At 51.5% G+C, this 70,115-nt stretch overlaps 4 protein-coding genes and 1 pseudogene across 4 annotated transcripts in view; 2 read left to right on the plus strand and 3 right to left on the minus strand.

Annotated features, from left to right (window-relative positions):
* Positions 1-1,466, plus strand: part of LOC123346314 — a 5,646-nt pseudogene extending 4,180 nt beyond the window's left edge.
* A 6,771-nt stretch (positions 1,467-8,237) lies between these two features.
* Positions 8,238-16,209, minus strand: LOC123346311 (C-type lectin domain family 2 member D-like). Its single transcript, XM_044983651.1, has 5 exons — positions 15,872-16,209; positions 14,666-14,779; positions 11,992-12,179; positions 10,578-10,681; positions 8,238-8,980 (listed from the first exon to the last, which is right to left on the minus strand). The coding sequence occupies exons 1-5, from the start codon at positions 15,960-15,962 to the stop codon at positions 8,830-8,832; spliced, it is 648 nt and encodes a 215-aa protein (XP_044839586.1). The 5' UTR covers positions 15,963-16,209; the 3' UTR covers positions 8,238-8,829.
* A 5,045-nt stretch (positions 16,210-21,254) lies between these two features.
* Positions 21,255-28,450, minus strand: LOC123346303 (C-type lectin domain family 2 member D-like). Its single transcript, XM_044983640.1, has 5 exons — positions 28,215-28,450; positions 27,520-27,618; positions 25,119-25,306; positions 24,296-24,399; positions 21,255-23,099 (listed from the first exon to the last, which is right to left on the minus strand). Exons 1-5 carry the CDS (start codon positions 28,384-28,386, stop codon positions 22,946-22,948), a joined length of 717 nt encoding a protein of 238 aa, XP_044839575.1. The 5' UTR covers positions 28,387-28,450; the 3' UTR covers positions 21,255-22,945.
* A 4,499-nt stretch (positions 28,451-32,949) lies between these two features.
* On the minus strand, positions 32,950-33,728 carry LOC123346313 (transcription factor IIIB 50 kDa subunit-like). The gene is given in 2 exon segments (XM_044983653.1): positions 32,950-33,515; positions 33,517-33,728. Coding segments are annotated over 2 exon segments (609 nt in total). The 5' UTR covers positions 33,670-33,728; the 3' UTR covers positions 32,950-33,059.
* A 31,665-nt stretch (positions 33,729-65,393) lies between these two features.
* The window catches only part of LOC123346318 (uncharacterized protein F54H12.2-like), a 15,567-nt gene continuing 10,845 nt past the window's right edge, over positions 65,394-70,115 (plus strand). Inside the window, exon 1 of the mRNA XM_044983657.1 lies at positions 65,394-65,573. The gene's annotated coding sequence lies outside the window, so the exon portion shown is untranslated. The remainder of the gene's footprint in view (positions 65,574-70,115) is intronic.

The raw sequence follows: 70,115 nt of genomic DNA on the forward strand, positions 1-70,115 counted from the left end.
CTGTATCAGAGGACAGCACACTGGGCTAGATGGACATTGGTCTGACCCAATATGGTCGGTTTTAGGTGCTTACCGCTGAATTGTATTAAAAAAGGCACTTGGTGGCTTGTGATAAGCTGGAAAATGTGCCCAGAGTGGCTTAGGAAGCCAGTCAGTTGACAACCAGTTATTTGATCCCAGTCAGATATTGTCATGTGTTCCAAGACCCCCAAGCAGCCTGCCTTTGTGATTGCATCATGGGGCCATCTGTTAGCAGGCCTGCTTGGGGGTCTGTCTGCACTGCAGCCGCTATCAGGCCTCCCAGCCCAGTAGACAGGCTGGAGCTAGCTCAGCAGAAATAGCTCCTCACCGTGCTGACACTCACCTGGAATCTCCCCCTGGGGCAGTTTGGGTGGGTTGGGCCTGCTGGGGCCCATAGAAACCCAGCTGGATGTATGGGGGGAGCAGGACCTGGGGTTAAAATATCCACCCAACATAGAGGCTGCATGGAGGCCAGTGGATCAAAGAACCTCTGTTGGGCCTGCTGTGCCACTGTCCCCTTTCTAGCTGCCCCCTTGTGTTGGGGAGCTGGGAGAGGCGCCTGTGGCTGGTGCAGGAAGGGGAATCATGAGGGGCTGGGAGTGCAGCAGCTCCCAGCACTGTGCGAGTGTCTCCCCCTGTCTGTGACTGATGGGAAATGCCCAACTCCTGCCTGACACCAGCTCCCTGGCTTCTGTCTTGCAGGTTTGAGGTAAGAGGAGGAGGAGACTGCGGGTATCTAAATGATGAGAATGGGGTGAGCAGCTCGCGGTGCACCAATGAGAGACACTGGATCTGCACCAAACCCGATGAGTTTACAAAGGCAAAGGAGGATGCCGTGGAAGGGGGATGATAACAAGAGTATTGTGGAAACTAGCCCTGGAAAAGCCTGACTGTGATCTCTGTGACCATCACATCTGACCAACTCCAGAATATCAGGGGATGCTCTGAGCATCACTGGGCAGAACACTGTTGATTTTTGTGAAACACAGAAACACTATGTGCATGTCTTGTTTCCCCCACCAATGTTCCCTCTAATTTTTTACACTCATGTGTGGAATGAATTTTGTTATGTGCACCACTATGGAGGTGATGATGGCAGGGGTGGGGCGGAGGGGTTTGGCGTGTGGGAGGCAGCTATGGGCTGGGGCGGAGGGTTGGGGTGAGGGCTCTGGCTGAGGGTGAGGATTCTGGGGTGGGGCTAGGTGTTATACCAATATAATAAAAACCAGCAGGATCTTATTAAGAGGGATAAGGCAAAGATGCCACATTTATTGTAAATACCATAACAAAACAAAAGACAACAGTAAACAACATTGTTTTGCTATTTACTTCTATCACTACTTATTACACACACACACACTCTCTCTCTCTCTCATTCATTCAGGTTCTGTATAGATGTTATAGTTAGCAGCCTAGCCGTTGCTCATGCCAAGTTACTGGCCAGGTATCTTGGTCATGAGGATGGAGCCGAGTCTGTGTCAGATGCATCTGATGCTCCTGGAGGCTGGCAGCAGAACCATAGACTCAAAGTCCTGAGTCTTCAGAGTCCAGCTTTATAGGAATTTATTCCTATGTCAGTTCATGAGAGTTGCTTCATTCTGCTGTTGCTAAATCAATCAGCAGGTGGCTGGCTCCATATTATCAGATGTTTGTTTTTAATGCCTTTGAGGTGTGGTGGGGTGAATTCCAGTTCGCCCTCCGGGGGTCATCTTGTTGATCCTACTTGACACCTTTTTTGGCCAACACTGAATTCTTCAGGCTGGTACCTCCCTAACCATTCATTCATTCATTATTTAAACTAGGCACTCATTCCACATACATTTTCTATTTTAATCGCATCTATTTTATTGTCTCTTTACCTTTTGGGGTGTTAACAATTTATGTGAGACTCCCTGTCTTTTAACAATCAAAAATAAAGTGAGATGAAAACTTACAGAGGGTGGGGGTCTCTATCTATATACTATAACAGCTACTGTTTTGGCTTACTTAGAGTTAAATAATGTTTAACAAGTTTTATACCAAGTATCTCTTTGAGCAGGCATCACCCAGACACAGCTGGTTGCTTGCAGGTTAGAGGCTAAATGTTGGGAATCACATCTACCTCCAATATAAACCTTCAGTTATAAAGTACTACCTAACAACAAATCATTTTCAACAATAAACCAAGTCCAATATAAACCTTCTTTAATATCCCTACATAATGATGAGGGGTTTAGGGTGCAGGCTGCCCCGGGGCTATGGCATAGAGGACTTCCCCCCACGCTCTCTCACCCTGGGGCTGGGGGAGAGGCGTCTCTCCCCACCACAGCCCTGCACGTCCCCTACTTCTCTCTTCTCCAGGGCCAGGCCCCTGTGGCGGTGCACCTGCGTGGCCCTTGATAGCCTGCTGTGTGGCCGTGCAGCTTAGAGGGAACTTAGCTCCCCACCCTGCCACCTCTTTTGCCTGCCAGTGAAACTGCTCTAGTCCAGCCTTTTCAACCCTGCCTCAGCTGGGCCAGGGACTCTGCCTACCTGAGAACAGAGCCAAGACATCAGCCTCAACTTTCACCAACTTCCATCTTCCCCCACTCGAGCTTTTCACTGGAGAAAATTATCTCTGGAATCTTTTAAATTATTCACTATCCAGATTCTGTGGACTGGAATAGAGCTGAGTGGGGAACGTTCCCCCCTCCCACAAAAATTCTTGTTAAGATGTTCCTTGTGGGTCAGTTTTGCCATGTGTTGAAAATCGGATTGATTTTAAAGTGTGCAGGCTCACACCACCCCTTTTGTGTTGGGCACCTCTGTGACTGTAACTCACCAGCGAGGGGAGAGGTATTAAGGAGTGTGAAGTGTGGAACTCCAGCAGCCCAGAGTTCAAGGGAGGAGGTGGGATACAAACTCCTAACAAGAAGGAAGTGTGAGTATCTGTGTCTGTGCTGCTTGTCCTCAGGAGGGCAAGGCTTTCTAGGCACAAGCAAGAGATCTCCCTCAGCTGCTTAGCCTGGTGTAACGAGGCTGGTTCTAGTGGGACCCAACTGAGGGTGCCAATTCAGGACAAATTGCTTCGAGCAGGGCAGTTACAGCTCAGGGTAGGGGTTTTTCCACCTCTAAGGCAAACCAAACCAGGCAGACAAAGAAGACTGTGGTCTCATCCCACTGGCTAACCACAAGTCACAGAAGCAATTCCCTTAGACACTCCAGTTTCCCAGTAGCACCACCAGTGCCACTTGTTATGGGGACAAATGGTTATGAAAACCAATGCCCTAGTAAAAGAAAAAAGGTTCTCCCGATCCCAAAGGACCAAGCCCCAGACTCAGGTCAATATACAGATCAGATCTTACCCACAAATCATGCTGTTGCCAGTCCTTTAGAATCTAAAGGTTTATTCATAAAAGATAGAGATGAGAGCTAGAATTGGTTAAGTGGAACCAATTACATACAGTAATGGCAAAGTCTGTGGTTCAGGCTTGTAGCAGTGATGGAATAAACTGCAGGTTCAAATCAAGTCTCTGGAGAACATCCCCTGCTGGGATGGGTCATCAGTCCTTTGTGCAGAGCTTCCAAGTCCCAAGGTAAAAGCAGGATTGAAGACAAGAGGGAGATGAGGCATCAGCCTTTCATAGTTTTTTTCCAGGTGTAAGAACACCTTTGTCCTTACTGTGGAAAATTACAGCAAAATGGAGTCTGGAATCACATGGGCAAGTCCCTGCATACCTTTCTGAGTCTCAAGGTGTGATGGTACCTCCAGGCTTTATGGGAATATGACATAACTGGAATATGTTTTGTGCTGCCTGTGCTAAGTAACGTATATCTGTAAAGGTTATGGTCTACTATATTCATCCTATTTGTACACATACATCATTTTGTACTTGAGGTTAAGAATATGGGCTGTATACTTGCTTGGTTTCTAAGTAAGCTTTGTGAGGCATTTGGTCAGCTTTAGGAAGGAAGGAATTTACAAAGTTAAGTACCCGATCAGGAAGCACTTGGGGAACAATGCATCTTGCACTGCTCCAATCCACGGAAGTCTTGCTGGAGACATACAAGATACCTGTGGACAATGGCTTCTGCCTGTGAAGACTGTGAGTCAGGCATGGACATGTGACTTGCCCAGGTGACTCCAGAACTCCATCTTGGAGCTGGACTTTGGAGGGGGGGGGGTCTCCACCCACAAGAGAGAGTCTATTTAAACCCATGGGAGATCCTTCCATTTTGTCTTCAGCTGGCTAAAGAGAGAACCTCCCTACCCCACAGGATACTTGGAAGAAACTGAAACAAGGGGGTGTGAGTGATTGCTGGACCCAGGCTAAAAGGAGATTAGTCTGTAAAAGGGAGCATTCTGGAACTGGTGAGGATCTTATCTGTATTTATTTTGCTTGGTGACTTTATTCTGTCTGTTGCTACTTGAAACCACTTAAATCCTACTTTCTGTATTCAATAAAATTACTTTTTACTTATTAACTCAGAGTATGTATTAATACCTGGGGGAGCAAACAGCTGTGCATGTCTCTATCAGGGTTATAGATGGCGAACAATTTATGAGTTTACCCTGCATAAGCTTTATACAGGGTAAAATGGATTTCTTTGGGTTTAGACCCCATTGGAAGTTGGGCATCTGAGTGTTAAAGACAGGAGCACTTCTTAAGTTGCTTTCAGTTAAGTCTGCAACTTTGGGGCATGTGGTTCCGACTCTGGGTCTGTTGAAGCAGATGGGCGTGTCTGGCTCAACAAGACAGGGTGCTGGAGTCCCAAGTTGGCAGGGAAAGCAGAGGCAGAACTAATCTTGGCACATCAGTTGGTTGTCTCAAGGGGGTTTTGTGATCCAACCTGTCACACCACCTGTGGTAAGTGCCTCCCAGATGTAGCCTGCTCCTCGCACCTCCTTCTGCACCCCAACCGCCTGCCACAGATCAGAATCCACCTCCTGCACCAAACTCCCTCCCAGAGCCTGCACCCTAACACTCTGCCCCAGTTTGGAGCCCCCTCCTGCACCCAAACTCCCTCCCAGAAAGAAACTAATATAATAGCTGTTCTAAAGTAAGAAGTAAGCTAATAGTCCCTGGCCCATAGGAGAGTTAATCCGGCCCTGGACTAAAGGCCATACTAGGTCAGACCAAAGGTCTATCTAGCCCAGTGTCCTGTCTTCTGACAGTGGCCAGTGCCGGGTGCCCCAGAGAGAATGAACAGAACAGGGGATCATCCAGTGATCCATCTCCTGTCGCCCATTCCCAGCTTCTGTAGAATCGCAAGCTGTCGCTTTAAGGGATAGTTGAGGGAAGGGGGGGGGGGCTGCCTGGTCCTGCTTGCACACTGGAGGGCTCTATAAAAGCAGTAAAGAGTCTTGTGGCACCTTATAGACTAACAGATGTTTTGGAGCATGAGCTTTCGTCGGAGTGGGTATTCACCCACGAAAGCCCATGCTCCAAAACATCTGTTAGTCTATAAGGTGCCACAAGACTCTCTGCTGCTTTTACAGCTCCAGACTAACACGGTTCCCCCTTTGACAGAGGGCTCTAGTGAAGCCTAGGACCTGGGAACAGCAACCAGTCAGTCTTGAAAGGAGCAGCTTAGAACAAGGTAGGGTGAGTTGTGTCCTGCCCCCTCAGGGAGCAGTTTGCTTTGTCTCTGGTTTTGGTGCTGTGTGTTCTCTCATTCTGGATTCTAAGCCATAAGGTTGTGTTACAGTGCAACCTTCCAGGAGGAATATTATACGTTTTTAGTTAGGGCTGTTGATTAATCACAATTAACTCACGATTAACTCAAATTAATCACAATTTAAAAAAATGAATTGCAATTAATTGCAGTTTTAATTGCACTGTTGAATACCAACTGAAATTTATTAAATATTTTTGATTTTTTTCCCTACATTTTCAAATATATTGATTTCAATTACAACACAGAATACAAAGTGTACAGTGCTCACTTTGTTTATTTTTGGTTACAAATATTTGCACTGTAAAAATGACAAGAAATAGTATTTTTCATTTCACCTCATACAAGTGCAATCTTTTTATTGTGAAAGTGCAATTTACAAATGTAGCTCTTTTTGTTACATAACTACACTCCATAACAAAACAATGTAAAGTTTTAGAGCCTACAAGTGCACTCAGTCCTACTTCTTGTTCAGCCACTCACTAAGAGAAACAAGTTTGTTTACATTTACAGGAGATAATACTGCCCACTTATTTTACAGTATCACCTGAAAGCGAAAACAAGCGTTTGCATGGCACTTCCGTAGCCAGCAACACACACACACATTCTCTCTCTCTCTCTCAAACCAGGGGTACATCTAGACTACCTGCCAAATTGGCGGGTAGTAATCTATCTATCCGGGATTGATATATTGCATCTCAGCTAGATGTGATATATAGATCCCTGAACGCGCTCCCTGTCGATTCCGGAACTCCACCAGGATGAGCGGCGGTAGTGGAGTTGTCGGAGGAGCCGCAGCTGTCTATCCCGTGCCGTGAGGACCCAAGGCAAGTCGAAATAATATACTTTGACTTCAGCTACGCTGTTCCCGTAGCTGAAGTTGCATATCTTACATCGACAGCCCCCCAGTGTAGACCAGCCCCAGGAGAACTTTGCCTGTTTCTACAGGGCTCTGTTGCAATTGCACAGTGTAGTTCCTAAACACTCATTTAAAATACCAAAACCCACCACTTGATGTTTTACTTCCCTTCATATGTTCAGTGGTGTCACTTGTTTGTTTGTGGGTTTGTTTAGTCTCTGTGTTGCTTTATTAATGTTACTGTTCTACATGTGTGATGTATTAATCACATTAACAGTTGACATCTCAGAGAAATTGTACAAGCCTGAGCGAATGCCTTTTACTGTCCTTTCCAGTATCAGAAAAGATTGTGTTAATATTTGCGATGAGAGCATGACTATTTCTAATTGACTCATAGATTTGTTTAGCATCTTAAAGCTGAGCTGTGTGTGCAGATAATAGGCATGCAAGAGGGATAGTTTTGCGAACTGCAAAAGTCCGTAGCATGTTAGTGTTTTTGCAAATGCTTCATTTTTTCAAGAGCAACTTTCCCTGAAGGTTTAGTGATCTACGGTAGGAGGTTATTCAGTTGGGCCTCAGGTGCAGTCATCTGGAAAGGTTGAAAACTACTGATGTAGAGATCAGACCCAGGGGATTCATGTAAAACCTTCTGTGCCAGTTGGCACCAAGGGGTCCCTGGGTCACGTACATCTTGTCCCCACACTCCCTTTCTGGGCAGGCTCAGCTCCTCTGTCCTGTAAGGAGGGAACTGAAGCCAAGGCCCTGCTATACAGCTGGCTGCAGTGTGTTGAGAGGGCATGTGACAACCTCAGGGCAGACTGCTGGGAACCAGGCACAAACCCAAACTGGTTGAGAATTCTAGACTTAGATTTCACCAACCAAACATCCAGTGTAAACTCCTCTGCCCCCCTAACAGCCTAACCATGTAGTCCCCTTGGCTAGTCCAATTTGTCTTGCCACCCAGGTGAGCCTGCCTTTGTGAGCTAGATGGTCTCTTACACTCAGAATCACAACAGTATTCAGCTTACTCCCAGTCCCACAGGTCCAGGCACCCCAGGTGAACTGCACCTTAGATCTCACACCAAAGAGAGCATGTGTAGCCAGTCTTATTATATGACAATTTATTAAGAAGGAAATAAGTTATTTACAAGGCTAAAGCAGGTGAACATATCTACACAACTAAGCTACAATCAAATTTCAAAAGGTAACAGAAGCATCTATAGCAGGGATACTCAGAGCTCAGCGGTTCAGGAGAGAAATTAGCGATCAACATTACCCAAGAGAGCCACAGTAGCATGAATTCATTGTTTCATTTAATCCAGTACTACTCCTATTTAAACAGAAGGGCAAGGGAAATATTTAGTTTTTATATAAATTCTCGCAGCAAATAAATTAGTGGCTAATAACACAGTAAAAGCATCCTGATTGGTTAATAATTAAAACAATGATTTAATATCATGTGCTACAAGGAGTGGCAGGAGATGCATTAAAGAGTCATTTGCAGTTCATAAGCTGCAGTCTATGTATCATTGGTCCATAATAAACACTGTCATTTAGGACTAACCTAGGCTAAGCAGCTGGGGAGCTCTTGCTTACGCCTAGAAAACCTTGCCCCAGCATCCAAGCAGCAATGAGACAGATTCAGTTCCTTCTTGTATCCCACCTCTTCCATTGTGCTCTGAGCTGCTGGAGATCAGTACTTCGCCCCCATGAAGGCCTTAATTCACTCTCCTGTCTGGTGATTTACACAGTCACAGAGGCTCCCAATACAAACGCTCCAATATCACTTTACAATGTGGGATACGGATGTCAGAAGAAATTAGATAAATGCTGCAGCAGCTCACACGCATTCACTAAAGGCTAGACATACTCTTATAATTCTAGTACCTATTTTAACACACAGGTGAGCCAGCCTGACCCCGGCTCAGTATTTCTCAGGGTCCTATTGAGACATGGGGACTTTGGCATGAGCTGGTACCTGGTCTGCCAATGTCACACCTACTCACTCCCTGCCCTCTTCCAACCCACTTGGCTCCAGGAAGGGAGTGACCAGACATTTTTCCTCTTTCTCCTACATACCAGGCCCTAGATATCCTACGAGGAGTGTAACAGGGGTTCCACTGGCAGGAAAAACAGGTGGCAGAGGTGGGGGAACAAGATGTGCAAATAGCATCTCTGGTTTTCACCCGAAACAATAATGCTCTGCCCAGAGATGCACAGAGCATTGCCTGATGTTCCGGAATTGCTCAGATGTGATATTGTAAAGAGATCAGATCAGTCTGGCTTTTCCGGGACTAATTCTACAGTACTCTTTCTTACGAGTCCCCTTCTGCAGCAGCCTCCTTTGCCTGTGTAAACGCATCGGGTTTGGTGCAGATCCAGTACCTCTCACTGGTGCACTGTGAGCTGCTGACCTTGTACTTGTCATTCAGATACGCGCAGTCACCTCCTCCTCCTATCGGAAACCTGCAAGACAGAAGCCAGGGAGCTGGTGTCAGGCAGTAGTTGGGCGTTTCCCCGTCAGTCACAGACAGGGGGAGACACTCAGGGAGCCGCTGCACTCACAGCCCCTGATGATTCCCCCTCCTGCACCAGCCACAGGCCACAGCCCCAGCAGAAGGGGGCAGCTAGAAAGGGGGCAGTGGGGAAGCTGGACCAAGAGAGGTTCTAAGATCAACTGGCCTCCATGGAGCATTTATGCTGGGGGGGGGGGATATTTTAACCCCAGTTCCTGCTCCACCCACACACGCAGCTGGGCCTGGATGGGCCCCTGCAGGCCCAACCCACCCAAACTTCTCTGGGCGCAGGTTCCAGGTGAGTGTCAGCGTGGCGAGGAGCAGCAGTGACGCTGCACAGCTGGGTGCAGGGCTCCCTGGACAGTTTACAGCAGCTCTCAGGCCAGAGGCCCATCAGGACACGCTGTATTGTGGGGGTGGGGGGGCTGGAGCAAAACGCCAGCAGCACAGAGACTGCGGCACAAACCCAGCGGCCGTGGTGTGACCCCAGCCATTCACACAGAGCTTCCCATGAGAGCTGGAGGCCAGAACTTCCCACCTGGGAACAGGGTGGGATCCAGGCCCACAGGCAAATCCTCCCCCGTGGTCCCATCCTGGCAACACACTAGTAGTCATGTGCTGGGCTGGGAGGAGGCCCAGTACTGCTCTTTGGCCTGGCTGGGATCTCCCCTCCCCCGACCACCAGCCTCTGACTCTGGGTGGGATTGAATTTCATCTGCCATTTTGGTTCCCAGTCACCCAGTTCTGTGAGATCCCTTTATAACCCTTCGCAATCTGCTTTGGACTTAAATATCTTGAGTAGTTTTAAGTATCAGAGGGGTAGCCGTGTTAGTCTGGATCTGTAAGAGTCCCGTGGCACCTTACAGACTAACAGACGTATTGGAGCATGAGCTTTCGTGGGTGAATATCCGCTTCGTCAGATGCATCCAATATGGGGATACTTGAAATCCCCCATTATTATTGGGTTTTCTGCTTTTGTAGCCTCTCTAATCTCAGAGTTTCACAGTCACCATCCTGGTCAGTAGTATATTCCTGCTGCTAGATTCTTATTCTTTGAGTGTGGAATTTCTATTCCTAGAGATTCCATGGTACACTTGGATTCATTTAAGATTTTCACTGTACTTGACTCTATGCTTTCCTTCACATACCGGGCCACTCGCCCGCCAGCGTGACCTGCTCTGCCGTTCTTTTAGCACTGACGGTCCAGGGTCAAACCCTGCTATTGGCTCAACTTGGGTCTGGTTATTTGATCACACCCAGCTCCCACTGAAATCAGTCTTGGGATGTCGTCTGGGCCATGTCTACTGTACCCCAGTTCCAATGGCAGCCCCAGGTGCTCAGCATTTGTAACTCTCAAGCATGTTTAACCCAGACGGCCCCACTACAGCCAGACAGATCTGAAGGGTTTGGCCAGTCTCCCAGCAGACAACACTGCTTTCCATCCATCACTAATACACCGAGTACATAGCATTGGCTGGTGGGTCGGCCTGAATTTGGTATCTCAGAAACCAGAGACCCAAAGCCCAGGGAATTCATAGAGGACTCACAGGTTGTTGAATTCGGTGCCGTTGGCCCATTTCCAGGGCTGCCCCGGGTCCCTCCGGAGGCCGATCCAGTGGTCGGGGTTGCCTTTATAGCGCAGCAGGAAATCCTTAAAACAGCAAAGGGAGAGGTGGTGTCAGAGCCCCGACCCTGCTGCTCCCCCAGGCTCCGGGCAGGGAATCCCAGGTGGACACGGAAGGGCTCTGAGTGTTTCCAGGGGGTGGCTGGGGATTTTCTCCTCCCTCTTGCCCAGCTCTGGGTAATTCAGTATTAACCTTCCCACCCCAAACCCAGCTCCCCCTCACCCCAATCTGCCCTGGGCTGGGGCAGCTCTTGGGTGCTGCTGGGTCTAAGCTGCTCACTGCACCTCTCCATAGAAGGCCACGTTCTGTGTCAAAGCCTCACCTTACAGAACAGCTGAGCTCCCCTCACCATTGCAGGAGAAGAGGAAGGAAAGAGCCCAGCTGATCTCAATAAGGGATGCTGAGAGGGGCCAGGGATGAGAGAAGAGCCCCCCAATCCTCAGCCAGAAGGGGCCAGGGCCAGGGCCAGTGCAATCATTTAGGCGACAGCCTGGGCGCTCACATTTGGGGGGGCGCCATTTTCTTCAGCAGCGACTGTGGCGGCCAGATCTTCAGCTGCCCCAGTTGCTGCCAGCATTTAGGCAGAGGGAGCTGGGGCAAGGGACCGCGGGGAGTCCACCTGCAGCAAGTAAGGGGGGGGCGGCATTCAGGAGAACTCCCTGCCGCAGCTCACCCCTGCCCCACCTGCTCCCCAAGCACACCATGGCCGCTTCACTTCTCCCGCCTCCCAGGCTTGCGGCGCCAATCAGCTTAGGCGCCGCAAGCCTGGGAGGCGGGAGAAGTGAAGCAGTGACGGCATGCTCGGGGTGCTCGTGCGCAGAACGAGGGTGAGCTGGGGCAGGGCTGCTTCAGGGTGGGGGGTGGGGAGCTGCTGCAAGGGGGGCACCTCAGGGCGGAGGGGGGGGAACTGCCACGGGGGGGGGCCTCAGGGCAGGAAGGCGCAAGGTGGAAGTTTCGCCTAGGGCACGAAACATCCTTGCACCGGCCCTGGCCAGGGCTAAGAAAAGCCCCTCATCCTCATCTGACTACCCAGGACCACTGGCTCTTCAAGTCAGTCTGGGAGCTCAGTACCCCCGTGCCCCAATGCAGCCCAGAAGACACTCAAGCCAGCCCAGCCCTAGAGAGAGGTGGTCTCCTTTTGAGAGGGCCGAGAGTGAGTGATTCCTGTGGTCAGACACTGACACTAGAGGTCCCCTGGGTCCAGCCAGTCCTGGCATTCAGCAACGGGACGTTCATGCACTCAGAGCTGCTCCTCGCCCTGCGGGGGCAGAGCCCGGGTCCTACTGCAGCAGCCGCTGAGCCAAGATCAGTACATTGTAATTAGAGCATCTCTCACCAGGTTCTGCTCACTGTCGATCCCAGCCAGGGAGGCACTGAGGGAAGAGCAGTGGCTTTGGCTGTAGTTCCAGTTCCCTTCGACCTCAGAGAAATAGTAGCATTTCCCTCGGTACCCGACCCAGCCGTCTGGGCATGTGGGGCCAACAGGAGGGCTCAGATCAGCTGAGGGAAGCTTAGGTCTCGGCACTGAGAATGAGACAGTAACACATGGTGTGAGAGGGACCTGCAGCCCGGCCATGAGGAGAACACAGGGAAATCAGCCCCTGCGTCCCAGGCTTCTGAGACACCTCGAACCCTGGCAGGTGCTGGGAGGACATGAGGGAGCCAGGGGAATGAGGGATGCTGGGAATCCAGCCCCAGACCGGGGTTATCTGACTCTGGTCTCTCTCTCTCTTGGGTTCACATTCAACACGGATGCAGCTGAAAAACCGCTCATGCCATGAGGCCCAGCACAGAGAGCTGGGCCAGAGCTCAGTGTTACAGCCGGGGGTGGGCAGGGAGCTGCAGAGGGAGGGGACAGTTACCAGGGGGCCAGCAGGGACAGTAATGAATGGGTAGGAGATCAACTTCAACATGATTTGCCAGGTCTGGTACCCCAAGGAGTTCTGCTCGCCTGGACTGCTCCCCTCCTTCTGCTCTGCGCTTTGCTTCCCTGGAGAGGCAGATTGAGATGAAGATGGGAACGAACTCCCTTCCCTTCAGGAGACTGAACCCAGCACAGCCAACCACAGGGCGATGGAGCTGTTTGTTGTGATAAGTTTACAGCCTGAGCCACAATTAAACAGCCCCTTAGCGAGATCCCCAGCAGCCTGAGAATATTGTAGCTTGAGTCTCCTCTTAGGTCTAGATGTTTCTTCTCCCAAGTAGAGCAGCTAGAAGGAAACTCTGCAGTGTAACCCTTTCAGTGCCATCAGAGAGCAGCAGCGGCGGATGGGGGGTCGTCTCCCATAGCTCACACCAAGAAGCTATTGGAAAGGTCAGTGCAGTAGGTGAATGGCCCTAATTACTCTGCCTCTGGTTACTATGGGAAGAGTTGCTAACCCATTCCAAACACCATGTCAGAGAGAGATTCCACGCCCCCCCAATCACTCCTGCTCCCTCTCCTCAGGGGGATCTCATGTTGTTTCCTTTTTGGGGTGGGGAGGAGTCTGACTCAAACCCCTCCAGCCATTTTGGTGCATATCACTTTTTTTGTACCTCATATTGCACCAGTAACTCCATAGCTGGTTTTTAAGCCTCCCTCTAGGGCTGGGACACATGTAAGCTTGGGAGAACATTCGCAGCTGAGGCAGCAGTGATCAAAGAAAGAGCAGGTCATGCACCAGACATGTATTTCCCTGGAGCAGTAATGGGTGCAGTGTGCAGTACGCACTAGTGCTCACACACCAACGGAGCAGGGCAGTCAGTGCATACGATGCTTTATAGTCCTGCTCAGTGTGTGATTTGTGTCACTCATTTCAGGGAGCTGCTGCAGCTGTGTGGGGCACAACTTCACATTTCACACCCCAGACAGGGAATATACAGGCCCCCAGGAGAAAGGCTGCCAGACCTGCAGGGCCACTTCCACTATTGCCTAGGAGGGACAGGGCACAGCAAGGAGCCTTTCAGTTCTGGGAGCCTCTGACCGGTGCCATCTCCATCATCTGACCCCACTGCATTCTGGGGGCTCCCTGAACCAACAGATGGGGAACCCCAAGCTCACAGATCCCACTTTACACTGTGTGAGACAATGCTGCCCATGGCAATAGCCGGCCAGTCCAGCAGGGAGCTGGGACTCATGGCCCCCCTGTAGCAGGGCAGCTGACACCAATGTGAGGATGGTGAGGCAGATACATCAGTGCAAACCCCTCACAAAGATGTGCCAGAGCGGCATGTCCTGCTGTGGTAACTTACTGCAGTGACTGGCACCAGGGAAGCCCCTTTCTGCACCACTGCAGTGCATCTATGTAAGCAGTTTGCACCAATTCAATTGCACTAATGTCATTAAATTGCACAGAGGATTCCTAATGCAGATAGACCTGGCTTCACTCCCCTCTGCCAGCTGCTAAACCCTCCTGGAGCCCAGTGATAAGATCCCAGGGCAATAGATAAATCCCACCCCTGACAGTCTCACAGCCCCCCCGCCCCGCCCCAGACTATTGGCAGATATAGCCAGGCTCACATTCACCATGAACAGCCGCCCTCTGCGCTAGCACTCGCTGTCTGTGCAGGTGGGGGAGTCAATAGCGCTACGGGACCCTGCACTGCCGAGGTCACTAATTGGTGGGTTTCACATGGCGTTAATGGAGGTGTCTGTGCTGCGTTCTACAGCTCATTTCAGTGACACGCCAGCACCTGCCAGCCCGGCCCTGGGCACGACCCGGGGATGCAGGAAGGCCAGGCTGGTACCTCAGGGCGACACGCTGCAGGCAGAGGGCCCAGCTCATCGCTGCCCTGCACCTTCTCCTGTCAATCAACCCCACTCTGCACGGGGGTACCAGCGACTGTGCCTGGGACCCGGCAATAGGTGCAGGGGTCTGGGAGGGAGCAGGAGGAGGGTCGTGGAGAAACATCCCCCAGGAACCCTCTGCCCCAGGGGCAGAAGCCAGACAGGCCAGGAGGAGAGACTGTGACTGTGGTGGCTCCAGGGGGAATGGGATGCAGAGAGGGGGAAGGGAGGGCTGAGAACTCACCTGCCAGGACAATGACAGTGATGATGAGACCTAAGAACACAGCGGCTGCGAGGGTGACTGGGAGCACAACTGTACGTTTCTTGTAGTTACATTTCCTGTAGTTACGAGGAGGTTCTGAAACACAAAGACCCGTCAGGCCGGGCCGCGAGGACACGTCTCACCGACAGCACCAGGGCTGGAGCTGCCCTAGGACAGTGGTTCTCAACCACGGGTGCGTGTACCCCTGGTGATACACACAGGTCTTCCCAGGGGCACCTCAACTCATCTGGATATTTGCCTAGTGTTACCACAGGCTACATAAAAAGCACTAAGTCAGTACAAGCTATAATTTCTTACAATTACTTGTTTATACTGCTCTATAGACTATACACTGAAAAGTACAGTTTTTATATTCCAGTTGATCTATTTCATAATTATATAAGTAACAATGAGAAATTCGGCAATTTTTCAGTAACAGTGACTGTGACACTTTTGTATTTTTATGTCCGATTTTGGACGCAAGCCGTTTTTAAGTGAGGTGAAACTTATGGGTGCACAAGACAAATCAGCCTCCTGAAAGTGGGACAGTTGTCTGGAAAGGTTGAGAAGCACTGAACTAAAACATGCACCGTTCTGTCAATTGCTCCTCCTGTCAGACGCTCTGGGAGAGGAGCCCGGAGGCTCAGGCAGGCTGGGGCTGGCAGAACAGTCCCTCCTTCCCCTCAGCCCAGTGTCCCCCCTGGCACCCCCAGCCAGGCTGTCCCGGGGCCTGGTGAGCTCAGGGGCACAGAGACAAGGACCCGCATGTTCTGGTGGCAGGAGCTCGAGCTGCCCCCCCATCCCCATCCCCGCTGTGCCCCCTGCCGAGCGCTGGCTGGGCCCACACTGCCGAGTGCGCCTGTCCCCGCACACTGGGGTCTCACACTGGCCACACACAGCAGAAGGGGGGAGAAGGAACCAGGCAGAGCTGGGCCAGGGCTGTCACAGGGGGTCTGACACACCCAGCCCAGGAGGCCCCTGCCCAGCCCCACGGCCACCGCTGTGTGCGCCAGGCAGCAGCTGTGAGCCGGGATCGGTGCCCTGAGAGCCCCTGGGGGAGATCCAGTCCCTGCTGCCCATGGACGGGGGGTTGCTGGGCACTGGCTGCTGCCACTGAGAACATGGCCCCTTGTGGGGCAGCCTCAGGGTCTCTCTCCAGCCTGTTCCCAGGCAGCGACGCCCCATTACCTGGCTTCCATTCAGTCTCCAGGTGTCCATCACGATTACCATTCTCCTGCAGCGGCACTTCGCTCTCAGCAGCCCCAGTTGCTAGCCCCATTGTCTCTCTCAGCGAAGCTCAGGCTACAGATGCTGCTGCAGGCGCTGGGCTGGGATCAGCTCCTCTTGGTCTGACTGGGTCCGATCCAGCAGCAGTGAAGCCGAGTCAGGGTGGAGGTCCTGGCCCTGGCTCCCCGTCCCTGCTCTGGACTCTCCAGTGGATCTGAAAGCCCAGACGAACCAAGCAGGACAGGTCAGGGTTGAGGGGAGGGGGGTGATTTGTGGTTTCTTGTTCCCTGCCGAGCAGCTCAACCCCGTGCCAGAGGCGGTGCCATGGTGATTAAACCCCCTTAAACTTCCTCAGCCCCTCCACCCCCAAAAGGATTCAGAGACTTGATCTGCTACGAGACCCACACACTGGGACCTGCCCACGCATGACAGGCCCCCAGCTGGGGTGGACAGGAGAAAAAAAACCCACCCTCCCCACATCTATGTCATGCAATCAAGAGCAAGTAGAGAACAGGGCCGCCCAGAGGATTCCGGGGGCCCGGGGTCTTCGGCGGCGGGGGGCCCTTCTGTTCCGGGACCCGCCGCCGAAGTGCCCCGAAGACCCGCGGCGGGGACCCCCCCGCCGCCGAATTACCGCCGAAGTGCAGCCCGGTCTTCGGCGGTAATTCGGTGGAGGGGGGCCCCGCCGCGGGTCTTGGGGCACTTCGGCGGCAGGTCCCTGAACGGAAGGGCCCCCCGCCGCCGAATTACCGCCAAAGACTGAGCTGAACTTCGGCGGCGGGTCCTGCTCCGTCTTCGGCAGTAATTCGCCAGCGGGGGGTCCTTCCGCCCCGGAGCAGAAGGACCCCCCGCCGGCGAAGACCGGGACCGGCAGAAGCTCCTGCACCCGGCCCCGCAAGAGTTTGCTGGGCCCCCCGGAGCGAGTGAGGGACCCCGCTCCAGGGGCCCCGAAAAACTATGGTGGGGGCCCCGTGGGGCTCGGGGCCTGGGGCAAATTGCCCCTCTTGCCCCCCCCCCCCTCTGGGCGGCCCTGGTAGAGAATCCTAACAGGAGTGGGGAGTTGGTAGGCGGGGGAAGGGACGGAAACAGGATGAATTGAGTAAAATCAAGGCAATTAAATCACCAAGTCCAAAGCCTCAATTTAAATGATCAATTTTAATCAACTTTTGCATTTATACTTCAGTTATTTTCTAAGGCCAGGTGCCCACTCGGCGGGTGATAGAACCATTAAAACTTCATGTCCAAATCTTTTTCATTGGTAACACAGGCAGGGGGAGGATGCCCCTGGGAAGCCCAGCCTGAGAGGCCAGCAGGCAACAGTGTGCTGGTGACCCCCCCACCCCCAGCACTGGCTTGGGGTCATGGGAGGGGAAGGCCCGGGTAGCTCCAAGCTACACACAGGTGCCCCATCCCCAGCTAGCAGACCAGGGGCGTGCCCAAGAGCCACCAGAAACCAAAGTAAGAGCCCCTCCCCCCAGCCCAGAGGGGAAGAGGTCATGCCTAGACAGAAGCAGAGGGGGAAGGGGGAAAAAATAGAGGCCCTGCCCTCCCCAGCCCGGAGGGGAGGGGGAAAAGAGGGGCTCCACCCCCCACCGTCCAGAGAAGAGGTATGGGGAGGTGGGGGGACAAAGAGAGGCCCTGTCTCCACAGCCCAGAGGGGAGGAGGGGAAAGAGAGGTCCCGCAACAGGGGAGATTGTAAGGAGCTCAGGAGCAGGGGAGTGGAGCCATCTCTGGAGAGGAGTCATGGGGGTCTTTTGGGGGGCAGAGGGTTGTGGGTCTCTGTGGGGCAGGGGGGGGAAGTGATGGACGGAGCGAGCTGCAGCCAGGGTCTGCTCTGTGGGGCGAGGGATGTTGCTATAGCCCCAAGGAAGCTCCCTCTGTACTTTATGCCAGCCCCAGGGTGCCCATCGTTGCTCTTCCTCCCGCTCCCGACTATCTGACAGTGACAGGTTCCCACTGCTCCCTCTGCCGAGTGCAGAGCGTCACTGCCTGCGGCTCCCTCCACGCAAGGCTAGGCAGCTGTAGCACCGCCCCCCTGGCTCCCATTGGCCAGGATCCCCTCTGAACTCAGCTCTAGTAACCACTGAATGGAAACAAGGACTCCCCCTTGAGTCCAATCATTCATTCATTCATGCCCGTCGGTAAACAAATACTGGGACTGTAAAAATGGCTGACCTGCACTGCACGAGGGGCGGTGCCCCCGTGGTGAGAGCGCCCTACGTTGCTGACCCATGGTATGGGGCAACCCAAAGCAAGACCGGCTCTAGGCACCAGCAAAGCAAGCACATGCTTGGGGCAGCACATTTCCAGGGGCAGTTCTCCAGCCATCCTTTTTTTCCCCCGAAAAAATCAAATGGTTCCATGGGAGCAGTGGCTTCTTCCTGCTGGTCTGTGGGGGGTGGAGATAGGTGAGGAGCCGGTGAGTTGAAGCGCAGCTACCGGCCCAGGGCTGAAGTAGGGCAGCGAGTCCCTGTGGGGCCGGTGAGGAGGGGTGCAGAGGAGCTGAGGAGGAGCCACTGGGGGCAGACAGCAAGGGAGAAAGATGCTGCCGTCACTCCACTGAAGCCATTCAGAACCCCCCCCCCCCCGAAAATTGCAAAGTGCAAACATACATAAAAGCCAAAAAAAGGGGGGGCAATTTTTTTTTTGCGTAGGACAGCAAAAAAACCTAGAGCTGGCACTGCCCCAAAGTGCGGGGCCTGGGGCCCAAACATTGGCAGACCCTGCCCACCTTTGGTTCCCCAATATGATTGATGCACCCCCCACCCGACAGCTCCCTGCTCGCCCCCACCCCCGTCCATGCACAACACCAGCCCCTCCTCACCTGCTGGCGGGGACACGCAGCCCCCGATCGCTCCGCGGGCAGCCGGAGCCCGGCTCGCAGCTCGCCCAGGCTCGTGTCTCCCGGAGCCGGAGCCCCGCGGGGAGCGGGCTGGGAGCGAACCCGGCTGGCGGGCGGAGGGAGCAGCGAGGGGACTGGCTGCCCCGCCGGGAGCTGCCCGGCTCGGGGAGAGGGTCCCGCTGCTGCAGCCCCGCTCAGCGGAGCAGGTCAGCAACCGCCAAACAAATTTTTCTACGACTGTAAAGCCGAAAGTGCCTGAGCCGGAGAGGGTGGCACCCTGCCGCCTGTTACATCATCGCGCCTTCCCTTATCAGGGCAGCGAGCTGTGGGGAAACCCGCCCGCGGGGGGGACATTTTACTATATTAGGCGTGTCTGCCCATAGATGGAGTTGTTTGGACCGCGCCCTACGCCCGCCTAATATGGCTTCATTCCTGGGCTGCAGGGCCGGCTCTAACATTTCTGCCGCCCCAAGCAAAGAAGAAGAGCAGCGCCCCGCCCAAGTGCCTGCCCCCCCCCAGTGGCGCAGCGCCCCGCCCCGCCCCAGTCGCCCCCCTGAGCGGCGCAGCGCCCCGCCCAAGTCCCCGCCCCCCCCAGCGGCGCGACGCGGCTCCCCGTCCAAGTCCCCGCCCCCCCGAGCGGCGCAGCGCCCCGCCCAAGTCCCCGCACACCCCCCCTCGAGCAGCGCGGCGCGCCGCCCAAACCAAAAACAACAAAACCAAACCCAGATCGCCGCCCCCTCCCAAGGTGCCGCCCCCTCCCAAGGTGCCGCCCCAAGCACGTGCTTGGTAGGCTGGTGCCTGGAGCCGGCCCTGCCTGCTGCGCCCCGGGACGACACCGCTCTTCCTGCTTCCACACTGCCCGGGCCATGGAGCTGCCCCCACAAGAGCACCCTCACCCCTCGATCAGGCCCGGATTGATATCGGGGCAGGGGGCTCAGGAGACAATCTGACCAGTGGGGTCTCTGGGCGCTGACCCCGCCGAGCTGAGCAGCGGTGGGTGCAGCGTGCCCGTCCCTGTGCAGATCCCCCGATGGGTCTCCGGGGCCACAAAGGAGCCAGGTATGAGGTGCAGCAGTGTGTGTGTTGGGGGTGGACTGCGGGGAAACGTGGAGGGCTTTTCCCCCCCAGAATATTTAACAGGTTGACATGTGTCCATCAACTTTTTTGAGGGGGGGGGGGGTTTGCTCTGGGCAAAGGATTTGGGCTGTAATTATGTAACCCCTCTGCCAGGTGGTGTCAGCAGCAACAAGGGTGTGGTTCAGTATCTAGGGGTTCCCCTTAACAACTCAAAACAGAACCAGATCAAGCCCCCACCCAGTACCCAGGGAAAACCAAACACCCCTGGTGGAACCTCCAGGAGGCAACACTTCTCCCCTCACCAGCACTGAGTCTGGGCAGTAGAACAAAGAACCTCTGACATTTAGGGAAAGTTCTCACCTGTGCCTGAGTTAACCACAAAGCAAAGGCACAGAGCTGTACACTGCAAATTAGAACACGGAGAGGAGCAAAGGTGGGTTTTTGAGGTTTTTAAGGTCAGGCTTGACAAAGCCCTGGCTGGGATGAGGTAGTTGGGAACTGGTCCTGCTTTGAGCAGGGGGTTGGACTAGATACCTCCTGAGGTCCCTTCCAACCCTGATATTTTATGATTCTCTGAAAGGAATCCTTTGCAAAGGGATTTCCTGTCTTGCACACACCCAACCATCATAAGAGTTCTTTTGCACGACCCTATTCCGGTGGGGGTGGGGGTGGGCTTCCCTCCCCTCCAGGTTAGGTGACCCCTCGCTCAGGGCAGGCTAAGCACAGTTCTGCTGCCCTTTACCCCGACAATCCGGAGAACATTTCACTCCCCTACCTTCAATACCAGAGCGAGCTGTAATCCAGCACCAGCCAAAATGAATCGCTTTGCAAAGCGGGGCTGCCTGCTGCAGAGGTGAGTGTGCAAACAGGGGCTGCACAGGGGAGAGCTCCTGCTGACAGTTCTGTACCAGCAGCACCAACACCCACAGTTAGTGCCATTAGCGAGCGGCCCCTGCCCACAGACTCACCGTCCGTGCTTCCTGGTCGACCTTGCTATGCTCTGGGGCGGGTGGTGCAGTTCTGTAAAGTCTGTAACTTACTGCCCATTCTCCCCTTTTCTGTCTCATGATATTTGGTGTTTTTCTTAAAGCCCCAGCGCCTAGAGTCCCGGGAGTAGGCCACAATCTCAGTTCTCATGGTTTTCTTAGGGACGGCAGACAAAACCAAGCCTTGAATGCTTGCAGAGAACGCTAGAAACCATGACTGCCAAAGGCTCACAAACCAGCAGATAAATAAAAAGAACTTAGTATTTGTAAGTCTCGTGATTTTTAGGTGGGTCTCAGGGCCTGACTCATTTTTTAACTCTTGTGTTTATCAATACAGGCCACAGCAGATTGCAAGATTCCATTCAGTCCAACCACTCTATTCAAACCACAGCACTTAGATATAAATCTACATATACAGAAAACAAGAATGGAGTTTATTACCAAAGAACAGAGATGCAAGCGAGAGTGAATAAATACTGGGAAGTAATGGTTACATAGAAACAGGGGCGGCTCTATGGTTTTTGCTGCCCCAAGCATGGCAGTCAGGCGGCTTTCGATGGCACGCCTGCGGGCGGTCCGCTGGCCACGTGGATTTGGCGGCATGCCTGTGGGAGGTCCACCCGTGCCGCGCCTTCAGCATCCCTGCCACCGAATTACCGCCGAAGCTGTGGGATCGGTGGACCTGCTGGTGCTTGGAGCCACCCATACATAGAAAACAAAATGATAATACTTTCTAGAGCTGGGTTCTCACAAATTTTTGGCAGCCTCAGAATGCAGCTCTGACAATACTTAACTAACTGTAGGAAAAACAAATAAATAAATTACATGTGCATATGTACGCCAGGGCTTTTTGCAGATTCAATAAGAAATAAGGAGGCGCAGTTGTGTTTACTCTTTAGTGGACCTAAAAACAAACAAGTGCTTTGCACATTCTGGTCTTTTTTGTTGTTCTTTTGCTTTTTTGGTAAAAGGTGAATGGCTGTACAATAATTCTAAACTAAATTTATAAATGCTTTACATAACAGAAGTCCAAATATTAATGAAAGAATGTATTGCCAATATGTCCAAAATTTCTTTCACAGATAAAAAACCCAATCAATCTAAAAAATGACCAGTAATACTAATGAGAATAGTGACAATAAAATCTCTGAGCTGTTGCTGTTGTCTTTTGAGTTTAGTTTGTGCATCACTTAACAGCTTGTGCCTCTGAAACTCACCATAGTAATTTTGTTCAACTTCCCCTGCATGAGTGCTATAGGGACACTGCACTACCTACATTTCAATATGATGAATTTCTCTTACAAACAGCGCACACTGCAACTTGCTCAGAAAAGGAATCGGACGGCTTCAGAAACACAAGAAACTGCCTTTCCCCCAGTGCTGAAATGTTCATTTTTCTTCCTAGGTTTTGCTTTTCTTAGCAGACTGTTCCAGAGGAGCCACCTGCTAATCACATTCAGGGTCATTTTCTGGCACTAGATTATTTGAAATACTTTCTGATCCCCATTTGCATTTTTAACTCTTTCACCTCCTCCCGTGAACAATCGCAACCTACCCAAACACCACGCAGGGAGATGGCCAATAGCCGATTAGAGAGCTACAGTAACAGGAGATGTAAACATAGTGATTAGCCAATGAATATACTGTGACTTGAAAGAAAACCACACCTGTGTAGCTCAGCTCTGCCTGCACGGTACTATTTAGAAGGGGGTGTGCATTATGATTTATGGCATTTACAAGGCAACTTTAATACTGAACATCTCAGCAATTGTTTGACCACTTTGGAGGCTCTTGTGGCTACAAAACAATCAGCTGGTGGCTACATTTGAAAAACGCTGTTCTGGAGTCTAAGCTAACAAGGCCTCCCCTTCCCTTACCTCCCCAGCGTGTGGCTGAGACTCCTTCTCATAAGATCTCGCCCTCTCAGCTGCAGAGAAAAGCTTGACAATGTGTCCCTGAGTTTAAAGGTTCAGAAGCAGAAGGGACACATGAAGAATCCACAGTTTAAACTACACACATACTTATTGCTTGAGGGCCCCACTGCCTGATTTTGAGATCTTGAGCTTGGCCAGGCTAATGAATGGGGACATGGTTTAGTCAAGTAAGTATCAGTGTCATTTCTAGGAGGCTTATTTTGAGCTCCCTTCCAGTGCAGTCCCTTTTCCCATCACATACACCTCAGGTTTGCTACAGATCCACCGTCTTTCCATGTAGCACCGTGAGCTGCTGACCCCTTTCTCGTCATTCAGATACGCGCAGTCACCGCCTCCTCTTATCCGAAACCTGCAACACAGAAGCCGGGGAGCTGGAGTCAGGCAGAGCCCGGGCATTTCACACCAGTCACAGCCAGGGGAGCCTTCTCCACAGTGCAGGCCTCAGTGCGGAGCAGCTACTCTCACAGCCCCTCGGGAGCAGAGCTCAGGACAGTGGGGGCTTTGCAGAACCGCTGACTGTTACTGACCCTCTATGCTGAGCAGCCCACAGGAGTGCTGGAGAATGGAAAGTCCCCAGCAGGATGGAGAGAATTTGTGAGACTAATTTTCAAAAGGGACCGGTCCTCTAACAAGAGGGGCAGATCATCACCAGAACCAGATGACTGAGCAGGGAAAGTGGGGGGCAGGAGGGATCTTGCCTCCTTGAAACACTCCGAGCAGAACCAAGATGACACTGAAAGAAGAAATTGCATTCAGGGGTTTCCTCTTCCATTGATCTAACTCTTGAGCTGTCCATTGGGAAGAGGGAAAAGAGAGTGTTTGAGAAGTTCCTTTGCAAAAGCAGGTGTTCCTTGTTTGTAACCGTCACATGACTCTCCCAGAGTCACTCTGGAGTGGAGGGTGGAGCTCTAGGGAGGGTTCAGCACTGGTTTTGGGTCCCACAGCAGCTGGACTGCAGGGTCCCACATCCTAAGGAGGGTACCAGACAGGGAGTCTGTACCCCAGCAGTGTGCCACAGAGGCCTGAACTAGAGACAGTGCCTGGTAGCTATTCAGACCCAGTGGGGCTGGAAGCAGGTGGGATCCAAAGGTTGGGTCCAATACAGCAGAATAGGGACTGGCCTTGGGGAGCACAGACCCAGCGCCATAACAGCCTGATTTTTCAAAGTACTGAAGTAACCGGGACCAGGGAAGTGTGGGGTCTCCATCCACCTCTAGTGGCTGGCCTGTGTAAGAGCTTTATCAATCAGGAGGGGTTTTCACTTAAAGAAGTGGATTCTTTAGCTCCAATGACGAGGGCGATGTGTGTCAGATGAGGGCTGGGGAAGAACAGCGAGTGTCCCAGCTGAAATCCCAGCACACTGCAAGGGCATCTCTGGCTGTGGCCGGCTCCCATCGGTCTCTAATACACACAGGACGCGAACGGACCAGGGTCGTGTCTGGTTGTTTCACTAGCACTGAATGGTGGATCCACCTGAACTCAAATAGCTCAGACACCAGAATCCCCAAGCCCAGGGAATTAGTACAGAGGGTGAGACAGACTCACAGGTGGTTGAATTCGGTGCCATTGGTCCATTTCCAGGGCTGCCCCTGCTCCCTCCGGAGGCCGATCCAGTGGTCATGGACATCCTTATGGCGCAGCAGGAATGTCTGAAAAAAAGCATTGGGACAGCACGGATCAGCCCCAGCTCTGGTGCTTTCCCCGCCCCCTCCCGCCTCCAGGGCTCTGAACTGCAGAGAATCCCAGTCACGCATTGAAGGGGCTCAATTTATTTTCAGAAGGAAACTGGATTTCCCCCTCCCTCTTGCAAAGCACAAGATCACCCAGGCAGTATTAACCCTCCCACCGCACACAGCAGCCCCTCCCCTGTGCTCCCAGTCACCTGCACCCCAAGTTCCCCTGGGCTGGGGGCAGCTGCTGGGTCTCTTCTCACAGAGCAGCCGCCGCTCACCACAGCAAGGTAGGAGGAGGGAGCGGGTCAAGCTGAAGTGGGAGGGGTCAATGTGAGAGGATCCCCCCCCCATCCTCAGCTGGCTGCTCCTTTCCCATCCCCAAAGCAGGAGCGCTGCCTGTGTTCTCAGTCCCATGCCAGCAGCCAGCAGATGCCTGAGCCAGCCCTGCCCTAGACAGGGGCTGTCTCCCTATTTGGGGAGGGGGCGGCTGAGAATGGGCTATCCCTGTGATCACACACAGACACTAAGGCCCTGGGCCCAGCCAGGCCTGGCATTCAGCGGCTGGAAGTCCATTCGCTGTGGCCTCCCAGCACGAGAGGGCTCAGAGCTGCTCCTTGCCCTGCAGGGGCAGAGCCCAGGTCCTACTGCAGCAGCTGCTGTGCCAAGGTCAGTGTATTGCAATGAGAGTCACTCACTAATTCCTGCTGACTGTCGATCCCAGCCAGGGAGGCACCAAGGAAGGAGCAGAGTCTCTGAACGTAGGTCCAGTTCCCTTCAGTCTCGGAGAAATAGTAGCATTTCCCTCGGTATCCCATCCAGCCGTCCAGGCACGCAGGGCCAGCAGGGGGGCACAGATCAGCTGATGAAAGCTTATATCTCTGCACTGAGAATGAGAAAGTAACATGTGGGGTAAGAGTTGCATCTACAATTGGGCATTTGACTGGTACAAAAATAGTCAATTGACCAGTTAAATGTGTCAAAAAATGGTTGAATATTTCAAAATACCAATTTATGATGTAAGCAGAGTCAGGATGAGCTCTACCCTGACATCTGGTGGTAAATTATGAGGAGTGCAGAAAGAAGTTTCAAGTATTCGCATTAGCATTTCAGTTATTTGCATTGGCACTCCCACCCTGATTAAGTAAATGAGGAACTACAAAATTGTGTTATGATAAAGGGTTTCATTATCAATTAAATAGCACTTGCTAGACAAGGGACATGGGTTCCAAAACCCAGTCAAGGGAGAGAGGCTGGGGACAGATATCTGTACTTGGTGATGCAGGCTCCTTGTGTGAGCCAGAAGCACCAGTTCTATCTATGCCTCTCTCCACTGTGGAATGTCAGAGTTAATTTTTGATTCCCTTAAGAATCTAGTTACAGGTTACTGAGCTGAACTCACTGTGGGCTAGTGGTGCACTGGCACTGAGCTGGAATCACTAAGAGCTGAAATCACTGAAGAGCTGGACTTGCTGAGCTGAGAGCACTGAATACTATGCTAACGAGTGGGGGAGCCTGAAGCAATACTGTGGAGCTGAGCAGCTGGCAGAGCGGAGTTGAGCAGTTTGTGCAGCCACTGGGTGAGTGGAGCCAAGCAGCTCACGAGGATGGCTGGAGCAGATCACAGGGCAGCTGGTGGAGCAGAGCGGAGCAGCTGTGGGATGAGTGGAGCAGCCCACATAGCAAGTGGACCTGAGCTGTTTGCAGGGACGACTGGTGGAAGCAGAACCCTATGGAGAGGCAGGGCAGTTGGCCCCGAACCACGTAAGGTGCCCCTTTCTACCCAGGCTGGGGAGGGGGACCTCTGCAGATAGACTGTCGAACTCTGGGGCTGCACTGACCCGGGACAGAGACTTTTGGATTGTGGGACTTTTGGGACTCTGGGTGATTTGGGAGTTGCTGGACTCAAGGGCCCCGAGAGAAGGACTCGGCCCAATTAGCTGGGGTGGGTCTTTGGTCACGGTTTGACCTATGAACTCTGCTGAGGTATTTTCCCAATTTAATGCTTGTTGTTTCTCATGTTATTAAACCTTTTCTGCTACACCAAGACTCTGTGCTTGCGAGAGGCGCCCAGGGGTGTGTGTAAGATTTTCCCAGGTCACTGGGTGGGGGCTCGAGCTGGTTTTGCATTATGTTGTGGGGAAGGGACCCCTATGTATTGAACCCGGCCCTTGCTGCTATCAATTCGGCCTGGCAGAAGGGCTACAATCAGAACAGTAACAAACAAGAGCAAGAGTTCATTGTCTCCAGGAGGTTTAGCTTTAGATAGATACTTACGCCTAATTTAAAAAAATATAAGACAAATATACTTAACTGACTTATTTTAACTCAGATCAAAAAGTGAAACAATGAAATGAAGTTCTGAAAAACACACGCGCAATCAAAATGGCAGGCAGCCTCCTACCCCCAGGGTTCTTGCTGGAATATTTGACGCTATTTGACTGCAGCCAAACAGGCAGTCAATTGACCGGCTTGCCAAGCCTACTGGGACCTCCAGCCTGGGCCTGTCCACTGCAGTCAGACGCAGGTTGACGGAGACGTTTGTCACAGTAAATTTGCCTGGCAGGGAGGATTCCAGGGACACTCCCAGCCTGGGAGGCACTAACACAGCTCAGAGCATTTCACCCCAGGCACAAGATCAACAGCTGGACCTTCAACCTAGCAATAAAGAGCAGGTGAATAACTGAGAAGAACGTGGGGTAACTTTCACTCGGACATGACAGCCACAAGGTGGCGCCAGAAACTGCAGCAACAGGAAGTGACCAGTTACCCTGTGAGCCAGGATGATGTAACTTAATTCACCTCCTACCTGCAGACTTTTCTTTCCCCAAATACAGCAGCAAGACAGACACTTGCTGGAAGCCCTCACACACTGTAACCCTTTCAGTGCCAGGAAAGAACAGCAGTGGGGTCACCCATAAGTGACACCCTAGAGATATCTGAAAGGCCTGTCTAGTTGAGAGGAGTCTGACTCAAATCCCTCCAGAAGCCAGACAGGCCGGGAGGAGAGAGTGACGGTGGTAGGTTCCAGGGGAATGGGAATCAGAGATCGTAGAGGGAGGGGAGGGGAAGGGAGCAGGGCGGAAGCTGGGAACTCACCTGCCAGAGCAATGATGGCAGCGATCAAAGCGAATGATACAACTATCAGTGCAACCACAACTGGACCGGTTTGACTTTTCTTGTTGTTACGAGGAGGTTCTGAAACACAAAGACCCGTCAGGCCGGGCCGCGAGGACACGTCTCACCGACAGCACCAGGGCTGGAGCTGCCCTAGAACATGCCCCGTTCTGTCGATTGCTCCTCCCGTCAGACGCTCTGGGGGAGGAGCCCGGACGTTCAGGCAGACCCCCCACTCCTCAAGAAGGGCAGATGGAGGGTCCACAGCTCCCCAGAGCTGCCTGGGGGCTGTTACCACAATCCAGCTCTGGCTGGGGAGCAGGGCCTCGGAGCAGCAGCCGGGCCATGGTAAGAGCCGCAGCTGTGGGTAACTACAGACCCTCCACGTGTTCTGGGCAGGGAGCCTGAGGAGCAGGGATATAGGCCAGGGGCTGCTCTCGGCCCCCCACCCCGGGCAAGTAAAGGGTCCACGGCTCCCTACAACTGCCTGGACTCCCTAGCTGGGCTCCAGCTGCTGGTCAGGGAGGGCCGGACCTCAGGGGGGAGAGGGGTGGGGGACGGGGCTGGTGGCAAAAAGTGGGAGGGCCATGGCCCCCGCCCTGCCCCCACCTTTCCAGCACCCCAGGCAGCCTCAGTGTCTTTCTCCAGCCTGTTTCCAGGCAGAGATGCCCCATTACCTGGCTCCCCTCCACTCTCCAGGTGCCCATTGCCATCAACACACTTCTGCAGCGGCACTTCCACAGCTCCAGTTGCTGGCCCCATTGTCTTTCTCTCAGCGACGCTCAGGCTACAGACGCTGCCGCAGGCGCTGGGCTGGGATCGGCTCCTCTCACTCTGGCTGGGTCCCATTCAGCAGCAGCAAAGCCGAGCCGGGGCGGAGGTCCTGGCCCTGGTCCCCCTGCCTGCTCCGGACCCTCCAGCCGATCTGGAAGCCGAGACGGACCCAGCAGGACAGGTCAGGGTCAGGGGCGATTTGTGGTTTCTCGTTCCCTGCCCAGCAGCCCAACCTCCTGCCAGAGGCGGTGCCATGATGATTAAACCCCTTAAATCCCATTAGCCCCTCCACCCCAAAGGCTTCAGAGACCTGATCTGCTACGGGCCCCGCCCACCGGGACCTGCTCACCCGTGACAAGCACCAACATGAAGGGTGGGAGAGAAGACCCTGCTCACACACACAATCCTCCGAGAAGTAAGCATAAGTAGGATACAGTAACTCCTCACTTAACATCAACCTTGCTATCTACTAGGGAACAAGGTTGTTACAAGGGAGCATTGCACAACTTTAAACATCGTTTGGCAGTTGCCTGCTTTGTCTACTGCTTGCAGGATTCTCTGGAAGAGCAGCCCCTCCTTGGGGGGACTAGAACTGGGGGGAAGGTAGCTCCCCCATCAGCTCCCCTAAATTCCCAGCTCCCCTAAATTCCCCAGCAGCAGTTCAGTTGTCCCTCCCCCCACTGCTCTGCTGCTCATGGAGCTGCTCCCAGGAGCTTCCTGCTTGCTGAGGAACGGGGTGAGAGGGGTGCTAACGTCAGGATATCCCTATGCTCCTGCCCTCCGTTCCATATCCCTTCTCCAGAAAGCGGAGAAGGGGACAGGGCTCGGGGACAGAAGGGGGCTGGGAGGTTGAAGTGGGAACAATGTACTTGAAGTGGGGTCCGCATACTTAAAGGGGCAATGCACATCTCTCTCTCTCTCTCTCTCTCTCTCTCTCTCTCTCATGCACGCACCCCCAGCACTTTGGAAAGTCAGCACGTGTGCAGCCCTGCATGTGCTGTCAGGAGGGAGTGGTGCGCTCCAGCTGGATAGTGTGGGCTCAGCATCACGTTCAGTTTTTGCAGGGAAGTGTTTGCTAGGGTGACCAGACGTCCCGATTTTATTGGGACTGTCCCGATATTTGCTTATTTGTTCCACAGCCCAACCTACCTTTGGTCCGGACACAAATCGTCCCAACATCAGGCTGAGCAAATCAGGAGGGCTCGCGCCCCCAACTCCGCCCCCTCTTTCCCCCATTGGATTTCCTCCCCAAATCCCCGCCCTGGCCCCGCCTCCAGCCCAGCCCCCTCACTGCCCCATTGGAACCTCCACGACAGAGTTCGTCAGAGAGCAGCGAGCCCCGCCCCCTCCCCATTCCACTTTGGGGCCCCCCACCCTCCTCTTCACCTTTCGCCCCCCTCCTCCTTCGCCCCCACATTAACTCCCCTCCTCCTCGCCCCCCCTTCGCCTCTTCCCCGTTCCCTCCATCTCCCTTCGGCGCCGGCCCAACCCGCTCCCCATCAGCGGTTCTGTGGTTGCAACCAGCCTGCATCCCCCTGCACCCTCCGCCCTCCCCACTCACCGGGCCCGGGCAGGGTCTCACCCCGCGGGAAGAGCACCTGGCGCTGCAGCCGGGAGAGATCCGAGGTCTATCGCATCAGCCGGCGATCCCCGGGGGAGAATGACGTAGCTGGCCCTGCCGCCCACCCAGCCAATCGGAACCGAGAGAGCGGCGCCGCTGCCTTCAACTTTCATCAGTTTCCTTTCAGAAATACCAGCGCCAGCTCCGCCCTCAATCCTCGCCCCTCGCTCTCCCAGCCCTGGGCTCTGCCACGCCAGCTCCGCCGGCGCCCCTCAATCCTCAACCCCTGCCCTCCCACTCCTCTGATCGCTCCTTCACCCTCCTTCCAGCTTTCCGGGGCCCTTCCGCAGGCTCTGTCCTTGGTCCCCTGGGGCTGACCAAATATGATAGAAACACATGGGGTGGGGGCGGGTCCTTAATTGTGCCGGACGGAGTGTTTGTTTCTGGGTAACAAAGTGTTACAGCAAGGAGTGGGGAAGTCTTGAAAAAAAAATCACCAATAAAGGTTTGTGGCCAGCCCCCAGCTTCTGTTCTCTTCTCCCTCAACTCCTCATCTCTGGGTTGGCTACCAAAAATTCAACAGCCTGTCTTCTGGGGTGCTGAGACCACTGCCTGTCATACTGACCAATACTGTCATTATTTCCTTGCACTTCCTTGTCTGTCTGTCTCCATCTGTCTCTTGTCTTATACTTAGATTGTCAATTCTTTGAGGCAGGGACTGTCTTTTGTACTATTTTGTACAGCACCTAGCACAATCGGGTCCTGATCCAAGACAGGGGCTCCTACGTGCTACAGTAATACAAACAACACAGGCTAGAGATTTTCACTATTATGGCTTCAGTCCCCCCCACACACACACACACAAAGCAGCAAGACAAAAAAAATCAACCTCCCAGGTCAAAACGTAAGTGTTTACACTGAGCTGGCTAACTCAAGGTAAAGCTAGTCCAGGAATGCTATACCCTCAACCTGGAATTTACCTGGACAAGTGACACAGAGGGTTAAAGCCACATGTGCCTTGTCTCCACTAGGATTTTACATCAAGTTAGCTATCTCCGTGTAAACACACGTTTGCAGTGAAAACAATGCCTGGGAGACTCCTGTATCAAACCCATAACTTCTGGTTGAGCTAGAATTATTTGCAACATTGAAGAGCCCACTGACTGAAAGAGGTTAAAAAACCCACAACATTTCTCCATGTTATCTTTGTGCAATTGACAGCGCTCTGTGTAGTCGGTTCACTGCTTCCCCCAGAGAAGCATTCACCAAACCTTTGGAAACTGTGCACTGCTTCAGGACAATACAATCACTCTCTCCCCATTCCCCTGCCCCCGTGTATTCTTAAAGACCTAATCATCTTTATTTATACATCTTCTGTACCCTGCTAACTAGTGCTTCATACACATCCCCAAGGGAAGGGGAGGGCAAATGAGTGCACCCCACACTAAGAGACACACTGACGAGACCCACCCCAGAGACGGCTGCATTTCAGCAGTAGATGAGCGATTGCTGTGCATTGTTACTATATGGCTGCCAACCAGCTGCACCCAGTCCCAGAGGCAGTTATAATTCAGTACTTGGCAAGCAATCATTAGGCAATGTTGCTGCATGGCTATTACCAGCTGCCCCAACCCAGAGGTGGCTGCATTTCATGCACTGGGGCTGTGATATACCATAGGGATTAGGCAAACTGAGGACTCAAAAGCAAGCCTAAAAACCCTGTATCTGTGGAAACTGATGCTCCAAACACACCTATCCGCCTTTCAGGTATTTTGTTCATCCCTTTCCTGGTGCCATGTGTGAAACTGGAACATACCAGCTTCAGGGTAGAGACCCTGCAGTTCTAAGTGTCTCTGCAGCACCTAGCGCAGCTCTTCAGGACAGAGACAGTCTCTTACTACATCTAGATACAGCACCGAGCACAATGGGACTCTGTTCTGCTGTAGTACTGTGTCCTGGGAGGCCCTTTAGCCCACCTTTGGGGGCCTGTAAAAACAACAATAGGGCTGCTGGAATATCAGGGTCTCCCAAATAACCTCTGATCTCCACCCTAGCCCCAGTCCCCCATTGCAGAGCAGGGGTTGGGAGTCAGTTTCCTACGTAGCAGTGCCTTGGGAAGATCACAGCTTACCTCCTCCAGGGATTTCATGGCTCCAGCACCCCTTGCAGGTCAGGTCCCTGCTCCATTCCCCCCTCTCTGAGCATTAGCTGAGGGCGGAGCCCGAACTCTCCTCTTCACACACATCGTGTCTTCCTCCATTGCTAGTGCAAGGAAAAAAACCCGCGAAAAAAAAAAGCCAGCTAGAAGGGGAAGGCAACTACGCACAGGGGCGTGGCCATGCACTATATTAGCATACGGCTCCTGGATTGGACAAGGCTCCTTGAGCCTTTCTTCCATCGGCTATTGAAATGAATGAAACTGTACTGGTGTGGCGGGACATTTTGTGATGACACTGATGTGATTAGCATAAAGCGCGCCAAATCCCTTAAAGGGGACAGAGCTCTTTAGTTTATCCCTCCTACGTGTGCAGGGAAGAGACAGCATGGGCCATTGCAGTGTCTAACAACTTGCCACCGCACTAAAGGACCTAGGGGGTCAAGCACACGATTTAGAGCCATGATAGGAGGCTCATGGGCACTTATTGTTGCTGGCTGCCAGCAGGGCCAGCTCCAGACCCCAGCTTGCCAAGCGCACGCTTGGGGCGGCATGCCGCGGGAGGGCGCAGGCAGCTCCGGTGGACCTCCCGCAGGCATGCCTGCGGATGCTGCACGGGAGCAGCGGACCCTCCGCAGTCACGTCTGCAGGAGGTCCACTGGAGCCGCGGGACCGGCGACCGCCAGAGCCCCCCCCGCGGCGTGCCGCCGTGCTTGGGGCGGCGAAATTACTAGAGCCACCCCTGCTGGGAGAGGGTCAGGCAGGCTGGGGCTTGTTATACCAATAAAAACTAGCAGGATCTTATTAAAGGGGAAAAGACATTTGTCACATTTATTGTAAATACCATAATAAAATAAAAGATAACAGCAAACAATAAAATAAATGTAGTTAAGATAAAAAGTATATGTGAATGAGTGTCTAGTTTAAATGATGAATGAATGGTTAGGGAGTTACCAGCCTGGAAAATTCAGTGTCGGCGGAAGAAGGTGTCAATGATAGCCATGATTATGTTGGATCATGAATCTGGATCGTTCAGGCAACCATCTTTTCCTTGTCCTCAGCAAATTTAGCAGGGACGCTGGCTGAACTCTGGAACAGCTTGAAACTGTTAAGGTGTGTTTTCACCAGATCCGTCAGGCTCAGGGCTGGCACATCCAGTTCAAGCTCTTTCAGGATGCACAGGCAGACGCTGGCAAACAACTCCTTGTCTGCGTAGAGTAGGGAGCAGATAGTAGCCATGGTCAGTGGCCAGTTGTGCTGCCGGCAGGTCACAAAGACACAGCAGCCTACCAGAATCTCCTTCTTCTCCAAGCTCACTAAATGGAAGGAGGGGTGTTCAATTGCTCGCTGGAAATAGGACAGGGCTGTGTCTTCAAACACAGCTGGGAGATAGAGGACTTTGCAGAGATCCTGGACACGCTTGATCCCTCGTAGCTTACAGCGGCTCAGCTGCTCATTCTGACCGGTACTCCGTGAATACGTCACTTTTTTGTCAATGTTGTTCATCTTGGAAAGTAGTTGTCAAGAGCCCCTCGGTGTGGATAAACCCACAGTCGGCACACACCAGTTGGTTCTGAGCATAATGTGCATCCTCCACAATTTCAGAGGAACCACAATCAGGGCATTTTCTCTGGCCAGACATCTTGAAAACCTCACCCGCGGGCTCAGGCAGCTGCCGCCACCGCCTTCCCGCTCGCAAACGGAAGTGTCAATGATCATAGCCATGATTCAACATACCTGGAACAAGGTAAAACAATCCTCACCGCATTGCTGACACACAGCAACTCACACATATACAACATTCCATGGACCCCAGTACAACAATCAGATATTCACCTAAGATGGATCGATTTAAAAACTATTTTAACAATCACACCCTTAGGGGAAACTCATGTGTATATTGGGGATGGAGAACTGGGACTGCAAGCAAACATCTCAGTCCCCATAGGACGGGAAAAATATTGGATGGTAGGGGTGCGCATGGAAGGATATGCAGGAGATACCACGATGCTTTCAGACTACCCCTCACTCCCTTATATATGGGAGGGTTCGTGAAGTCAGGGACCCTTGTTACAGTAATCACAGTTTACTGTCCAAACCATGCACATACGATATCATTCCCTGATGGATGTGACTGGAAATGGGAAAAAGAACATATGTTTATAAAAAACACCCCATTACCAATGACAAAACCAGCCTTATTTAAAATTCAGACTTCTCGGTAACAGTCTTGGTGAGCCCCCTGCTGGTAGAAGTAAAAATTGACATGGACTGGACAAGATGAAATGTCTCAAAAGTAGAACCAAAGTGCAAGCCGTTTTCCCTCCCTATACTACAAGCCTGGATAAGGACACACAACCTGTCCCCCCCAGACGCATCACATCCCAGAACTAAAAGAGATATTATGGACACTGTGGTAGGTGGATTTGGAGCAGGAGCGGGACTTGCAAATTCAGTGGACTTGGAAACTATTAAGAATAAATTAAGCTCCCTGGCCCAACTACAGGACAGCCTTATACAAAAACAAGTACACACGAATGTAGACTTAGTCCAAATTGGCCTGGGTAACCTAAAAGCCAAATGGAATCTGTAAATGGCTGAATACTACCACCTGGTTAGTCCATAAGAAAAATCTACAAATTGGAAACCACACGGCTATAGCTATGGGATGCACTGAAATGCAGATACTTGCCCTATCTACTTTGGAACATGAAATGTTTTGGGTAATTTTGGGTAATATTAAGGTTTTAATGCATTTGTTAAACCAAAGGAAAAGATCTCTGTTCAATACATACCAATATGACTGGATGCAGTATGTTTCCAGCACTGTAAAACCACACTTGTTAATTGGGGAAATAATTGTAAAACTAGCACATCAACAGGCTCTGGAGGCAAAGGTGTGGAAGGTTAGCCCACTCCCCATATTACACATGGGATCATTCCGGCTGCCTTGGACCTCGAGCCAGTGGGCTGGAGAAAAAGGAAAACTATTGGACACTAGAGGTTGTACACAATGGACTCCTCAAAAGTGGGTGTGCTTATCCATGCCTGTTGCCCCAGAGCCTTGTAGTAAAGATGTTTCATTGGGATCATGTATGTGGGATGAATTGGATAATGACACCAGGGTATTGTACAATGGACAATGTGTATGTATCCACTCGTGGGAGGAAGTATTTTGGGAGGATGGGAATGTTAGCAGCCCCCCCCAGTAGATGAATGTAAATGCAATGTTAGTACTGTTTTTACCAACAATCACACTTACTATTTACCTCGGCCAAAAAAGTCGCAGCTAACACTAACAGCTGAGCCCACCAACTTCTCAATTGACCTTGGAATTAAATGGCAAGATCTTACTGATAGCCTAATTAAAAGCAAAGAAGTAACGAATTTTTTAGAACAGACAAATAACCAAGTAGGAAATCGGACTATTCATATTATACATGCCAACGGGGACATGTTAAGGATTGCCACTGCAGAGAAACAAATAACAACTTATCATTGGTATGATATATTCTCTGGGTGGTCCCCAACCACTACTGGCATCCTATCAGTAATGCTACATCCCTTGATAGTTGTCTTAGCATTAAATTGTATTTGTATTATTGGAATGTTTAGCATGTGCTTTTGGATAAAAAGACTGTACAATAGATTGGAATCACAAACCCATGTTGCCTCACAGTACCTTCTTTTAAACAGGTTACACAGAAAGTGACACTAACGAATACATGTATATCGTAGTGTCAAAAGGGGGATTATGTAGGGATATTAAAGAAGGTTTATATTAAACATGGTTTATATGAGAAATGATTTACTGATTTATTGATAAATAATACTTTATAGCTTAAGCTTTATGTTAGAAGTACATTTGTAATGATTTATTGATAGCTGTATAAGGTTTATGTTAGAAGTACGTTTGTGAGGATTTATTGTCAGAAATATCTGTGTAAGGTTTATGTTAGAAGTAAATTTGTGAGGATTTATTGTTAGAAATAGCGGTGTCTGTGTGAAGCCTGCTCAAAGAGATACTCTGTACAAAACTTGTTAAACGTCAATTAACTCTAAGTGCCTGTTTTCTAAGTGAAACTTTGTAACCGCTACTTTATTTTGTAAATGGCCACTGTAAGCTGCTGATTGGTTAATTGACTCAGTACCTTGTTAACTCAGCGCGCAAGCCGTCAATTAACCCTATGCCTCAGGCAAAACTATGTAACTAGAGGGTTTGGGACAAAGTTATTAGTGGATCCTGCAAAATTCTTGTTTTTGTTGCTCTGGAGATTTTATTAACCTTTAAAATGAAGATAATGGCCCTGACTAATGCAGAGAAGATCACACAGTTTCTGGAAAATATTCCTCAAGATAACACTGATGCAATAGTGAGCAAAGCTATTGATTTGTGGCACAAACATTGTGGGACGCCGGTACATTTGGTATGAGAACGTGCTGCAGTCCTCATGGTTTGGAAGGCCATACCTTCTGATGGTCCTTCCCTAGATTAGTATCTTTAGATGTTAAATTGTTTCACGTTTTTTGCTGTAAATATCATGCTGATTAATTTTTAAACTGTTGCAGTAAAAATAAAGACTGAGTTGTGCAAAAAAAAAAAAAAACCACCGCGGTAAGCCAAAATGATGGCTATTATAGTATACAAATAGAGACCCCCACCTCTGTTAAATTCATTTTTTATCTCACTTTATGTTTTTAATTGTTAAAAGACAAGGAGTCTCACACCCCAAAAAGATAAAGAAACAGTAAAATAAATGTAGTTAAGATAAAAAGTATATGTGAATGAGTGTCTAGTTTAAATGATGAATGAATGGTTAGGGAGTTACCAGCCTGGAAAATTCAGTGTCAGCTGAAGAAGGTGTCAAGTGGAATCAACCAGATGACCCCCGGAGGGCGAACTGGAATCCACCCCGGCACCTCAAAGGAAACAAATGACAGAATGGAACCAGCTATCTGCTGATTGATCTAGCAACAGCAGAATGAAGAACTAACATACGGAAAAATCCCTATAAAACTGGACTCTGGAGAATAAGGACTTTGAGTCAATGGTTCTGCTGCCAGCCTCCAGGAGCATCAGGTGCACCTGACCCGGAGTCGGCTCCACTCTTGTGTACAGGATACCTGGCCAGTATTCTGTCACAAGCAACTTTAGGCTGGTAACTATAATATCTACACAGAACTTGTATGAATGATTGTGTGAATGGATATACATATACATATACATAAGTAATCATAGGAATAAGTAGCCAAACAACGTTGTTTACTGTTATCTTTTATTTTATTATGGTATTTACAATAAATGTGACAAATGTCTTTTCCCCTTTAATAAGATCCTGCTAGTTTTTATTGGTTTAACAGGCTGGCAGAACAGTCCCTCCTTCCCCTCAGCCCAGTGCCCTCCCTGGCACCCCCAGCCAGGCTGTCACAGGGCCTGGTGAGCTCAGGGGCACAGAGACAAGGACCCGCATGTTCGGGTGACAGGAGCTCAAACTGCCCCCCCCATCCCCACCCCCGCTGTGCCCCCTGCCAAGCGCTGGCTGGGCCCACACTGCCGAGTGCGCCTGTCCCCACACACTGGGGTCTCGCACTGGCCACACACAGCAGAAGGGGGGAGAAGGAACCAGGCAGAGCTGGGCCAGGGCTGTCACAGGGGGTCTGGTCTGACACACCCAGCCCAGAAGGCCCCTGCCCAGCCCCACGGCCACCGCTGTGTGCACCAGGCAGCAGCTGTGAGCCGGGATCGGTGCCCTGAGAGCCCCTGGGGGAGACCCAGTCCCTGCTGCCCACAGACGGGGAGTTGCTGGGCAGTTGCTGCTTCCACTATGTGGGAGGCAAGAGCCGCCGCCCCCTCCACGGCCCCACCCCTTCTTCCTGAGGCCCCGCCCCCAGCCAGGCAGCTGCGGAAAGCCCTGGGCCCTCCATCTGCCCAGGGTGGGGGCACTGAGAGCAGCCTCTGGCCCATGTCCCTGCCCCCCAGACCTCCCACCAAGAGCCGATGGAGGGTCCACAGCTCCCCAGAGCTGCCCGGGGGCTGTAACCACAATCCGGCTCTGGCTGGGGAGCAGGGCCTCGGAGCAGCAGCCAGGCCATGGTAAGAGCTGCAGCTCTGGGAACTGTAGACCCTCCCCCTGCTCTGGGCAGGGAGCCCAGGGGGGGGGCAGGGATACAGGCCAGGGGCTGCTGTCAGCCCCCACACCAGGCAAGTGGAGGGTCCATGGCTCCCTGCAACTGCCTGGGCTCCCTAGCAGGGCTCCAGCTACTGGCCAGGTGTGTGGGGGGGGAAGAGACCTCAGAGGGAAGAGGAGCGGGAGGGCCATGGACCCTGCCCCCACCTCCCCTTTCCAGCACCCCAGGCAGCCTCAGGGTCTCTCTCCAGCCTGGTCCCAGGCAGCGACGCCCCATTACCTGGCTCCCCGACAGTCTCCAGGTGTCCATCGCCATCAACACGCAACTCCTGCAGCGGCACTTCACTCTCAGCAGCTCCAGCTGCTGGCCCCATTGTCTCTCTCAGCGACACTCAGGCTAGAGACGCTGTTACAGGCACTGGGCTGGGGTCAGCTCCCCTCTGTCTGACTGGGTCCGATTCAGCGAAGCCGAGCCGGGGCGGGGGTCCTGGCCCTCGCTCCCCCCACGCCCTGCTCCGGACTCTCCAGCCGATCTGAAAGCCCAGACAGACCCAGCAGAACAAGTCAGGGGGGTGGGGGGGCGATTTGTGGTTTCTTGTTCCCTGCCCAGCTGCCCAACCCCCTGCCAGAGGCGATGCCATGATGATTAAACTCCCTTAAACCCCACTGAAGCCCTTGGGGGTGGAGGGGCCAGTGACCTGATCTGCTATGGGCCCCACCCACAGGGATCTGCACCGACCTGAGGGGTGAAGGAGCAGGCCCTCCTCACACACACACAAAACCTTCCTAGAAATAAGCTTAAATAGCCTATCATAAGGGGGCGGGGCTGGGGCTTGAAACAGCCCTGTCCCTGGTTCAGCCCCCTCCCAGCAGGGTGGGACTCAAACCAGTGCCCCACGCTCCCAGCCCAGCCCCTCCTTTCTCTTCCTGGCAGGGCTCCCTCGAACCAGCCCTCAGCTCCGCCCCAGCAGGGCCCGGCCCCAACCACCTCGGCTCGGCCCCAATAGGGCCCAAATCCCGGCCCCCTCCCCCTCTCCCTTTGCCCCCCCCATCTCCCTCTGCTCCTCTCCCTCCCTCCTCCTCCTTCTTTGGCCCCCTCCTCTGCCGCCCCCTCCCTTTGCCCCCATCCCTTTTTCCCCCCCTCCTTTGACCTCCCCACCGCTTTGCCACCCCCCCTCCTCCAACCCCTTCAGCCCCTCCTCCTTCGCTCCCCCCATAAGAACATAAGAGTGCCCTTACGGGGTCAAACCAAAGGTCCATCTAGCCCAGTCTACCGACAGTGGCCAGTTCCAGGTGCCCCAGAGGGAATGAACAGAACAGGGAATCATCAAGTGATCCATCCCCTGTCACCTATTCCTAGCTTCTGGCAGACAGAATCCCTGCCCATCCTAATAGCCACTGATGGACCTATCCTCCATGAACTTATCTAGTTCTTTTTTGAGCCCAGTTATGGTCTTGGCCTTCACAACATCCTCTGGCAAGGAGTTCCACGGGTTGACTGTGTGTTGTGTGAACAAATACTTCCTTTTATTTGTTTTAAACCTGATGCCTAGTCATTTCATTTGGTGACCCCTAGTTCTTGTGTTATGAGAAGTAATAAACAACACTTCTTATCTACTTTCTCTACACCAATCACGATTTTATAGACCTCAATCATATCTCCCCTTAGCGTCTCTTTTCAAAGCTGAAAAGTCCCAGTCTTATTAATCTCTCCTCAAACTGAAGCCCTAATCATGCCCCTAATAATTTTCGTTGCCCTTTTCTGAACTTTTTCCAATTTCAGTGTATCTGTTTTGAGATAGGGCGACCACATCGGCACACAGTATTCAAGATGTGGGAGCACCATGGATTTATATAGAGGCAACATGATATTTTCTGGCCTATTTTCTATCCCCTTCTTAATTATTCCCAGCATTCTGTTAGCTTTTTTGACTGTTGCTGCACACTGAGTGGATATTTTCAGATAACTATCCACAATGACTCCAAGATCTCTTTCTTGAGTGGTAACAGCTCCCTTCACCTCTCCTCCTTCACTCCCCCTTAAACTCCTCCTCCTCCCTCTCCTTTGGTACCTCCTCCTCCTCCACCACCCCCCTCTCTTCACCCCCTCCTCCTCCCTTCACCCCACCCTTTGCCCTCTCCACCTCCACCTCCCTCGAGCCTGCCCTCTTCCTCCCCCTTCCTTCATCACCCTCCTCTCCTCCTCCTTCCCCCTTCATCCCCTTCCTCTCTCCCCTAACTCCTCTCCCCCTCCCCTCTGCCCCCTCCTTCTTCCCCCCTTCCCCTCCTCCTCCTCCTGTGCCCTCCCATAAGAACATCAGAACAGCCATACTAGGTCAGATCAAAGGTCCATCCAGCCCAGTATCCTGTCTGCTGACGGTGGCCAGTGCCAGGTGCCCCAGAGGGAATGAACAGAACAGGGAATCACAGAGTGATCCATCCCCTGTCGCCCATTCCCAGCTTCTGGCAAACAGAGGCTAGGGGCACCATCCCTGCTCATCCTGGCTAATAGCCATTGATGGATCTACTCTCCATGAACGTATCTAGTTCTTTTTTGAACCCTGTGATAGTCTTGGCCTTCACAACATCCTCTGGCAAAGAGTTCCACAGGTTGATTGTGTGATCTATGAAGAAATACTTCCTTTCTCTCTCCTCCTTTCTCCTCCACATTGTGTCTGTCTGCTTTTTTTTTAAATACTTTTCACCCTGACGAACTAAAAGTAAAATTAACCCCACTCCTTTTCATAAAGTGAAGTTTTTCTACACTAAGACATTTTGCCTTAACCCTCCTCCCCCCGCCCCCAAAATAAATAAAACAAACTGTAAAGGTTTAAATTATGTTTGTTTTGCATAATCACCCACTCTCAGATTCAATGTAAATGCTTGTTTTAATCTCCTGTATTTAATCCATGAACTTTCAACTTTAAAATAAAGATTGATTTTGTGTGTGTGTGTGTGTGTGTGTGTGTGTGTCTCTCACACACACACACACACATACACACGGCACCACGCTGAAGTTACCCACGGAGTCGGCGCTTGTGCCCCCTCCCCAACCCCTGCTCACAGGGGGATGCAGAGCCCCCCCCCCCAGCAATCCCTAACCTAACCCCCTACTCACCAACTGCAGGGTGCAGGCTCCCTATCGTCTCTCGCCTCAGAACTCCCCTTCTTCCAGCTCCTGTAGTGCTAAATTCAAGCAGCGAACTTAAAAATTTGCATGTGAATGGAAGCTGCGTTTGTGACCAATCCAATCACTGAGCGGATTTGCGCAGTCACGTGGCCATATAAATAAGGGCGCGCAGGAAACGCCCGGCACAGTCTGTCTGAGATGCTCATGGGAGCAGACGTGCCCCAGCCCGTTGCTGTCCCGTTCCCGCACCTCCTGCGTTTCACGCCCCTCCGGGCTGTTTCTCCCTCGGGATTGGGTGCGCTGGCAGGGCGCGCGGTAGCGTGTGAACCCAGGATTGCGTCCCCGTTTCAGAAACCAGCCAGCCCAACAGCACAGCCCTGTGCCATCGGCCCAGCGGCTGTTCCGGTCCCACCGCAGCGGCGGCCGAGAGCCCACCACGCAGGACGCTGCGAGCTTGCCTTGTGCACCCCCGTGTTTGTCCCCCAGCAAGTAGCCGGGGGTCACAGAAAGGGGAGGTCGTGAGGTGCTGCCAGTTTTATTACAGTCTTAGGCGAAGAAAAGCCAATTTCCAGAAGAAAACGGGGATGGCCAAACCCTGGGGAGCTGGGAGATCCGATGTCGTCGCTGCAGCGGGGTGTAGGCGCAAGGCGTCGTTAGCACCGATACAAGCGGGTTGGGGCATTTTTTATTTTGCCGGGGGGAGGGTTGCCAGCCTGAACAGGCAGGAAACTGCTGCTCTGCATGATGAGCAGGAAGGCAGAATGGGGGCGGGGGACAGGCTCGGTGGAGTGGGGGGAATCCAGGGGCACCATTTCAGATTTTGGGGACGGGGGAAGCAGCAAGCGAAGGGGGGTGTTCCTCTCCCCTGATGGTACAAAACGGGGGGACGGCAGGTGCCCCCCCATCCGCCCTAAATGGCCACTCCGGGGGAATCAAAGTATGGAACAGCTGGGGAATTCAACTCCTTCTGTATGGGATCCTTTTAGAAGAGCTGCCCGTCGCTCTCTTGGGCTCGGTAAATGGAGCTGATGCCAGTGGGAGTCACTCACTGTGGGTAATAATAATGATATATGGAGATATTAGATACACCTAGCTCATAGAGCTAGAAGGGACCCTGAAAGGTCATTGAGTCCACCCCCCTGCCTTCCCTAGCAGGACCAAGTACTGATTTTGCCCCAAATCCCTAAATGCCCCCCCAGATTGAGCTCACAATCCTGGGTTTAGTAGCTGAATGCTCAAACCACCGAGCTACCCCTTCCCCTAGCTCAGTGCTTCTATGTCGTGATGCCAACTTTTCCCAACCTAGCGCTAAAAATTTCCCAAATCTGGTGAAAAATTCCCAGATAAAGTTTTTTATTTCAAAGTCTCAAAGGAACATATGTGTGGTTTTAATAACTATATTATATTATATCCAAATTATTCTTATTCATTTGAGATATTTCACATTTATTATATTTTTTACATGTATAGACTTTTTCAGTGTTAAATGTATATTACTTATACAGTAAAAATATTTAACACATGAGGAGTAGGATTGAAATTATAGAAAACAATATATTTTACACAAATTTCACTGTTTTAAAAATAAAAGTATTCATAAGTACAGCATGTGCCCTGCAGTGTACTGTACATCAAAGTTACTTTGAAAAAATAAAAAGTAAACATATGATTATAAAATAAGATAAAGCAAACAGAACAAATAACACTCTTTTATATACTTTTCCTTATTATTATAATCTCTGAGTTTTATCTATTTTCTGACTCATGGTCTGAGTCGTCACTAGGAACATCATTACCATCATTCATATTTTTACTAGTTTTATCACTGTCATTTTTACTGTACATATTTTTACAATGTAAATACAAGTGCTTAATAGTAATTACAAAATCAGAACATTTCTCTTGCTTTGCTTTCAAAGCTGACCTTATAACTACACTAGAATTGAGTGTTTTGGTTGTCAGACAGTTTCTTATTTTGGTTTTTATTTCAGTTACCATTGAAAAAATTCTTTCACATGCTGCATTTGAATGTGGTAATGTGAAAACCTTTTTGGCCAGTTCAGATATATTTGCAAACATGAATTGAGCTGAATAATCTTTGATTTGTGAAATCTCTTGCCACATTTCATCAATTCTGTGCTTTTTAAAATTGCAATTTGATTTAATTCAAGAGATAATGGCACAAGCTATAAGCTTAAAAAGTTTCACAGATTCCGGTTTGATGCCATGAATCAGCAGTCTTGCGCTTTGGAAAAGAGCACTGAATTTGTTCATATAATCCAAAACATATTTCAAAAAGAACAAATAAGCTCTAAATTCTGGATTGCATATTACATCATAAATATATTTTGCTTTTGGGCTTTTGCAACTGATACATTCACGTTGAATATCGTTAAACAGGGCATCCCATAAGATGGAATGGGTGTAAAGCTAACCATCTGGTTAAACTTGGTTTTAACATTCCTAATTTGATGTTTAGAAAATATTCCACCATCTCCTGAATTTCTTCTTTCTTTTCTACACTATGTGCAGGATAGTTAGTCATATCTGATATAAATTGCTCCACAAAATTAGGTAAAACACTTGCAGCAGAACTAGAGATCAGAGCTGATGTGTGGCAAATGCACCTGACTAAAACTATGTGTGGAACATCTCTCAGTTTAGAGAAAAATGTGTTCTTTGGCCCTATCATTACACTGGCTCCATCACAGGCTATGTTATACCAGTAAAAACTAGCAGGATCTTATTAAAGGGGAAAAGACATTTGTCACATTTATTGTAAATATCATAATAAAATAGAAGATAACAGCAAACAACGTTGTTTGGCTACTTATTCCTATGATTACTTATATATATATATATATATATATATATATATATATATATATATATATATATATATACATTCACACAATCATTCATACAAGTTCTGTGTAGATATTATAGTTACCAGCCTAAAGTTGCTTGTGACAGAATACTGGCCAGGTATCCTGTACACAAGAGTGGAGCCAAGTCCGGGTCAGGTGCACCTGATGCTCCTGGGGGCTGACAGCAGAACCGTTGACTCAAAGTCCTTATTCTCCAGAGTTCAGTTTTATAGGGATTTTTCCGTATGTTAGTTCTTATTCTGCTGTTGCTAGATCAATCAGCAGATAGCTGGCTCCATTCTGTCCTTTGTTTCCTTTGAGGTGCCAGGGTGGATTCCAGTTCACCCTCCGGGGGTCATCTGGTTGATTCCACTTGACACCTTCTTCGGCCCACACTGAATTTTCTCGGCTGGTAACTCCCTAACCATTCATTCAGCATTTAAACTAGACACTCATTCACATTCATAACTACATTTATTTTACTGTCTTCTTTATCTTTTTGGGGTGTGAGACTCCTTGTCTTTTAACCATCAAGAAACATAAAATGAGATTAAAAATGAATTAACAGAGGTGGGGGTCTCTATTTGTATACTATAATAGCCACTGTTTTGGCTTACTGCGGTGGTTACAAGAGAGTTACATAGTTTTGCCTGAGGCATAGGGTTAATTGACAATTAGCAGCTTACAGAGTCAATTGACAGCTCGCGCAATGAGTTAACAAGGTGCTGAGTCAATTATCAATCAGCAGCTTACAGCGGCCAGTACAAAATAAAGTAGCGGTTACAAAGTTTCACTTAGAAAACAGGCACTTAGAGTCAATTGACGTCCATTATCCAGTTAACAGCTTACAGCCGCCATTTACAAAGCAAAGTAGCGACTTCAAAGTTTCATTTAGAAAACAGGCACTTAGAGTTAATTGACGTCTAACAAGTTTTGTACAAAGTATCTCCTTGAGCAGGCTTTGCACAGACACAGCTATTTTAAACAATAAATCCTTACAAATTTACTTTTAACATAAACCTTTTACACAGCTATTTTTAACAATAAATCCACACAGACTTACTTCTAACATAAACCTTATACAGCTATCAATAAATCATTACAAATGTACTTCTAACATAAACCTTAAGTTATAAAGTATTACTTAATAATAAATCAATAAATCATTTGTCATATAAACCCTGTTTAATGTAAACCTTCTTTAATATCCCTACAGCTACACCTAAAATATTATTCAAAGGAATATTTTTCTCCATCATAGACTCTTTAAAAGTAGTGTAAATCCCCTCTGCAGTGCAATTTTTGGTGTCAAGTTCTAATAATTGTGAGGTAATTTTGCCATTGGATCGATTAACATACTGCACAACAACTGCGAGGTATTTATTCCCTGAAGTAGATTCATCCACAAATACACTAAATTCATTAACTTTCAATTTTTCTACAAGTTCCTCAGTCTCAGTTTGAGCCAAAACATTGCTAATTATAGCAGTACATTTATCTTTCTTTAATGTTACAGTCTCAGCAATTTTGGAATCAGGGAAACATTTTTTAACTACTTCAGTCAAGTGTTCGACAGATTGAATACTGACATTGTATTCAGCAAAGTAACAGGCCATTCTAATCTCTGCATTTTTAACTTGCTCTTCACATTTTTTTGCTTTTTTAATTTCACAATTTTGTTTATTAAACATATCATTAATTTTCTGTGTATTAGATACTGTCTCAACCTTTTGTTTCTGTTTTTTACCATTAGCCTGCTTATCTAACTCACTAGTACCTGCCTGGATTTTTACATCACAGCATTTGCAATAAGCTAAAAAACGATTGTTTTCTACTTTCTGCAGCCAGTCTTTGTATTTACCTTCTTGAAGCCACGAGTCTTGCAAGGCTTTTTTGAAAGTAGATGGCTTCTCTTTGGGTAGAAGTTCACCCCGAGTCTTCAATACTCTGTCGGGGGTGCTCTCCCATTGTTTTCGTTTCGACGTGGATGGATCTTTGTCTACTCCTGCAGTCCTCTTCCTCTCCTCACCAGCCTTACTGGTCTCTTTATTCATTTTTTACGTTAGATAAAAAATGGAAAGAGATCTCTGAAATAATGGAATGCGATAATTAGTATAATGTATATTTCAATTTATATTTAAATCAAAGAAGGGAACATATTGAATATGATTACCTAACACAGTTGGTGAAGATATTTAATATTTCCCTGGAGGAAGGTGCTGTTACAAATTTATAAACAGCCAAACGCTATGGTCCACGTTCTCTATGCAACTGCAAGCACGAAATACAAAATTTTAGAGATTTAATGACAGATCAAGAAACTAATCATAACCAATAAGTATTGCAATAGATTTAATTATTGGAAGAAACCTTACCTAGAAGATAAATTTGATAACCATCTCCTCATTACCCGCCAGCCAGCTGTTGCTGAGGTTGGTTTGTTGTGAGTGCATGAGTGCACGTATCACTTCACTTGTGCCGTCATGATATAGTACGTTGAAGCACCACCACAGCCCGATTATGAAAATCACGTGACAAAAATTCACCAGTGGAAGAACACATTTTGAGGGAAATTTAAAAGAAGCGCAAATATTTTACTTTTTATGAAAACTTCCCAGGATTTTTGAGATTTCAAAAGTCTTTTACTTTTTATGAAATTTTCCCAGGATTATTTAGGTTTTGAATGAAAATTCCTTATTTCCCAAGTTGAAACATTTTACTCAAAAATTCCCAGATTTGGGGAAATCTCCCAGGCTATAGACGCACCTGCTGTGGGTGCTCGTGCTCTGGGAAGTATTAGTACAGGCCGGTCTGGGCCTGCCCAGAACTAAAGGCTCCGTCCCTCGACAAAGGGGGAGGAACCACTAAATCCAGGCTCCAATTGATTGTGAGGGACAACAAAGGAGAAAACAGGAACGGGAGCCCGGTCTAAGGTGGAAAATCAGGGATCCGGAGGAGAACACCAAGCAGAGAACCCCCGACAGCCCCCACTGCTCCTCGAAGGCGTCCAGAAGTCAGTGGGCACTGCCCAGAGGAACTCTGCCCAGAGATGGGAGCAGACAAGGGATCGGAAATAGGCCTCACAGTCACAAAGCAAACCCCATCCAGCTTTCTGCTCCTGGAGTGATGGACGGCCGTCGGGCCAGCACCAGGAGGTCATTGAGGAGGGGATCTTGCAGCTTTGTGGGGCAGCTGGGGTGAGTGCCCAGATCAGGTGGTGTGATGAAAATGTAGTGAGAGGTTCTGGAGGAGCCGGAAGAGGAGCTGCAAGAACACAGACATGTGCCTGGGTCTCTCTCTCTTCACAAAAGGGACAGGCGCTGGGGGAGCTGGTGAACTGTGCCAGATACACACCCCTGCTTATGGGTCCAGGGAGGAGCCGCCAGTTAGTATCCCTGGCTGGCAGTGGAGCCAGACTGCTGTACTGGCTGGTCCCCAGGGGTTCCTCATGCTCTCAGGGGGCAGTAGGCCCTGCCACCCGCTCTTGAAGTGGGACGCAAGGGCGAGGACATGGGTGGAGTGAACAAGAGCGGGTACAGATGTTCTCTGGCACAGTTTGGAGGCGGAATGACTGGCTGTTCTCCAGAGGGCTCAGGGCAGCTTTTCCTAAGGGGAGAATTCACGTTAGATACACGGGGTGTTGGGAAGATAAATTCATCCAAAGATTGTGAAATGCTCCTGTACGACAGTGATGGGATACGGGCGGGGGGGGACATAAGTGCCATAGGGCGATGTACAGCCTTGTCTTCACAAACCCCACCCTACCTAGACTCTCATTCGCTATCAAGATGTTGACTCGCCTCCAATCAGCCAATGATGTCAGCCTCCATTTCCCACCAAGCCCTTTCTGCCACACGGCCCCTGACGCCTGGGAGCAGCTCCCTGTCAAAGCCGTCGCGTTGCCTCTTTCAAATCACCCTCAAAAACTCTCCTGTGCCGGGAAACCTGAAACCAACTTGACACTGGTTTGTTTACTGGTGTGTTGGGACCACAGCTTCTATATAAATCCATGGTACACCCACATCGTGAATACTGTGTGCAGTGGTCACCCCATCTCAGAAAAGATATCTTGAATTGGAAAAGGTTCAGAAAAGGGCAACAAAAATGATTATGAGTCTGGAGCAGCTTCCCTCTGAGGAGAGATTAATAAGACTTTTCAGCTTGGAAAAGAGACAACTAAGGGGGCGGGTTATGATAGAGGTCTATAAAATCATGACACAGCTGGAGAAAGTAGATAAGGGCGTGTTAATTACTCTCTCGTAACACAAGAACTAAGGGTCACCAAATGAAATTAAGAGGCAGCAGGTATAAACAGAGAAAAGCAGTATTTCTTCCCACAATGCACAGTCAACCTGTGGAACTCCTTGCCAGAGGATAATGTGAAGGCCAAGACACTGATAGGGTTCAACAAAGAACTAGATAAGTTCATGGAGAATAGGTCCATCAATGGCAATTAGCCAGGATGGGCAGGGATGGTGTCCCTAGCCTCCGTTTGCTGAAAGCTGGGAATGGGCAATAGGGGATGGATCACTTGGTGATTCCCTGTTCTGTTCATTCCCTCTGGGGCACCTGGCACTGGCCACTGTCGGAAGACAGGTCATTGGGCTAGATGGACCTTTAGTTCTTATCATGCTGACAAATACAGCTTCATTGTTTCTCTGTGCGCTGCTCTCCCCCCATGTGTTTTCTCTTGTCTTATTCTCACATTGTCAGTCCCTTGAGGCAGGGATCATCCGTTTGTTCAGTGTTTGTACAGTGCTGGGTCCTGCTTTGTGACAGGGCTTTGAGGCGCTTCACTTACACAGATAATAATACCGGGATGGATAGATATTGGGATGGCTACACAGATAGTTAGGCTGGTATCTATTTAACACTCGTTTCTTGTACAAGTCTCAGTGTTAATCGTTTTTTCTTGGATTGCCTCTAAGATGTTATGGCAGCACGGTTAGAGGCTGGGCACATTCAAGTTCTAACATCAGGTTTTTTGCTAGCTACTTTTTCTCACATCAAAAAAATAAATTAAAATAAAATCCAGCACACAGTTAGCTTTAAAATACAATTTATTTATACAAATTAAGTATTCACGGGTATTAAATAGCATTCAAGAGTATATACAACAGCACAGGAGGAAACACTTGAAAGAAAAATAAAAACCAATATACGTCTGTTGAAGCAGCAAAGAATCCTGTGGCACCTTATAGACTAATAGACGTTTTTGCAGCATGAGCTTTCGTGGGTGAATCCCCACTTCTTCAGATGTATTCACCCACGAAAGCTCATGCTGCAAAAACGTCTATTAGTCTATAAGGTGCCACAGGATTCTTTGCTGCTTCTACAGAACCAGACTAACACGACTACCCCTCTGATACTATACGTCTGTTGTAGACAGTAGTGGTAGCCGTGTCGGTCCCAGGATATTAGAGAGACAAGGTGGGGGAGGTGATGCTTTTATTGGACCTGAAGCGGAGCTCTGTGTGGCGCGAAAGCTCGTCTCCCTCGCTCCAACAGAAGTTGGGCCGATAAGAGATTCCCTCACCCACCTCGTGTCTCTGTTGTAACCACACACTTTACCCATTTCCGACACTAAGAAGATGCTTTACCTCGCCCTTCTGTCCAAACCCTCACAGATTATTTGTTGTTCTGTCACATTTACATGGCCAGTCGCCAGAGACACATTACGGCCCCGATCCAGCAAACACCTAAGCAAGGGCTTAGCCTGTCTACCGAGGGCACGTCTACACTTAAAAACGCTGCATCGATTCAGCTACACAAATGCAGCCACGTCATTATAGCACTTCAATGAAGACACTCAGGGAGAGATCTCTCCTGTCGGTGTAGTTATTCCACCTCCCCAAGAAATGGTAGCTATGTCGCTGGCCAGCAGGGGGAGCTCTCCCCTTGACATAGCACTGTTGACATGGGGGATTAGGTCTGCATCACATTGAGATGGAATTATTCACAGCAGTAATTAAAGTTAAACACGCACATAAGTGTTTCCAAGGCTAAGTTTAAGGCCAAAGCTCCTGAGAGATGCAGATGCAAGAAGAGAAGAGCTGTGCAAAACCCGGACACCGCTTGGCACCTGGCCCAAACGACGCATCATGAAAAATAAACTCAGTTTTTTCTACAGTAATAGAGCTGGTGAAAAATGGCTTTACACTGATGATGCAACTTTTAATTAAAACTGCCACTTTTGGTTACATTGTTCATATTTTGAAAAATGTCCCTTTTCAAAAAAACATTTTGGATTTCTCTGCCCACTTCAGAGAGAACCTGGAGTTTTTCCTACCAAAACTAAACAAAAATTTGATAATAATTAAAAGCATTTGCAAATAAGTTTGAAGAATGGGGGGGAGGGGTTAGGCTTCAATTTTCATGACCCCCTCCCCACCTCGGCTATTTTTGACCAGTTCTAATTATAAATAAATATGTCTGTATGTACATGGATGATAAATATATGTGCTACTGAAACATTTACAAACAATGGCTCTCGTAAGCACAGAGGTCACATTGCATAGAGACACTCCCACGCCCTCAGGGTTCACATTCTCAAGGACACAACCCGCCCAAGGGTGGGAATGTAACACACAACACGGCGTGACTGGCGCGGGTTGGTTAGTTGCAGGTGTTGCTGTGGCTGGCGAGTTGCTCTTTTTTGAGGTGGGGCGGGGGAGTGTTATATTTGAATGTAGTTCTTCATCCATCCTCTCCCACTCTCATCCAGGGGGGCCAGGGCCCACCCCTTTTTACTGGCCCTAAGTGTGAGTAACTGGATGAGGGGGGAGAGGAGCGAGCAGGGGGGTGAGGTCTTGGAGGCAGGGGGCAGTGTGAGGGTGGGGCGGTGTAAGGGGGCAGGGAATGGGGCAGTGTAAGGGGTCAGGGCCTCGAGGAGAAGGGGTGGCCTGGGGGCAGGGCCACTCTTTGGGTGCCAGCAGCCCCCCCCACACACTTTTAAGAAGCTTTTGTCCATCCTGCCCTCATCCCAAATAAATTTGTTACAGTAAGAAAACTTTGAGTGACAAGGAGACTCAGAGACCCACCATATAACTGCTAAAATCCTCACCTGCCCCTAGAGCTGGGCAAACAACAGAATTTTGGGGTCACTGGCAATTGCAAAAATAAAAATTTAAAAAAAGGGGAAAAAATTGGTTTCAGGTCAAACAAAAACTACATTTTTGATGAACCAAGAAGCTTTAAAAAAAAAAAAAGACTCGGGAACATTTCAAGGGCTGTAACTTGTTTCAATTTTTAAAATAAAACTGAAGGACATATTTAAACAACAACTTGTGTCAACTGAAAAATCAAAACAGTTTGGAAAGTGTCTAAACGAAACGCTTCGACTTTTTAAGACCTGGGGGCAGGGTCTGGGCGTGAACAATTCAGCAAAATGTTGAATGAATTCGCAAAATGTTTCCATGTTGCTGAAAGTGCATTTTTCACCTAAAATAGGTTTAGATGAAGTTTCGCCCAGTCTAGTCCCCACCATTGATGGGCATTGTAAGAGGGATCATCTCTTCCAGCTGGTTCCCCAGCCCAAGTCTGTCTCCATCTAATGGGTCCACTCCGGTTTAGGGTTGCCAATTTTAATTGGACATATTCCTGAAGATTTGATCACGACATAATCTTTAATTAAAAATGAATATTTAATTCCTGCAGACTCCCGGTCAATCCTGGACGATTGGCAACGCTACTCCAGTTCCCTGGGCTGGGCTCGTGTCCCCACATAATGGATCCCTTTCTCTGGTTTCCTGGGTGAAGCGTCTGTCCTCCATTAGCAGGTCTCCCTCACCATTCTCCGGGGCTGGGTCTTGATTCCTGTTTCTGGTCCCCTGGGCCTGGTCCCCATCCCAGTCATGCACTGCGGGGAGCTCATATTCCTGTGAATCCTGCGGACTTCCAGGCTGCTGGGAGGAAGCAGGGTTCGAAGACAGATGAGTCAGCAGCTTCCTGAAGACGTGTCGCAGGTAGGCAGACACTTTTTCTCTAGCTTTCTGAAACCCATATTTGTACAGTAAGACTAGCAGCACTACACACACTAGCAGCACTACCACAGCTGCCACCACCAGAAGAATCGTGCGAAGATTCCAGGACACTGGCTCTGAAACGAAAGAGAGAAAGGCCCCATTACTAAGGGACTCATTTAAATCATCCCACTGCTGCCATGAGGATCCCAGAAGATTATGAGGTTCCTGGGATACAGTAAGACCTGAGTTTAGCCGTGCGCACATGGGCACCACTCAGAGCAGCAGGAATGAGATCTCCAGGCTCATTATTCCCATCGGCGAACCTGACGGAGGGAGAAAGGTGAGCCTGGCAAAGCAGCCCCTGTTACCGCGTCTGGGAACTGGGATTTTTAAGATGCTCCAGGATGGGGTCCCTCAGCTCTTAAGGTTAGAGGGGACAGGTACGTTCATCAACTCCAGCGTCTCCTGAAGCGTGGGGAAGGGCTAGCCATGGTGGGAAGGGTGGGGTTTGAAGATGTATACATGAAAATGGGGGGTGGGGTCGCTAACACATGGTGGGGCTGACGGGTGAGGAGCATGATTGGTTTCTTTGCCTTGAGGAGGGGGCTCAGCTTTTCAAAGTTTGGGGAACACTCATTTAGTCTGAGCTCTGGCATAACCTAGGCTAGAGATGTCACCCAGTGATTCCTGCACCCGGTCCAGTGATTTGTGGCACCGACTTGGCATTGAGAGGGATTGTATCATACGCTGAAATCCGGCTGCAGAAGGGAAAGGGAATTAGAAGCTGAAAGACTCAGAAGTGACTCTTGTTTTCTACTCGCAATAGCCACCTGGGGCTGATTTTCCCCAGCCCAGCGCCTGCAGCCGCATACCCAGCACCTAGTGAGTTCGGTGTGCAGGCAGGCTCCCACATCCAGACAGTGGCACTTCACATCCACTTTTTCCTGGCATCAGGGACTGTCCTGAGCGCCCACCCTGCAAACAGTTACGCACCTGAGCCCTCCCACTGCGATCCCAGGCTACTCCTGCGGATGGAGCTAAACACGTGGCTAAAGCGTTTGCAGAGGTTCCAAAGAGCTGAGGCTCCGTGTAAAGGGAACATTACTTCAGTTATTCCAGTCCTGGGCTCATCAGAGGCTCCTGCCCGCCCTCTCCCTTCACAGCTGAGTCTCCAACTCAGTGGAATTCTCCAAGGAACTTCCCACTCCAAGAGACCAGCACTGAGTCCCTCTGGCCCAATCCCATGCTTCAGGGCATAGTCTGAACGCCACGGAGGTCAGGAATTAATTCCCCACCTGCATTTACAGCATCATGGAACTATGTTACAGCAGGTTCTTGCTTTCTCTGGAAGCATCAGATATTGTCCCCTGGGCTGGATCAGACAGAACAGCAGCCTGAAATGCCCTAGGGCATTGGCTTGAACTCAGACGGACCCTGTGGAAAACAGGCTACAACTCCCTAGTTTAAAAAAATAATCAATTCATCAGGAAGATTATGGGTAAAATTTCCAAGTGCACTTAAGTCACTTTGGGGCTTTTGAAAATTGTGCCCTTTAAAAATCAGCCCCGATCCCTGCAGTGCCCACTACTGTAAGCTGTGGCGTTCTGACCCATTCCTGTAAGTTTGTGTCTGTGGCGTTTTTAATACAACAAGGAGGGGAAATATATGCTACATACATGCAAGTTGGTCAAGTTAGTGTTGTGATAGGAAACTTAACTTGCATGTCCTAACCATACAACATTAATGCTGCACTAATATTGTTTTAGCATCTAATTATTTTTAAATAGCAAAGAGAAAAAAATAATTTGCTAACAGTGCCATCTGGGCTTTGAATTTCACCATCTCTTCACAGCAGAAAAAAAGATGGGGGTTCTCTATTGCCTTATGCCTGGGTCTTAATTCTCAGAAGTGCCAAGTTTTCACTTGGCTCAGCAGAGGGGTTGGGAAAAGGGGGAATCTAAGTCACCGTTCTGTTCCCCCAAACTTGGGCTGGCTGGTGCCTGAAATTGCACCTGACATAACTTAGAGCACCGCTGAGGCTGCTCTAAGTTACACTGGCTGTCGTGGCAGCAGTTCTGAGCCAGCATTATGCACCACACCCTCTTCCCGACCACACCACGTCCCCATACTAGAGACGGGGAGGAGGCAGGTGACCTAGGGAGACACACCCGCTTTGTGCTACCTTGGAATTTCTAAGCTGCCCCTTTAGGGCAGTTGGCCTGGGGCCCAGGAGCCAGCTCTTTGTGCAGTGATGGGTGGGTGAGGGGAGAGCTCTGGGCCCCAGTCCAGCCTTCCCCTAATCCTAGTGTCTGTCATTTACTCTAGTGCCCCCAGGTCTGTTGGGATTTCACGCTCACTTTGCATTAGTGTAAAAGTGACACGAACAAAGTGCAAGGCAACAGAGAGTCCAGCCCCCCCACTTATCGCTTGAACTGGAAGTTTCATTTGCAACCAAAACTGTGGAGAGATTTAAAAAAAAAAAAGCAGAATCACAGGAGCTCTGGTAATCATCAAGTGATCCATCCCCTGTCGCCCATTCCCGGCTTCTGGCAAATAGAGACTAGGGAAACCATCCCGGACCATGCTGGCTAATAGCACTTGACGGGCCTGTCCTCCATGGACTTATCTAGTTCTTTTTTGAACCCTGTTATAGTCTTGGCCTTCACAACATCCTCTGGCAAGGAGTTCCACAGGTTGACTGGGCATTGTGCTCTAGGGTAGGAGGGAGAGCTCAGTGGTTTGAGCATTGGCCTGTTAAACCCAGGGTTGTGAGTTCAATCCTTGAGAAGGCCACTTGGAGACCAGGGGCAAAAAAATTGGTCCTGCTAGTGAAGGCAGGGGGCTGGACTCAATGACCTTTCAAGGTCCCTTCCAGTTCTAAGAGATTGGTGTATCTCCAGTTATTTGTTTGTTTTAAAGCTGCTGCCTATTCATTTCACTGGGTGACCCCTGGATCTTGTGTTATGAGAAGCAGTAAACACCACTTCCTTATTTACCTTCTCCACATCAGTCATGATTTTATACACCTCTATCTTATCCCCCATTTGTTGTCTCTTTTCCAAGCAGAAAAGTCCCAGTCTTATTAATCTCTTCTCATAGGGAAGCTGTTCCAATTTTTGTTGCCCTTTTCTGTACCTTTTCCAATTCCAATATATCTCCTTTGAGATGAGGCAACCGGATCTGCACGCGGTATTCAGGATGTGGATTTCTATAGAGCCACTATGATATTTTCTGTCCATTATCTATCCCTTTCCTAATAACCCCCAACACTGTTTGTTTTTTGACTGCTGCTGCACATTGAGTGGCTGTTTTCAGCGAATGATCCACAATGACTCCGAGATCTCTTCCTTGGCGTCGCTGTGATGCAATGTTCCACACGACAAGGGAAGAGCTGGGAGAGGTCAAAGAGGCCGGGAGGGGGAATTCCACACACGCCGCAGTCAGGAGAGCGGAGGAAGTATTGCACCAGCAGGGCCGAGGAGCTGAAGGCAGGCTATGACCTCATCAATGCAATGAGTCACTGACGTACAAGCACAGCGTTGGGGGATGGAGATGGAAGCAACCATAAGCTCTTGGGGGACTGAAAGGGAGTTTGGGGTCAGGAGTGACACCCTGGTCAGACACTGGGCCTGATCCCTGTGCATGCCCAGCTCTCAGTGACGTCAGGGGGAGCGTGAGAGCTGGGACCCATGGAGGCAGCGTGGCGCAGAGCGCTGGACTGGGCGTCCCATTGCTGTAGGAAGGGTCTATACTGAACGGCTACAGCAGCTGGAGTGTTTTAAGTGCAGTTGCAGTCTGAGCCATAAAGCAGGTTCCTTCCCACCTCCTCCCTTTGCAGAAAACACCCTGTCAGTTTAAACAGCCGCAGAATCCTCAATAAAAGCGATTTCTCCTCCAGGCCGTCTCCAAGCCTCTCTCCTTGCAATCTGAAGAAAGCTGAATGGTTGACAAATGGTTTTCAGCTGCTGCTGCTTACTTCTGTCTAGCGCCTGTTTCTTTCTAACGGTGCCCCGGCCTGTCATGGAATGACCTTGCTAAACCGGTTACAAATTCCAGAAACCCGTTAAGTATAATATTTATTAATTGGGCTGTTAAGTAATTAGTTGCCAGTGCCTAAGCAACTCCCTCACCCAACCCAGACTAAGAGGAGTTGCCTCTCTGAGATTATTAAGAAGAATGGACTGGGACTTTTTAAATGACGGGAGAATTGAACGGGGCTGTCCCAGCTGAGTGCTCTAGCCACAGGGCTGGGTTAGGACGGCTCTTCTGCCATGTTGCATGGAGCAAGGCAGGTGCCTAACTTATTCCTGCAAGGTAGGACTTGAGCAGCATGGAAATCACCTGACTGCAACAGGGGGATCACAAGCCACAACAGGCGTAGAGCATGGAAGGGATGGGGCGGGGCTTAGGACACACCCCTCCCATCGACATCTTCCATTGGCTAGCGTAGGTGCCCCCCCCCAGAGCATGCTGGCTTTTGGGGATCGCCGTTTTCTGCCCCTGACCTCATTCCCTTAATTCCCCATCAGGAATAGCATCCCCGACACCATCACAGCAAACCTGGGGGCTGAACTTTGCGACTTTGTCCTCACCAACAACTATTTCAGATTTGGGGACAATGTCAGCAGGACTGCTACGGGTACCTGCGTGGCCCCTCAGTACGCCAACATTTGTATGGCTGGCTTAGAACAACGCTTCCCCAGCTCTCGTCCCCTTACACCCCTACTCTACTTGCGCTACATTGATGACATCTTCATCATCTGGACCCAGGGGAAGGAGGCCCTTGAGGAATTCCACCAAGATTTCAACGATTTCCACCCTACCATCAACCTCAGCCTAGACCAGTCCACACAAGAGATCCACTTCCTAGACGCTATAGTGCAAATAAGCGATGGTCTCATAAACACCACCCTATACTGGAAACCTATTGACCGCTACACTTACCTACATGCCTCCAGTTTCCATCCAGACCACATCACACAATCCATTGTCTACAGCTGAGCTCTAAGATACACCCGCATTTGTTCCAATCCCTCAGACAGAGACAAACACCTACAGAATCTCTATCAAGTGTTCTTAAAACTGCAATACCCACCTGGTGAAGTGAAGAAACAGATTGACAGAGCCAGAAGGGTACCCAGAAGTCACCTACTACATGACAGGCCCAACAAAGAAAGTAACAGAACGCCAGTAGCCGCTCGGAGGGGCGGGGGGGGAGGCAAGTGGGGCAATTTGCCCCAGACCCCGCAGGGGCCCCCATGAGAGGTTTTCGGGGGCCCTGGAGCGGGGTCCTTCACTTGCTCCGGGGGCCCCAGAAAACTCTTGCGGGTCCAGGGCCCCTGGAGCTTCTTCTGCTCCTGGACTTCGGAGGCAGTTTGGCGGTTGGGGGGGGTGTCCTTCTGTTCCAGGACCTGCTGCCGAAGTGCCAGGTCTTCAGCGGCAATTCGGCGGCAGGGCCCCCCCGTCGCCGAAGACCCCAAGCCCCCTGAATCCTCTGGGTGGCCCTGCCCTGTTGGTTCTCAGCTCCAATGCCGCCCCTGCAAATGGGCTGCCCCAGGCAGGTGCTTGCTTTGCTGGTGCCTATAGTCGCCTCTGCCTCCAGGGCAAAGAACCGCATTGCACCTCGGCCCTGGGCTGTTCCCTAGGGCAGCGAATAGCTCCCAAGACGTCACCTCACTCAGCTTCGGACTTTGCCCCGGTCCCCAGGGAAACTGTTTCTCTGCTTAGCCTGGCCCAGGGGCGGGGCGGCAGGGCCGGCTTTAGGAAGTGCGGGGCCCAATTCGAACAGTTTCGATGGGGCCCCGGCAGGGATGACCAAAAAAAACCCCAAAAAACCCACATGGGGCTTGTACTCACCGGGCGGTGCTACGAGTCTTCGGTGGCACTTCAGCGGCGGGTCCTTCACTCGATCCAGGTCTTCAGCGGCACTGAAGGACCCGCCGCCGAAGACCCAGAGCAAGCGAAGGACCCACTTCCGAAGTGCCGCGGAAGACCCGGAGCGCCGCCAGGTGAGTAAAAATTAAAAAGGCGCCTCTAGCCAGGGAAGGGATTCTCACTGGGCGCGAGCCCCTCTTAGGCACGGGGCCCGATTTAGGGGAATTGGTGGAATTGGCCTAAAGCCAGCCTTGCGGGACGGTTCCCAGCAACCTTCCCTGCTCTTAGCAGATGGGGCTGATTTGATTGTGGGAGCAACTCGTTGCAAAGTGGACGTGACGTTACAGACCCCGCCGATCGCGCTGGGCTCGTTGACCCGACAGAGCGAACGGGCAGCTGCGAGAACAGCCCAGCGGGCTTCAGCCGAAGCCGGGCTCCTGGCAGGGCTCATTTTTAGCCCACTTCGAGGGCCCCGATCCTGGGTGAGTCGGGTTCTCTTGTTCTAGGCTCGGGCTGCTTCGGGAACTCCGGTGGCAGATGGAGCCGTCAGCTTCTCCCCCTGCCCAGGCAATGCAGCCCGGGGGTCCCGGGAGGGGCAATCAGGGGACAAGGACCAGCAGCGCTTAGATAGGGGGTGGGGTCCCAAGGAGCAGTTAGGGACAGGGGGTGATCAGGGGACAGGGAGCAGGCAGGGAGTTGGATGGGTTGGGGTTTCTGTGGGGGGCAGTCGGAGGGAGTGGATGGTGGCAGGGTGGGGCTTCCCTCCCTCCCCATGGAGTGTCCTGCTTTTTGAATGTTAAAATATGGTCTCCCTACCATTCACAGCACTCATAGCACGCTGCCTCATGAGGTCCCCCTCCTTCCTTTCCAGTTGGTAGCGGCCAAGAGAATGCTGGGAAATGTAGTTCTTTCCCTGCTCCAGGGCTGGCTCTATAGGCAGGGAGCTAACCAAGGAACTGCAGCTCCCAGAGCCCCCTGTTGGTTCTCAGCGCCAATGCCGCCCCTGCAAATGGGCTGCCCCAAGCAGGTGCTTGCTTTGCTGGTGCCTAGAGCCACCCCTGCCTCCAGGGCAAAGAACCGCATCGCATCTCGCCCCTGGGCTGGTCCCTAGGGCAGCGAATAGCTCCAGGTGTAACAACAGAAACATGAACTGCTCCCGATTCGCTACTTTGGCTGCACTGAGCATGCGCGGCCGAACTGAGCATGCCCAGTAACCTCCGCTGTCGCCACTGCCCTCTCTCTGCCCTCACTTCTACTTACGATTTGCTGCCTGCTCTTTGGGGGGGGGGGGGTTAAAAGGCTCAAGGGGGCAAATCGCAGCGGGGGGGCTGCCAGGGTCTGAGCGGGGGACAGAAATTTACTGGCCGGGGGATTCAAGCTGCTGTAGGCAGCGGCAGGAGAGGGGCTGAAGGGGAAAAATCGGGGGTGGGGGGTGGTAGCCGCGGTTAAGCCCGGGGGGGGGGGAGACGCTGCCAGACCCTGTGCGGGGACAAAACCCCCGTTTAGGGAGGGGATGGGGGGGACAGTGGCCCCTCAGGATGAGCCACCTGCTGCGCTCGCAGATCTGGGGGTGTCGGGGTTGGGGGGGGCACAGGCTGTTTTCAGTTCTGCCACGTGTCAGCCCCGGAGCAGGGGGCGGGTTCCTGGGGCTGGGTCTTAAAGGCACAGGCAGCCCAATTCCCAGACTGTCAAAGCGTAGACAGCGTGGCTCCTCTCTACCCTATACAGGTGCTGCGGGGCTGTTACTGCTCCAGCCAGGAGACTGAATGCGGGGAAATATTGTACAGACGCCCCCTCCCTCCCTCACACTCTGCCTCTCACATTTTGACTATGGAAAAGTGTCTTCTATCAGTTTCTATGTCTATATGAAATCACTGCAGCTCCTTTCTCTTATACAACGTGCTGATTTGGTAACTCCCTCCCAGAGCCCACATGTCTGTACCCCCTCCTGTACCCGAATCCCCTGCCCCAGGTCAGAACCTGCACCCGTCACTCAAACTCTACATAGCCTGCAACCCTCCTGCACCACCAACTCCATCCCAGAGCCTGCACCCCAAACAGGGCCGGATTAACCTGTTGTGGGCCCGGTGCTAAACATATTTGTGGGTCCCCATGGGGGAAATGGGGACATGAGGCATGGGGGCAGAGTCCTCAGAGTGAGGGGCTGACTGGGGGCAATGGGATATGAGTCATGGCACCCAGCCCAGTACAAGGGCACTGTTTACAAACCAGGAGCTGCCAGACCCACGCTGTCCAGCCCAGCCCTGCACTGCCATTGTGCTTCTTCCCCTTGGGGGTGGGCACATGCTGCACCATGCTACCCCCTGCCCAGCACCCCTCTGGCTCCCTACGCCCAGTGCCACACCACCCAGAGACCCCCACAAACCCCCTGCCCAGCACCCCTCTGACTCCCTTCGCCCAGTGCCGCACCACCCACAGACCCCCACAAACCCCCTGCCCAGCACCCCTCCGGCTCCCTACGCGCAGTGCCACACCACCCAGAGACCCCCACAAACCCCCTGCCCAGCACCCCTCCGACTCCCTACGCCCAGTGCCGCACCACCCAGAGACCCCCACAAACCTCCTGCCCAGTGCACTCCCAGATCACTCCCCCACCCACTCAGAACCCCCCCACAGATCCTCTCACTGACCAGTGCCCCCCAGCTGAAGACCCCCCACAGCCCTCCCACAACTGCACAGTGCCCCGCACCTTCCCACCCAGAGCCCCCGTACAGATCCACTCACTGTCCAGTGCCTCCCACCACCACAACTGCAGTGACCCACACAGACCCCCCACACTTCCCAGCACCCACACACACACAGATCTCCCCCACTGACAGCCCCCCAACACATAGATCTCCCCACCCCCCAGTGCCCAGCACACTCAGACCCCCTAGAGACCTACTCTCCCACACCCTAACCCCCAGCCACAGTAGCCGGCCCTGATGGGAGGTGACTGTGGCTGCCAGGCTGAGCTGGCAGGGCAACCAGAGCTGGTCCTGGGGCAGGATAACTCTGGCCTCTTGGGAGTGGTGGAAGCAGCCAGGCTGGAGCAGGAGCAGAGCCTACCCGGGCCAGGCTCCCTCAGGACCCAGCTGAGCCTCCCCCCTCCCCGACTGTTCCCTGTGAGTGGCTGAGACTGGCCCAGCCTCTGCACCAGTCCCAGGTGGCTCTTCCCCCAGGGAGGCAGGTGGGACCCCACAGGTCCCAGGCAGTGGAGACAGCTCAGAGCCGGAGCAGTGTTGGGGAGTGAGCAGATCCCTGAGATGTGACTCCCGCGATCCTACCCAGCCCACCCACATCCATTGGCCCCGTGGCCAGCAGCCTTGCAGAGCACACACCTCTCTCTCCCCCTGCTTTCCTATCACCAGTTCTGTTACTACAGGAATGAAATCGAGACATCCCGTAAAACAGCTAGTTCCACATTGTTCTTCAAACCTCAGATCATTGAAATGTAGCTTTGCATTTGAGATACTATATGACTGTAGTACATTTTGCACTGCCTGCATCTACACTGACATCAGGAGAGGAGAAGAGGACAAGTCTGTCCCTAGCATATATGATTTTAAAGAAAGGTGAGACACACCCACCCACTATCAATACAACAAGAAGGGAGAACAGTAGCTGGTGCCAAGAGAGAAGATGCAATGAACCCCTTCTGTACCCACAACTGATGTCTGAAAAGCATCAGTCACTCTGCAGATCAAAGAAAGAAAGAGCAGCCAGTTTCAGACAGATAGGATCCTTATGACCTATATAGGAGAAGTGCACTTCCCTATAGCAGTTTCCCAACATAATAAATAAATCCATAAGAAAACTAAGCAAAAATTAAGATTAGGAGTCTGATTGAAATTATGTACATTTTCAGCGTTAGTTTAGTATGAAAATATTGCAGCTACTTTTCTTTTACTCCTGCCTTCATAAAAAGCAACAGAGTTATAACATATAATTACAAAGACTAAAGTGCATGCTTTACTATAATTAGGACCGGGCAACTCAAGATGAAAACTACACCGTGGAAGAGTCCTACAACCAGGTATTTGAGGCCAATCCCTTTATCAATGGAATCCTCAACCAAAATATGAGGAAGGAGACGAGTCACCCTCAAACTTTTGACAATAGCTCAAGGTCAGACACCGAGAAGACCAGCGCCATTCGTATTCTGGTTTTGGATAAAATATTTGATCTTGCCTACATCATAGAAACCTTCCTCTCTCCAAGTCTACACCCCACTACACCCTTTAGCGATAAAGTAACCATTAAAGAAGTTCTGAATCAGTCGTCTTTCTTCCCAATTTAGTTTTAACAAAAAAGCAGCAACCAAAGTAGCTATGGGAGATGACAGTGCAACTACTAGGTATTGGTGGGGGAAAAGTGTGCTACTAATGTCCTGGATATACTGGCATGGCCGGCTTTAGGCCAATTCAACCAATTCCCCTGAATCGGGCCCTGCCCCTAAGAGGGTCCTGCGCCCAAGCCCCGGTTCGGTGTATTGGCAAGAGCCAGTGCACTGTACCGGGGTGGCCCGGCTTCTCCAGGGGACAATTTAAAGGGCCTGGGGGCCCTTTAAATTGCAATCACAGCCACACTGCTGGAGCCCTGGTGTAGGGCTGTTGGGATCTGTGGGCTACTTAAAAAGTCTGTGGCTCCCGTTGCTTCTATCGCCCCAGCCCTTTAAATAGCCACTGGAGCCCCGCCGCTTCCTCAGGGCTCCGGCAGCTGTGTACATGGCCAGGGCTGTGGAAGCAGGGGAGCCCCAGGTGGCTGCTGTTACTCTGGTGGGGGAGGGAGGAGGAGGAGGGAGCACTTACCATACCGGGTGGTCTGTACCCCCTGTACCTGCACCCCGTGCCCTGTCTCCAGCCAACCCCTGCTGCACCCCCCCCACCCCGCCTGAAGCCAGCCATTCCTGCACTCCTCTGTCTTCAGCACTGCCAATCTATGCCACACACCCCTATGGCCCTGCTTGAAGCCAGCCAGCCCACCCCACCCCACCCCACACACCCCTGTCTCCAGCCATTGCTGCACCCCTTGCCCTGCCTGCAGCCAGCCCCATGTCCACTGGTGCCCTGCAATTCCCTAGGCAGTAACCCTGCACACCTGCTTCAATGATGGGAGAAGAGAGCAGCTGGTACCCACACATGTGCACACCCTAGGGTGACCAGACAGCAAGTGTGAAAAATCAGGATGGGGTGGAGGTTAATAGGATCCTATATAAGAAAAAGACCCCAAGATTGGGACTGTCTCTATAAAATCGGGACATCTGGTCACCCTAGCACACTCCCAGGGAGTGGCTGGGACCCACACATGTGAAGCGGAGTTCATTTCTAGTTCAGTCCCATCTTTTTAAAAAAGAACTGTAGGTAGTGTTAACATACAGCCATATTTTTCGGACATGTCAGACTTTTTGGTTCTTAAATTGCTGTCCGGGAAGAATTTTTCAATCTGGAAATATAGTAACCCTATTGGTACCAGAAATACATATTCTGGCACATCCCTTAAATCAGAACTTTTTATAGGGAACCGGTTGCTAAGAAAGGAAAGGCTTTTTTTTCCCCACCTTTTTTTCCTTTTTTTTTAAAGTCATCCCTGCTGGGGTCCTGCCGAAAGTGTTTGAATTGGGTGGGCCCCAAACTTCCTAAAGCCCTAACTCGTCTGTTCAGTGTTACAGCTTTTAATATGCTACTGCAAACACTGTAATAGAGCATTAATGTCCCAATGTACTGTAGCTTGTTTTAACTTACTGTAATACTAGAAGTGGTGCATGTGAACATTGCCATAACGAGGGCAAGGAGAGTGAGGCACTTGCCTCGGGCACGGAAAGTGAGGGGCTCAGAAAGTCTCTCCTTCAGCGGCAATTCGGCAGCAAGTCCTTCCCTCTGAGAGGGACTGTGGTACTCGTTGCCGAAGTGCCGCTGGTCGTCAGCAATGGAGAGGGGCGGCGCATACGGCTCTTTTGCAGAAATTCGTTGGTGGATCCTTCCCTCCAATAGGGAAGAGCCGGACATGCTGCCTCTGTTCCTTGCCTTGTGTGCCAAAAATCTCTAGTGATGGCTCTGCATGTGAAGCTCTCTTAAAAGCTGACACTACAGTAGTGATATTCCCTAGCCAGCATGCATAGGGCTGGGTGTGGGGAAGGGGAGTGCATTTAGGTATAAGTAACATCTCTCACACCAAACAGGAACTTTTCCAAAGTTCATTATTATGCCTTGTCTTACAAACACCAAAAACTATTATAACATATGCACAAAGGTTAATAATCACCCCTCCCCATATATACAGAGTTGTGCTTCTGCATATAGTATCTATGTCAGATTAATATTGAGCTACCAGCTGTTCAGGAATCAGTAAAGAGTCAGCTGCCAAGCCACATGTTGATTCCTATTGCAAACTGTATGGGTGACCCTTGAGGCATTCTGAAGCAAGAGATTACTGTAAAACTGTAAATAAGACGCAGAAAGAATAAAATTTTCCTAGGTTTTGTTTGTCAGATTTATTGTATTATGTATAGTAGGTGTTTAATATAAAAACCAGGTACTATGGTTTACAATGTTTTAACAAGAGATTATGCTATTACTATTATCCAGTCAACTTGCACACTATTTTGAATTAGTGATAATTCACAGAGAGAGAAAGAAGAAAGCTGAATTTAGATATTTAGTCATTGGAAATAATCAAGGAGGAAGCCATTGAAAAAAATGAATGGGGCCACTCTGGTTATTACCTTAGGGTCAGGGGAGTGCTCTGTACCCCCAAACCTTACCTCCCTTTTCATATATTCACACACAAAAAAGTGAAAGTGCGCGCCTCAAGCACCCAAAAGGTCAGGGTTCGGCAACCTTTCAGAGGAGCTGTGCCGAGTCTTCATTTAGTCTCTCTGATTTAAGGTTTCGCATGCCAGTCATACATTTTAATATTTTTAGAAGGTCTCCTTTTATGGCTATAATATATAACTAAACTATTGTTGTATATAAAGTAAATAAGGTTTTTTAAATGGTTAAGAAGCTTCATTTAAAATTAAATGAAAACGCAGAACCCCCCAGACCCCTGCAATAGGTCCATTTGGCACATGAGCCAGGAGGAAGCAGAATGTGAGTGTTTTCGACCACAAACCCTGTCCCTCCTGATTCGCAACCCCATGGCCCAGGCGGCAGCAAGTCCTGAGCAGGAGCCCAGACGGTGACGTTGTGTGGCAGAAACTGCAACTAGTAGCAAAACCCGAGGGTTTCGCAATGTGTCGGTGCACCTGCCACGTCACCTCACTCAGCTTCGGACTTTGCCCCGGTCCCCAGGGAAACGGTTTCTCTGCTTAGCCTGGCCCAGGGGCGGGGCGGGGCAGGGCGGTTCCCAGCACCGGATAAATACAGGCTCCCTGTTCCCTGCCCTTAGCGGATGGGGGTGATTTGATTGTGGGAGCAACTCTTAGCGAAGTGGACGTGACGTTACAGACCCCGCCGATCGCGCTGGGCTCGTTGAGCCGACAGAGGGAACGGGCGGCTGCGAGAACAGCCCAGCGGGCTACCGCCGAAGCCGGGCTCCTGGCAGGGCTCATTTTTAGCCCACTTCGAGGGCCCCGATCCTGGGTGAGTCGAGTTCTCTTGTTCTAGGCTCGGGCTGCTTCGGGAACTCCGGTGGCAGATGGAGCCGTCAGCGAAGCCCCAGCTCTGGGAGCACCCTGACGGGAGCGATGTAGAGGAGATGGAGGTGGAGGAGATGGGGGAACGGGAGGAGGAGAAGATTCAGTCGTGGGGGATTCCTTCCCCGGCAGATCCCACGGGATCTCCTCGACTTGGTCCCAAGAAGGCTGGCGAAATCCGCCAGCTGTTCTACCCTTCCCAAACAGATGCCGTCGGTCGCCAAGATGAACTGAGCAAACCGGTGAGAAAGGAAGGCAAGAAACTCTGGACCAAGCCTCCTAAGATCCAACCATTGCGAATTCCTCGAGCGCTGCCAGAGAGACTCAGATTTATCTCTCTCAAGAAGCAACGCCATGAGAAGGACGAGGAGGAAGCAGCAGATTACGCAAATCTCTTGGCCAAGCGACTGAAGAAGACCAACAAACACCGCAAGGAGCAGAGAGCCAAGATACAGCGACTGTCCGCACTGAGAGCCTCCGGATCGACACCGGAGTCAACGCAAACGTCAGAAACGAGCGTTAAAAACGTAAAAAGTTCCCGCTGTGTAACTGGTTTTCTGGTCGTACATGGCACAGACCCTCATCTTTCTGGCAGCGAGGCCAGCCCTTAAATCCCCCCTGCTCAGCCACTGTCCTGGTCTCCCCCAGCGCAGACCCAGGGACGGGGCCACACCTCTCTGCACAACAGACAGAGACCCGCTCAGCCCTGGGGAGACTCAGTTGAGAAGGGACTTGCCCCAGCACCCAGTTCGCAGCCTTCCTGGGAGCCTCCACCCCAGATCCATTTCTCCCAGGCCATGGCACCGCACAGACCCCAGCACAGCGATTAGCGCCGCACATCGCTCCGACCACAGCATGAAGCGCAGCGATATGCGCCCTACAGCCGATCACTTATGGGCTCATGTCACATCGCTCATATCACAGTTTAGCAGCTCTGTGAGCGAGGTGGCGGCGGCCGGTGAGTCAGAGCGCAGCTCCGGAGCACGCGTGGGCGGGTTCCCGCAGACCCGGTTCCCGGCTTGGCTCGGCCCAGGGGCGGGGCGGGGCGCAGCAATGGATCAATACGGGCTGCGCCGTCCCTGTTCTACATGAACAGAACCGCACGCGCTCCTCGCACAGCCCGTAGCACAACGAATAGCAGCGCACATTCTTCCTCGCGCTCGCACAGGCCGTAGCACAGCGAATAGCAGCGCACATTCTTCCTCGCGCTCGCACAGGCCGTAGCACAACGAATAGCAGCGCACATTCTTCCTCGCGCTCGCACAGGCCGTAGCACAACGAATAGCAGCGCACATTCTTCCCCGGGCTCGCACAGCCCGTAGCACAGCCAAGAGCTCGATTTGATTGTGGGAGCGACTCCGAGGGAAGTGGAGGCTCCGTTCTCGATCGAGCTGGGCTCCTCGACCCAACAGAGCCAGGGAACGGGCGGCTGCGAGAACAGCCCAGCGGCTCCTGTCGGGGCTCGCTTTTAGTCCGCTTCCAGGGCCCCGATCCTGGGCGAGCCGGGCTCTCTTGTTCTAGGCTCGGGCTGCTTCGGGGACTCCGGCGGCAGATGGAGCCGTCAGCTTCTCCCCCTGCCCAGGCAACGCAGCCCGCGGGGCATCCACATGGCAGCGGAGCCAGGCGCAGTGTCACTGGTTGGACGTTTTCGCCTCCCTGCCCCTGCCTGTGCGAGCAGCACAAGCCACTGTGCGCTCCGCCCTCTCCCCTGCCTGTGCTCCGCGTTTGGGTTGCACCTGCGGTGCTAACGGGAGGTGCTGCTGGGGGACAAAGTGGGGGAGTAGCCGGTCAAGGGGCCAGTACCCCAGCGAAGCCCCAGCTCTGGGAGCACCCTGACAGGAGCGATGTAGAGGAGATGGAGATGGGGGAACAGGAGTTGGAGAAGATTCAGTCGTGGGGGATTCCTCCCCCGGCAGATCCCACGGGGTCTCCTCGACTTGGTCCCAAGAAGGCTGGCGGAATCCGCCAGCTGTTCTACCGTTCCCAAACAGATGCCGTCGGTCGCCAATATGAAATGAGCAAACCGGTGAGAAAGGAAGGCAAGAAACTCTGGACCAAGCCTCCTAAAAGATCCAACCATTGCTAATTCCTCGAGCGCTGCCAGAGAGACTCAGATTTATCGCTCTCAAGAAGCAACGCCCTGAGAAGGACGAGGAGGAAGCAGCAGAATACGCAAACCTCTTGGCCAAGCGACTGAAGAAGGCCAACAAAAACCGCAAGGAGCAGAGAGCCAAGATACAGCAACTGTCCGCACTGAGAGCCTCCGGATCGACATCGGAGTCAACGCAAACGTCAGAAATGAGCGTTAAAAACGTAAAAAGTTCCCGCTGTGTAACTGGTTTTCCGGTCGTACATGGCACAGATCCTCATCTTTCTGGCAGCGAGGCCAGCCCTTAAGTCCCCCCTACTCAGTCACTCTCCTGGTCTCCCCCAGCGCAGACCCAGGGACGGGGCCACACCTCTCTGCACAACAGACAGAGAGACCCGCTCAGCCCTGGGGAGACTCAGTTGAGAAGGGACTTGCCCCAGCGCCCAGTTCGCAGCCTTCCTGGGAGCCTCCACCCCAGATCCATTTCTCCCAGGCCATGGCACCGCACAGACCCCAGCACAGCGATTAGCGCCGCACCTCGCTCCGACCACAGCGCAAATCGCAGCCAACAGCGCCGCACATCGCTCCGACCACAGCATGAAGCGCAGCGATTTGCGCCCTACAGCCGATCACTTTATGGGCTCATGTCACATCGCTCATATCACAGTTTGGTAGCTCTGTGAGCGAGGTGGCGGCGGCCGGTGAGTCAGAGCGCAGCTCCGGAGCACGCGTGGGCGGGTTCCCGCAGACCCGGTTCCCGGCTTGGCTCGGCCAAGGGGCGGGGCGGAGCCCAGCAATGGATCAATACAGGCTGCGCCGTCCCTGTTCTTCATGAACAGAACCGCACGTCGTTTCTAGCACAGCCCGTAGCACAACGAATAGCAGCGCACATTCTTCCTCGCGCTCGCACAGCCCGTAGCACAACGAATAGCAGCGCACAATCTTCCTCGCGCTCGCACAGGCCGTAGCATAGCGAATAGCAGCGCACATTCTTCCCCGGGCTCGCACAGCCCGTAGCACAGCCAAGAGCTCGATTTAATTGTGGGAGCGACTCCGAGGGAAGTGGAGGCTCCGTTCTCGATCGAGCTGGGCTCCTCGACCCAACAGAGCCAGGGAACGGGCGGCTGCGAGAACAGCCCAGCGGCTCCTGGCGGGGCTCGCTTTTAGCCCGCTTCCAGGGCCCCGATCCTGGGCGAGCCGGGCTGTCTTGTTCTAGGCTCGGGCTGCTTCGGGGACTCCGGCGGCAGATGGAGCCGTCAGCTTCTCCCCCTGCCCAGGCAACACAGCCCGTGGGGCATCCACATGGCAGCGGAGCCAGGCACAGTGTCACTGTTTGGACGTTTTCGCCTCCCTGACCCTGCCTGTGCCAGCAGCACAAGCCACTGTGCGCTCCGCCCTCTCCCCTGGCTGTGCTCTGCGTTTGGATTGCACCTGCGGTGCTAACGGGAGGTGCTGCTGGGGGACAAAGTGGGGCGGTGGGGGGGTCAAGGGGCCAGTGCCCCGGTGAAGCCGCAGCTCCAGGAGGACCCCAGCAGCAGCGACGTGGAGGAAATGGAGGTGGAGGAGATGGGGGAACGGGAGGAGGAGAAGATTCACTCGTGGGGGATTCCTCCTCCGACAGATCCCATGGGGTCTCCGCGACTTGGTCCCAAGAGAGCTGGCGGAATCCGCCAGCTGTTCTACCGTTCCCAAACAGATGCCGTCGGTCGCCAATATGAAATGAGCAAACCCGTGAGAAAGGAAGGCAACAAACTCTGGACCAAGGTTCCTAAGATCCAACCATTGCGAATTCCTCGAGCGCTGCCAGAGAGACTCAGATTTATCGCTCTCAAGAAGCAACGCCCTGAGAAGGAGGAGAAGGAAGCAGCAGAATATGCAAACCTCTTCCCCAAGCGACTGAAGAAGACCAACAAACACCGCAAGGAGCAGAGAGCCAAGATACAGCAACTGTCCTCACTGAGAGCCTCCGGATCTACACCGGAGTCAAGGCAAACGTCAGAAATGAGCGTTAATAACGTAAAAAGTTCCCGCTGTGTGACTGGTTTTCTGGTCGGGTCCCCCTTGGAACTGTCACTTGGAGGGCGGACATGGCACAGAGCCTCATCTTTCTGGCAGCGAGGCCAGCCCTTAAGTCCCCCCTGCTCAGTCACTGTCCTGGTCTCCCCCAGCGCAGACCCAGGGACGGGGCCACACCTCTCTGCACAACAGACAGAGAGACCCGCTCAGCCCTGGGGAGACTCAGTTGAGAAGGGATTTGCCCCAGCGCCCAGTTCGCAGCGTTCCTGCGAGCCTCCACCCCAGATCCATTTCTCCCAGGCCATGGCACCGCACAGACCCCAGCACAGCGATTAGCGCCGCACCTCGCTCCTACCACAGCATGAAGCGCAGCGATTTGCGCCC

This window comes from Mauremys mutica, chromosome 12, assembly GCF_020497125.1.
Source record: "Mauremys mutica isolate MM-2020 ecotype Southern chromosome 12, ASM2049712v1, whole genome shotgun sequence".
Lineage (NCBI taxonomy): Eukaryota > Metazoa > Chordata > Testudines > Geoemydidae > Mauremys > Mauremys mutica.

What these genes read in the sequence shown, in the direction of transcription:
- LOC123346311 (XM_044983651.1), bottom strand. Translation starts at nt 15,962, where the DNA reads ATGGGGCTAGCAACTGGGGCTGCTGAGAGCGAAGTGCCGCTGCAGGAG. An exon ending in CACTGTCATTGTCCTGGCAG is followed by an intron (nt 12,180 to 14,665) that starts GTGAGTTCTCAG and finishes TCTCATTCTCAG; the next exon opens with TGCCGAGACCTAAGCTTCCC. An exon ending in TCGACAGTGAGCAGAACCTG is followed by an intron (nt 10,682 to 11,991) that starts GTGAGAGATGCT and finishes TGCTGTTTTAAG; the next exon opens with GATTTCCTGCTGCGCTATAA.
- LOC123346303 (XM_044983640.1), bottom strand. Translation starts at nt 28,386, where the DNA reads ATGGGACCCAGCCAGAGTGAGAGGAGCCGATCCCAGCCCAGCGCCTGC. An exon ending in TCGACAGTCAGCAGGAATTA is followed by an intron (nt 24,400 to 25,118) that starts GTGAGTGACTCT and finishes GCTTTTTTTCAG; the next exon opens with ACATTCCTGCTGCGCCATAA. An exon ending in GGCACCGAATTCAACCACCT is followed by an intron (nt 23,100 to 24,295) that starts GTGAGTCTGTCT and finishes TCTGTGTTGCAG; the next exon opens with GTTTCGGATAAGAGGAGGCG.